At 40.4% G+C, this 72,089-nt stretch overlaps 1 protein-coding gene and 1 pseudogene across 2 annotated transcripts; both read left to right on the top strand.

The window, feature by feature from the left end:
* The first annotated feature begins 25,923 nt into the window (after nucleotides 1-25,923).
* On the top strand, nucleotides 25,924-27,758 carry LOC308512141 (putative RNA polymerase II subunit B1 CTD phosphatase RPAP2; annotated as a pseudogene). Its single transcript has one exon. The product of its transcript is annotated as a putative RNA polymerase II subunit B1 CTD phosphatase RPAP2 (transcript).
* Nucleotides 27,759-37,481: 9,723 nt separating this feature from the next.
* On the top strand, nucleotides 37,482-51,090 carry LOC308511670 (uncharacterized protein; the record flags this gene model as incomplete). Its single annotated transcript, XM_081081634.1, has 3 exons — nucleotides 37,482-39,047; nucleotides 46,101-46,245; nucleotides 50,978-51,090. The coding sequence occupies 3 exons, from the start codon at nucleotides 37,482-37,484 to the stop codon at nucleotides 51,088-51,090; spliced, it is 1,824 nt and encodes a 607-aa protein (XP_080937760.1).
* Nucleotides 51,091-72,089: the final 20,999 nt, after the last annotated feature.

The following is a 72,089-nucleotide window of genomic DNA, read 5'->3' as shown; positions in this document are numbered from 1 at the left end:
CTCAGTCCCGATTGGCCAGACCCCAGCAGCAAGCTAACCTACCGGTCAGAGCATCTGCCCCTTGGTGGTCAGTGTGCATCATAGCAACTGGTTGAATGGTCGAATGGTAGGATACTTCGCATTTTAGGCTTTGATCATATAGGATTACTTCTAAAGATTTCATGAGACTTTAAAGTGATTAACCATTATCTTAGGTTATTTTTCTTGCTGATAAATTTTGTAACAGAGAAAATATGAGCTTATCTGACCAATAAGCCCAGGTAGAATGAGAATGGTATGTTTGCATTATTGTACAGTGCTAATAACTCTAAAGACATTTTTGTTTTCTTTATACCAACAACCTTAAGTTAGCTTTAATTTACTAAAGATTTATCCTAGACCATGTGTACTTGAAAAGCATTTGAGTTAGTTTCCATTATATTTTATTTATTCATATAAGTGATTGTTTGTTTTTAAGCTGATTAAATAGGGTTCCTTTACAATCAAATTTTAAGTTTACAAATTAATTTTGTCCATATCATTCAGAGGTATAAAATACCATTATATATAACATACATACATAGACATACAGATAAACAGAGAGAGATCACATAGCTTTCACTTTAAAATATTAGTTATGTTTTAAATACAATAATACAAAACTCAGAAGAAAAACTGTATCCAAGTTATGCTTCTGGCAGATGAACTATGTCTTTTAGAACCTTTTACAAATCAATCAAATAATGTGTTCCATTGTCTTTGAGAGTTTTGAGATCCTGTCTTTTAAGGGTGTCTGTTATGGTGGACTTATCTAAACAAAGATTCCCCTTTTGAAGAGGATGGATGACTTGTTAAGAAGCTTAAGCAAACAGAAACAGGATGCAATAAAAATTAATAGAAAGCAAATGTGAACCTTAAATTTGGAAAGCTCAGTATGCAAATGGAATGACTTCAGAAGGCCTAAATGTAAAGGGACAGGTATTCCTAGAGGGGGGAACAGAAGAAGATGACACTAGAAGTGGAGACTAAACAAAAAGATGGTTGCTACTCCCCTCCCTCCAGATATATAGAAGACTAGAGGCCCGATGCACAAAATTCATCCAAGGGGCTTGGTCCTCACAGCCCCGGCTTCATCCAGAAGGACATCTGGTCTAATTAGCATATTATCCTTTTATTATTATAGATGGGGGAGAGGGAAAAGAGCCCTCAGAAGCCATTTTAACGTTTTTACCAAATTGTTTACCTCCATTAATTTAGAGTCCTAAATATGTTTGGAAGCTTCAAGGTACTAATTAAATAGGTATATCATTCAGTTTGTTTTACTTTAAAGTCACAGTTTTCTAATTTAGTTTTAAGAAAAGCAGTTTTTGTGTCAACAGGTCCCCATAATGACTAATTTAGTTATAATTTGCAGGATGAGGGCCCATAATTTTCAAACATCAGGAGTTCCAGAAGATGGACCATTCCCTTTGAACATGAAATCCCAATTTTAGAAAGAGTATTCTGACATAAGGACAGAAGAGTATTGACTCACCAAACGGCTTCCTCAAGTACCATAGACAAAACCAGATGTGTACTAGGACACCCAAATAAATCTGAAATTTTATCAAGGTGAGAAGTTTGGAACCAGGAGGACTTTCCCAGTCAAATCTGGGACCACTGAGGACCTTTGAAGGTACCTTACTCAAATCTAGGGTGGCATGGTACTAAGCGACAAGTTGCCACTGACCCCGTTTCTCACACCATGTAATGTTACCCAATGAAGAGCTGAGGCTATACTAGTAAAATAAATTAAAAGTTTATTTGTGGTCTTAAAGGCTTCAAAACTGGAAGATGCAGATTCATGTAGCAACCCAAATTGCACTCTGGAGAAAACAAAGAAAGCAAGGTTTATAAAGGCAAGAACAACAAAATGTAATTCTTTCATGCAAATACCGGATTGCTGGCTTGGTTAACATGGATTGGTTAGTTCCACTATGCAAATGAGGGAGGCAGAAACTACAGGGAAGGAAATAAAGTCCGTATGTGTCCATATAGCAGTTGTCATTACAGGATATTTATGACTCTGTGATGTTTATGACTTTAGGATGTTTATAACTTCTGGATGTTTATAGCTTGGACTTGAGCTGAGTTTACCAACAGGTGTAACAACTTAATAGCAGCTCTGAGAACTGCGGCACAAGATATGCGCTGGCCCCACTTCCCTACGAGCCTCCTGACTCTATTTTAAGTGGCTGTCTTTGCAGTGTCTATTCCATTTTTTTATTTTCTAAATTTTAACAGCCAGAAGGCTTTGGAATCTCACATCTGTGAGGTAAAATCTTGGTTCTCCCACTTGTTAGCTGTGTGACCTTAGTTTTGTCATCTGGAAAACAGGTCTTAACAACTATCTTACATGATTGTTGGGAGATTTAACTGGGATACTCTTATGCATCACCTAATATATTGTGGAGGATATTCAACTGTTTGATGGTGGTTTGGACTAGATGACTGTTTAGATATCTTCCAACCTTGAGATCCTGTGACCCATGCCTTTTCGGAAGATTTTGGTCCTCTTTGATCTCTCCAATGTTCAAATTATCAGAACACTTTGCTTAAAGCACTAAATTTATCACTTGATCATACACTCTTAAAATATTATGTAGTACATATTATACATACAAAAGAGTGTATAAAACATCTATGTGCAGCTTAAAGAATGATGATTAAATAAATACTCATATGTACACCATCTTGCTTATGAAATAGAGCATTATTGAAGAGGACCAGAGAGGTCCCCTATGTGCCTTTTCCTGATCATATCCTTCTCTTGTTTTCCCAGAGGTAACCATTACCTTGAATTTTGTGTTAGACATTCTCTTTCATTTCTTCATTTTTTATCGATCTAGACATATAATCTTAAACACTATATTGTTTAGTTATGCACATTTTGAACTATATATAAATCATACTTTGTTTCTGAGAGTTATGCTCATATGTGTATAGTTTGTTCTTTACCATTGTTGTGTAGTATTTCATTATGTGAATATACAACACTTTATTCATTATCCTGTTGAGAGACAAATGGGTTGTTTCTAGTTTGGAACTATGGCAAACAGTGCTGCTACAAACATTCTTGTGCCTATCTTTTGGGCACAGGTGTAGGAGCTTCTTTAGTATATATCCCCAAGAGTTGAATTGTTGGGTTCTAAGATAAGCACATGTTCAAATTTACTAGATAAGGCCAAATAGTTTCACATGGTTATTCCCATTTACAGTATCACAATGAAAATTTCTTTTACTGCATATTTTCATCCACAGGCTGATATCGTCTGCCTTTATAATTTTTGTCAATCTGTTAGGTGTAAAAAGGTGTATCATTGTGGGTTTAATTTGCATTTTTCTGATTACTAATTAGACTGAGCATATTTTTTATAACCCATTAATATTTTCTCTTTTGTGAAATGTCTATTCATGCATTCCACTTATTTTTTTCTATTGAGTTGTTTGTTTTTTTCTTATTTATTTATAGGATCTCTTTATATAATCATGTATTCTTTTGTTGTATTTTCCTTGATGCTGCACATTTTTTTACTCATCCCCATTATAAACTTCTTCAAGGCAGAACTGCCCTTCCCTCACACAAACCCCTCAGTTGGGCCTGAGGAAGACTATATAGCCAACAGATGAGGTTTCTGAATGGTCAGCCTGAGTCATGGGCAAGTTAGAATAAACAATCTCTTTGATCTTTGACCTCTACCTGAAGTCACTGAAGGAAGTGGGGTTGGGAGGTAAAGGTACTGACAATATTTAAACCTTGAGTGCCAAACTGGCTTAATACTCTATCACAAAATCTTAAGCCTCATGATGACCCCACAGGCAGAATTTTCATTTCACAACAGAGGTAAAGTCAAAATGTATCTAGAATGTGACTGCTTCTCACCATCTCTACTATCAATCTGCCTGATCAAAACCTCACTCATATTGCAAACACATTTAGCTTGCTTACACTCTTACTTCAAGGCCTTGTGATTTCTTCAGCCTCAAACACTCTTCCATTAGTTTAATGGCTTAGTCTTTCATTTCATCCTTTTCTTCAATGTCACATGGCAGAGGTGTTTTCCCTGACATTTCAAATAACTCCTATCATTCTGTCCTCTTAGTCCACCTCATTTTCAGAGCACTTGCCACCCAACATGTTGCATATTTGTTTATTGTTTCCCTTCTCTTGCTAGAATATGAGCTCTATGAGGGTTACATGAGACTTGGGTCCTTGTCTGACTTTTTGCCCCTCTATCTCAGCCTCCAAACAGCCATGGAACCTTGTAGGTTCTCACTAAAGATATGTTGAACTAAAAAGTGAAAGTCACTTGCTCAAGGTCACATGGCTAGTGACTGCTGAAATCAGCATTCTAATCCAAGTCTATCAAACTCATAACTGGTGTTTTTTCTCCTACTATACAAAAACCCTGCTCCTTTCTTCAAAATCTCAAGAATAGATTTCAGACTAGTCTTGGAAGAGATGTGGACTTAGATGAGAGGGAAAACAGGTAGCAGGGCCCAGTGGAAAAGAAGAACACTAATGCCTTGGGGAACCTGTATAGTGAGAAGGGCTTATTCTCCCCAGGTAAGGAGAGAAGACAGTGGGTAGAAGGCATGGAAGAGGCAGGGAAGTGTAGTGGAGGGGAGTTTGGTTACTGTCTCTATAGCATGGTTTAATCTCTGCTCCTAAATTTCTCTCCCATATACCTGAAGTTCTATTCTCAGTGATTCATTTATTTCAGAGGCTTACCAATGGATTATGCAGAGAAGATTGACTGTAGCTTACTGGCCTGAAAGGGAGGTTCTCTGAATCTTGTAACTCTTTGTGAGGTCCTGAGGAGCTACTTGGAAAAAAAAAAAAAAAATCCCAAGGACATAAAGGACTTGGTAGGGCTAGGGAGTATATTGATGGAAGAAAGGGATGAGGACCACCCTCACCCCCGCCCCCGGCCCTTTGATCAGAGGTCCTGTAGCCCCTAACCCATTCCTGTTTAAAGTATGGTCTCCAGATCAGCATCATTGGCATCATCTAGTAACTTGTTAGAAATGCAGATTCTCAGACCTCACTTCATACCTACTGAATCAGAAGTGACATTTTAACAAGATCCTCACATTATTTATGTACACATTCAAGTTTGAGAAACTAGAATTATTTATAGTTATAATTCTTTTATTTCGATTGCTACATTGTATTCCAGTGCCTGAATATATCATAATTTATATATCCAGAAGCTAGAAACTTCTAGAGTAACAAAGATGCCCATGGGTAGGTAGTGTGGTTGTCCCAATTTGGTTCCTCCCAGCCTCACTGTCTTCTCAGAATGCTCTCACTGTGCCCTAGTGTTGCTCTCCTAGAACACAACCAAATCCTAGACAGACAGACACTGGGGTTTTCTGTTGACATTCATCAATAGGAGAGTTAAGTAAAGGCAAACAAAAAAGCTAAAAAATTAATAAACAGGTTTTCAAACTTCACTTTTATATAACAACTAGAGGCCTGGTGCACGAAATTTGTGAACATGGGGGCGTCCCCTCAGCCCAGCCTGCACCCTAGGAGGATGTCCGACTGCCAGGGATTGAGCCTAAACTGGCAGTTGGACATCCCTCTCACAATCCTGGACTGCTGGCTCCTAATTGCTCACCTGCCTGCCTGCCTGGTTGCCCTTAACTCCCCCCCCCCTACTGCCCTGGTTGCTCCAAACTGCCCCCTGCTGCCAGCCAGGTTGCCCCCAACTGCCCTCTCCCTGCCAGCCTAGTCTCTCCTAACTTACCCCCCTGCCAGCCTAGTCAACCCCAACTGCCCTCTCACTGGCCTGGTTGGCCCCAACTCCCTCCCCCCACCGCCAATCTGCTTGCCCCTCACGGCCTCCCCGCCAGCATGGTTGCCCCACACAGCCTGCTTGTTCAGTCATTTGGTCCTCCCTCACTAGCCCTCCTGCCAGCCTGGTCGTAGGCAGCCATCTTGTGAGGGTGTGAGGGTTAATTTTCATATTACCTCTTTATCATATAGGATAATAATTGTTTTCTCCTATCTGAGAAACCACCAACAAAATAATTCCTTGGGAGAATATGAAATACAGATTTCTGATTCGACAAATGTAGTAAGAACAACAAAGGAAAAGTTTCCCTAAGCCTCAGTTGCCCTTCTCTCAAGCTAATTGCCCTTTGCCCCAGATAGATTTGCTTTGTTTGCTTTGCTCTTCAGTCACTTAGGTTTTCTCTCCCCCTGACACCCAGGTCCCTTCAAGCAACAAGGGATAGGCAGTGTCTTTTATCTTCTGCTACATGATAGTGGCCTACCATGAGCACCAAGGATCTCCACTTTACTTTTCAAACTTCCAGAGTGACTCAAGGTCCTTTATCCTCAATTCTACTTTAGAATAGACTTACAGAGAGCAACATGGGCATTTTTGAACTCTGAGTAGTTGAGAGGTTTAAACAAAAGCTTTGAACAGTGCCTACTATAGATACTGGTTACTTCCTGTTCATCTCACTGTGAGAGTCTCAAGTTCTTAGGATCCCCCACTTTTGAAACTTCCCAGGATTATTCACAGAGGGGAAAGTCCTCCTTTTATTCATCCCAGTCCCCTTATAGTGATGTTTTCTAAAGGTATCCTCTATATAGGTTGGAAAGATAAGACTTTTTAAAAAATATGTTGTTATTGATTTTAGAGAAAAAGGAAGGGAGAGAGAAGGGAGAGGAGAGAGAGAGAGAGAGAGAGAGAGAGAGAGAATTTGCCACCCCCTGCATGCACCCTGACTGGGTAATGATCCCAAATCCTGGTCATGTGCCCAGACTGGGAATCAAACCGAAGACCTTTGGGTGCACAGGATAATGCTCAACCAACTGAACCACACCAGCCAGGGCCAGTTAACAAAACTTTAAGCATATAATGCACATAACCTGAAAAATAAATGACAGGTACACTCATTTGCTAATGGGAGTCTATTAACACACCAAGAAAAGCCATGTGCCTGTGCTTCAAGGGTTAAAGCAGTGGTTCTCAACCTTCTGGCCCTTTAAATACAGTTCCTCATGTTGTGACCCAACCATAAAATTATTTTCGTTGCTACTTCATAACTGTAATGTTGTTACTGTTATGAATTGTAATGTAAATATCTGATATCAGGATGGTCTTAGGCGACCCCTGTGAAAGGGTCATTCGACCGCCAAAGGGGTCACGACCCACAGGTTGAGAACCACTGGGTTAAAGCACTGTGAGGCAGCTGTTTTAGTCTGGAAGAGAGTGTTAGCAGAAAAGAATTCTATCATAAGAAAGGTTGATATATTGAATTACTCCTTTAAAGAAAAGCAAGAAAATGGAAAAATGGGCAGAAAAACAGGTGCCAGAGAAGCTGAAGAGCCAAGGCAGGAACATTAAGGTTGACACTTACACTTTGCTTTTGTGCTGTAGTTTTGAAATTTGATTTGGAGAAAGGAAGATTTCTGCTTGCAGTGGGAATACATTTAGACTGACAATGCAGACAGATAATAATCTTAGATCTGGTTATATGTGTAAAAGGATGGCTCCTCAAAATAGATCTGGAAATATAGACAATGTGCTCCTATAACTCTTTCTCTTTAGGTAAGGAATCTTGAACTGCTACAAGGTCAGCTTGTGTGTAAGAGCTGTCTGGGTTCAGGACAGGGAGGTAAATCAGGCTGCCTCAGGTGTTGAATAGTGAGCTTGGAGAGGAAGCATCAACACCTAGAAAGCAACAAAAGTTCACAGAATGAAAGGCAACACCAGTGAAATGCTATGTCATTCTTAGACCCTAGTTCCCAAACTCCAGTGTGCCTCAGACTCACTGAAGGTGCTAGTTGAACATGGAGATTTCTTGTTCCCAACTCCAAGAGATTCTGTTTCAGGTGGTTCTGACACAGGTGGTCCTTACCATACTTTGAGAAACATTGTCATAGGCCAGAGGTGGGGAACCTTTTTTCTGCCATGAGCCATTTGGATATTTATAACATTATTTATGGGCCATACAAAATGATCAACTGAAAAATTAGCCTGCTATTTGTAGTCAAACCTTTAAGTAACTCACCCCTAGTGCCTTGGCAGGGTCAAACCAAATGATTTTGAGGGCTTTATATGACCCATGGGCTGGACATTCCCCACCCCTGTCTTAGGGTAAAGGTGCTAGCCAAATGAGAGAAAGGTTTTGAATGAACAATGTTTCTTCCCTTCTCTGGGTCTCAGTGTTGTCTTTATTTTGGGTTGGCTGGACCAGATGTTTCCAATTGGTGTTTTCATGTTTATGAAGCTATAGATATGAATATGCATATCAGTGTGTTTCCTATGAATTAGAAAGTAGAGGGCATAAAAGTTAAGAAAAATGTCTAGGCCAACAATGTGAAAGAGGCCCCAAACAACCAGGAGTGTATTGGGTAAGCAGACTGGAGAGGGGTTTATGGAGTTATGAATTTACTAGGATGGCTTCAAAAGATAAAATCAAGGTGGTGTGGTTTTGGCTTCAGGAGAGCTAACATGGGGAGAAGGAACAGACAAGGTCTGTGTGGATCCACCCATCATAGAAGGGAAAGTGAGGGGAAATTAATATTTATTAAACACTTAATATACTTACCTGAAAGCTAAAGGGTGACAGATTTAAACTCCACAAAAGGACAAACTTTCTAATTGTGAAATGGGCTCCCCATTACTAGAGGGGTACAAGCCAAAAGGATCTTTGCTTTATGGGAATGCTAAAGGGAAGATTTAAACATTAAATAGTGATGCCTGCAATGATGGTTAAGGAATCGGGAGAGGAGAGGGTCAAATCAGATGGTCTTTAAGGTCCTTTGGAAAAACACTGAGAGCCAGTGAATTTAGACTTTGGCAAGGTTGCTTCACTTTTACGTGTTGTCTCAGCTCCAGACCCCTTGTACTACCTGCCTAGTCTGTTAGGGGTGTGCAGTGAAGCTGTAGGGACCTCTGCAACACCCTTCTGCTTCCAGAGGTATTGGCATTTTGAAAGCAGTCCAAGAAAAGTGGTAATGCTGAACCTAATGGTAGCATTTCAAACATCAACCACTTGGGAGTAAGTGGCCTTAAGTCTTGATGCAGAGACTGCTGTTTACACTATTCCTACAGGTAAGGTTAGTCCTGAAAGCAGAGACCCTTGTATAGAGCACTGAAACCCGTGGTCTTATCTGCCTAGTGGTATTATCTTGCTTCAGGTTTTGGACCTGTCTGACTCCAGAAAAATGTAGGAAATCCTAAACAATCACCAGCATCCTGTCTGAGGAGTTCCAACTTTATGTTTTCCCAGCTCGATGTTTTCTGGCACGTAAAAGGATGCACAATTTTAGAACATCATTGTTCTGCATGTGCACACGTGTGTGTGTGTGTGAGAGGGAGAGAGAGAGAGAGAGAGAGAGAGAGAGAGAGAGAGAGAGAGAGAGAGAGAGAGAGAAGAGCTATGTGGCCTTGGGCAAGTCACTTAACTTCTGTTTTCCCATCGGTAAAATGAGAACCTAATAGCAACTGTCTCACAGGATTGTTGGGAAGATTGAGTGAAACAATGGTTGGTAGTATTCAGTATTTTGTGCCAGAGTAAAGGCTGAATAAATAGTAGTTATTATTACTATTCTTATCATTATTCCATCCTTGCACTGCTGCCCTGGGCTTTCATTCACATCAGACTGTGGACAAGAACTATGATGCTTAATCAGGGACAAGTTTGAAAATCATAACTGTCAGAGCAAAGAAAGGCAGCCTCCCCTTTTTCCTTCCCTGGAGGTTGAGACACTTGGGGTGGTATCTTCTGTCTCTGTTGGCTCTGAGTTAGCCTTTGTGTTTTCTTTGGGATGGGCACATCCGCAGAGCTGAGTCTCCCACTACTCATGTCTTCATTGGTGCAGTACTCCCTCTGGTTTGGAGGGTGTGAGCCAGGGGATAGTGGGCTGTTTTCCTCAAGCTTGGAATTTGGCCAGGGAACAGAGGAAATCCAGGCTGGAATGGGGCCAGGCTGTTTAGCTGCTGTGCAGCAGCAATAGTAGTAGAGGGTCTTAACTGGGATGCCTGAATGGGGAAGAATGAGAATGATAGACACAGGGGAGTTCCACAAAGCCTCAGGGCCATACCTGCCCTATTTATACCAGTCTAGTGTCAGCCAAGTAGCTTATGTACTAACTTCTCTCATCAGGTGTCCTGCATATGTTTGAAAATGGTACTTCCTGGCAGGTGAACTATCATTGTGAAGAACATGCATGCATACATTACATACTGGGAGACAATTTAGTGGAATGGTTAGGGGTAGGATTCTGCAGCTGCACTGCCTGGGCATGAACCCTTACTCCAAAACTTACCAGTTGTGTTATTTTACTTTTCTTTGCTTCAGTTTCCTTATCTGTAAAATGCAGGTAATAGTATTTACCTTGTAGGCTTGTTATAAGCATTGGAGTGACTTAATAGGTAAAAAGTGCTTAGAACAGTGCATGACACACATGGTAACCACTCTACAACTGTTTATTATTGCCATTGAATCAACAAGCAGTTAAATCAAGAATTAAGTCAACAGTCAATACCTGCTCTGAGCCATGCTGGGTACAGGACATAAAAGTGATATATAATATTCACCTCCTTTCAAAGACCTCGTATCTAATAGTGTACTCCAAAGAGCTTTGAATGATGAGGCAGAAGACCCAGGTTTGAGACCTTACTCTACTACCTAGAACTGTAAAGTAATAGGTTCAAACAGAGGTCATCTGGTTCAACACTGTCCTCCTCCTGCTATAAAATACATAAACTCCCTTATTGTCTGTCTGACAAGGACAGTCAGACTCTGCTTGCATGCCTTCAAAATAAGGAGATAAATCACTTAAAGTAAGCTATGCCACATTACTTAATTACTTTATCCCTCAGTTTCTCACCTGTTTAAATGATGGCATATCATATGGACATCAGAGGCCTTCTGTAAATATACAAAAAAGGAATGGTTGTGAATCTGTTAAGCACCCTCAGGTTTCAGTAGGCTGTTCAATGGGGTCAGAGAAAATAATTTTTTAAAATATATTTTTATTGATTTCAGAGAGGTAGTGAGAGGAAGAGAGAGATAGAAACATCAACAATGGGAGGGAATTATTGATAGGCTGCCTCCTGCACGTCAGACCGAGCCTGTAACCCAGGCATGTGCCCTTGACCGGAATCAAACCTGGTACCCTTCAGTCCACAGGCTGACACTCTATCCACTGAGCCAAACTAGCTAGGGCAGAGAAAATAATTTTTTAAAGTATATGTGGGATTGGCTACTTTTGAAAAGTGGCAGAATGTTTTGCACCCATTTTTACAGTACATGGGGGGGGGACGGTAACAGTGAACCAATGACTGTAGCTGATATGAGGTGCATAAGGTGGAGCTTGCATTCTCCTTGGGGGTGGGGTAAAGGGGATTTTCCCAAGCTCAGTTGGCTGAGGACACAGTGAGGAAGGATGAGGGTGTGATGCCAGCTTTCATCCTCAACAGATATGCACTATTGGCTGTCGCAAGGGGAGGTGTTGCAACTGGAACTGATCAATAGGGCACTGACAGTAGGCTCATGTACTAGGTTTGACACACTCCCAAAGATTGCCAACTTCTTTACTGATACATGGATTCCTGCCTCTGCCCAGAGGCATGCAGCCACATTGAGTCACAGGATACCTGTGCAACCATTGTGTAGGTTCAGGTTGCCAGGTATTAAGAGCTATGTGGTTGTTTTGTTTCCCTCTCCATACCTGCCAAAAGGATGGGAGAAAGGAAGGAGGAATGAGTTGGGAAGCAGCTTTTAAGGTCACACATCTTTAGGCCTTATCCCCAAGGACCTGTATTTGGGAGATATAATATAGAGCCCTTCTTATGACTTTCTGAGTCTAACAAATATGAATTTTCTTGGGACCAGAAGTAGAAAGACCAGGCCATAAGTTTCCCTTTGGCTTAGATATGTGTGAGCATACATTGTTAGTTAGGAAAGTTATCAAATTCTAGAACTCTGGGTTTGGAGGACTTCTTTAAGGTTATTTAGTCCATTCCCCTGCCTCGAGGCAGGCCTATACTTAACCCCTCCAAGACAAATGAAAATCTCTTGTTTTTAATATATTTTTATTGATTTCAGAGAGAGAGAGAGAGAGAGAGAGAGAGAGAGAGAGAGAGAGAGAGAAACATCAATGATGAGAGAGAATCACTGATAGGCTGCCTCCTGCATGCCTCCTACTGGATGGAGCCCTCAACCTAGGCATGTGCCCTGACCAGGAATTGAACCATGACCTCCTGAGTTAATGTTCAACCACTGTAACACACGGGCCAGGTGAAAATCTCTTATTTTTAAAATTCTGTAGAGATAAATATTAAACAATCTCCTCTAGCTGCCTATTTCACTGCTTAATAACTTATGATGGGAAAGTTCTTTCTTTTGTCTGCCTACTTTGTGTTATAATTCATGCACTTATCTTAGTGCCCACAATGGGCAGTACATTTTTAAGGAATGGGATTGTGTGCTTATTATACTTATATGGAGCCATCCACAAATATGAATCAAATTTGTTGAAATTGCTCTCAGAACGGAACCAGGGCCAAAGGATAGAAGTTCACAGGAGGCTAATGATCACTCAAAGAAATAAGGACCTTGTGAAAAGATTAGAAGTGACCACAAGAGGAACCCTTTGAAAGACATGAGATCCTTATTTCTAAGAGGGCTCAAGTAAAACAGTAAAACATGACTGTGATGCTATAGTGGTAATACTTGTATGGTTGTGAATAGTGTAAAGTCCTTTTGCCCTTGATTTTCTTTATACTTTGTTTCCTTCACCTCCCTCCCAACCTGTGACTCTAACCCTTTACACAGTAAAAATCATTCTTAGCTTGTGAGCCTTTCAAAAACAGGCCCTTGACTGGATTTGGCCAAAACTCAGTAGTTTGCTGATACCTGTAGAATTCTGCCAATTCATGTTAAACAACTGTTCACTGTGAAGAAATTCTCAACATCTAAATTTTGTTTCTTGTGGTGCAGTTTAAGGCTAGTTACTACTGTAGAAATTTTTTTGTAAAGGTCTTGTTGTTTCCCAAAATGTGCATCTCCTGATGCTCTTGCCCATTTCTCAGAATTCTTCAGAATTTTCCTTCTCCCCAACAGCAGCATACTTTGATTCCTTCCTCACTTTCCCCTCTGCCCTTCCCCCACCAAATAATGTCTGAGGAAACCAAAATATAAGTGATAAGAAAGTGAAACTAGAGAGAGAATTTTTGCAGCTACCAAAATATTGCCTCAGTTCCATTAGGCTCTGAACCTATGGGTGGCAGTAAGTGGGCTTTCCAGACTGAATTCCAAGCCTCCTTGCTGTTAGTTCTCTAGAATCTTTCCATGACTTTTTTTTTTTCAGGCCTTTTCTCTTTCTCAGTTAATTTATTGCCACCTAGGCTATAAGGGAAGCATGACATCATTTTTCTCTGTATCTCCTACCTTTTTGTCTTTTGAAATAAGCATACAAACTCCACTGATTTTTTTTTTTGGGAGACTGTTCAAAAGTACAAAAACATACATATGAAGTACTTACTATGTATTAAACACTGCTAGATACCTCCCCACTATCAACTTATAGATTCACCTCAAAAATTATTATTACCTTAATTTTCTACATGGTGAAACTGAGGGTCAGAGAGATTGAGTGATTTATCTGGGGTCAGTCACATAGCTATCAAGTGATAGAGTTATTATTAAGTTGAACCACATGAAATTGCCGTTTTTATTGGCCAACAATAGTCTAATAATGACAATTTTATATGGTTCAACCTAATAGAATTTATGTAAACTTTATTAGGCTAGGAATGATTTTCTGTTTTCTTCACTGTTATGGCTCTATAGCCTAGACTAATTCTCAATACATATTTGTTGAATGAGTGAATGCATGAAAAGGTATGTTTGTTTTTAAAGTACACTTTTTTCCCTATGGTGTTTCCCAAACTTCAGTCATTTTTTTTTAACACCTTCAAAATTTTGCCAAAGCCACATATTTAGGTACCTTTGAAAATTATCTAATAGATGTTGATCATACCCCAGTGGGATGTATGCCATTTTGGACACTGCTGATCTTAATACCCTCTTGGTTACAAGGAGGAATAGGAGTAAATACATTAGCAAAACAAAAACTTGAGTTATTAAAGGGTTTAGGATGTTAGCATTTCTCATTTTGCCTTCAGCTACCTGTTGCCAACACTAAGTTCCAAAGCAAGTGCTGTTGAGAGTTGGAGCTTCATCTTGCCGCCCAGCCTCCACTTACGGAATGCAGGTTGTGCCTTGGGCACATTTTGCTGAGAAGACTGGGGCATTGGTCACCTTGTTCCATATCTTAAGACTGTGATTCCACACCAGGAGAAGCAAGTTGATAGAAGCAAAAACTGCTGCTCTTTCCCCACCAAGTGCTTATGTCCTTAGAGGTGTCACTCAGACAGAAGCTTGCCATTGTTCCCACCCCCAGCTCTAGAGCCCTGTCTCAAAGATTTTGCTAGGGAGAGAGGCAGGCCATAAACAGAGAGATCCTAATCTCTTCCCAAATAAACCAATGCCCTTTGCAAGGAAGCATGGAAAAGTTTAAAATTGAGGGTACTCTCAAGAACAGTGGAGATTGTGGTGAAAGGCATTTGTAAGAGATTTAAAATATAAGCTAAACTGTAAGCCAGCTAGTTTACAGAAGACAGCTGGGGAATAATACAGCTGAGAGGAGCCCTCTGGGGTCAGAAAAAATATCAAGCACCCCTAGAAACCATTTCTTCAAAGGAGTCACAGTTTGACTGAACTAGTTTGTAGAGCAATTTATGCTCCAGGATATTGTTAAAAACAATTCAGCAATCATCCAGCTGTTAAACATGTGGGAAATTCACAAATATGTGAAAATTAAACTACATACCTAAATAAACAATGGGCCAAAAAAGAAATCAGAAGGGAAATTAGAAAATATTTTGAGATAAATGAAAATGAAGATATAACATATCAAAATGTAAAGGATTCAGTCCTTAGATGGAAATTTATATCAGTCTATAAATGCCTATATAACAGTCCTACTTTATCTACTGCTTCACTTTTCACAGTTTCAGTTCAGTTACCCACAGTAAATCATAGTCTGAAAATATTAAATGAAAATTTCCAGAAATAAAAAACTCATGTTTTAAATTGCTCGCCATTCTGACTAGCATGATAAAATCTCATGCTGTCCCATTCAGTCCTACCCAAATAAACCAATGTCATTTGCAAGGAAGTATGAATCATCCCTTTGTCCAATGTATCCATGAGGTATAAGCTATCTGGCCATTAGTCACTTAGTAGCAGTCTTGGTTATCAGATTAACTGTCACAGTATCACAGTGCGTGTATTCAAGTAACCATTATTTTACATAATAACGTCACAGCCACATTGTTTTATTACAATATAACTTATAATTGTTCAAATTTATTATTATTGCTTTTAATTTCTTACTTGCATAATTTATAAATAAAACTTTTTCATATATATATATATATATATATAATCTCCACTAGGGGTCTTGGAACATATATCCCACAAATAAGGGGGCTACTAAGAAAGAAAAGAAGAAATATCTCAAATCAATAACCTAACCTTATACCTTAAGGCACTGCAAAAATAACAAATTGAAGCTAAAGCAAGAAATAGAAAGGAAATAATGAAGATTAGAATGGAAATTAATGAAATAGATAATAAAAAAAGCAATGCAAAAAAACAATGGAACCAAAAGCTGGTTCTGTGGAAAGATAAACAAAATCGGCAAACCTTTAGCTAAAGTTGTCAAGATAAAAATAGAGAAGACTCAATTTACTAGAATCAGAAATAAAAGAAGGGACATTAATACCAGCCTTACAGAAATGAAAAGGATTATAAAAGACTACTATGAATGATTTTAAGTCAACAAATTAGATAACTTAGATGAATGCACAAATTTCTAAAGAGGGACAAACTACTAGAGCTGTCTCAAGTAGAAATACCAATTTGACTAAACCTAAAATAAGTGAAGAGATTGAATTAATACTACAAAACCTACACACACAAAAAAGCTGAGACCCAAATGCTTTCAACACTGAATACTATGTAACATTTAATGAATAATTGATAACAATTATTTATAAAATATTTCAAAAATATAAGAGGAGGGAATACTTCCCAAATCATTTTATGAGGCCAGCATACCCTGATATCTAAACCAGGCAAACAAATCACAAGAAAAGAAAACTATAAACCAGTATTTATTATGAATATGGATATAAAATTCCTCAACAAAGTACTAGCAAACCAAATCCAGTATCATATAAAAAGAATTACTAGTATATACCTTGAACAAATGAGATTTATCGCAGGAATGTAAGTTGTCTTAACATTTGAAAATCAATTAATGTAATACATCATGCCAATAGAATAAAATATAAATTCTCATGATCTTCTAAATAGATGCAGAAAAAAACATTTGACAACCAGCATATTATTTTAATGATAAAAACATTCAACAAACTAGGAATAGAAAGGAACTTTCTTAACTTGATATAAGGGATATATGAAAATACCACAACTAACATCATACTGAATAAAGAATGACTAGATGTTTTCCCCCTAAGAGCAGTGACAAAGCAAGGATGTCTGTTCTAGCCAATTTTATTTAACACTAGAGGCCTGGTGCATAAAAATTCGTGCACTCGGGGTGTCCCTCAGCCCAGCCTGTGCCCTCTTGTAGTCTAGGAGCCCTCAGGGGATGTCCACCTGCCAGCTTAGGCCAGCTCTCTGGGGGGATTGGGCCTAAGCTGGTAGTCAGACATCCCTCTGGCAGTTCTGGAGCTGTTAGTCAGACATATTTAACCCTGCCAAGGAGGCGGGAGAAGCTCCTGCCACCACCGCTGTGCTTGCAGCCATCAGCTTGTGGCTGAGCCAAGCTCTCCCTGTGGGAGCACACTGACCACCAGGGGGCAGCTCTTGCATTGAGCATCTGCCCCCTCGTAGTCAGTGTGCATCATAGTGACTGGTAGTTCTGGTTGTTCTGATGTTAGGGTCAATTTGCATATTACCCTTTTATTATATAGGATTGTACTGGAATTTCTAGCCAGGATGGTTTGGCAAGAGAATGAACTAAAATTCATCCAGATTGGAAATGAAGAAATAAAATTCTTTCTATTCACAAATGATATGCTTGTGTATATTAAAAAATCCCAAGAAATCTAACAAATTAATAAAACTAATAAATGAGTTCAGCAAGGCTGCAGGATAAAGTATCAATATGCAAAAATCAATTGTATTTCTATACACTTTAAATGAAAAAAAAAAGAAATTAAGAAAATAATTCCACTTACAATAGCATCAACGATATACTTAGGATTAAATTTAATAAAACAAGTGCAAGATTTATGTTCTGAAAACTAAAAAATGTTATTGAAAGATATTAATGAAGATCTAAATAAGTGGGAAAACATCCTATGGATAGGAAGTCTTAACATTATTAAGTGAACAATATTCCCCACATTGATCTACAGATTTAATGCAATCATTATTAGAATAACAGCTGAGAAGATTCCAAGATGGCTACAGAGTAGGTGGGAGCTACACTCACCTGCTCCTGGCCCCAAACCGATTTTACAGGTAAATTATAGAGTAATCAACTTCAATAACCAACTGAAGGCTAGCTAAAATGAAATATTATAACCAAAGATTTACAAAAGAAGCCACATAAAGACTGGCTAGCCCCTGAACCCATGTGCAGTGGCTGAGAAACCAGAGGGATAACACAGCTGCAAAACTTCCTTTCCCCAGGAGCATGGGATCTCAACCCCACACAGGGATGGGAAAAGGGGTCAACATAGCATGTGGTGGTAAAAATCAGTGGGGATTCAGTCCACCTGGGAAATCCAGACATCACCTTCCCAGGGACGAGCATTCCTATTGTTATAGCACCAGACTGCATAGTGCACTGCCGGTCTCTGACTGCTGGCAAGGTCACTCTGCTATGCTTAGGGCCTGTGGAAGAGTCTGCTAGCTGCACCTAGCAGTGACTTTGGGGGCCTAATTTTTAGGGATAGGTTCTTAGTTGAGACTCAGTTAGTTGAATCATTTTGCTGGCCCTGTCCTGCTGAGTTAAGCCATGAAGGGGGACCAGAGTGCCATGCAGAACTGGGACTTTTGGACAGTGTCACCTGGGAAGCTTTTTTCCAGGAAACAGACAGATGGGTGATGGCTACATTATGGTGGGAGGGCAATTCTGATCTCCACTGTGAGCTCAGCACTCACTATGCCTGGAAGGGAAAGAAGTGCCTGCCCCCATCTTACAAGCTTGCAGGCACCACCTCCAATGAGAGATTGTTTGAATCCACCCTGATAAGTCCAGGACACCCTGTTCTGCTGGGCTCAATCCCACATAGGGGAGGGAGAGTGACTGAAAACTGGGACATTCAAAGTGTGAGATCCTCAGAGGTTTTTTCTGGTACTGGGACATAGTGCTTAGCCCTGTCCTGGGAGTTGGGCCAGCATCAACCACAATAGGAAACTCTTTTGATCTGTCCCCATGGGCCCAGTGGCTCTGACTGGCTGAACCTGCTCTTACAGAGGGGAAGACTGGCTTCCACCAACCTGAACCTGTAGTGCACCCCTTCTGGGGGTACTAGAGTTGAGACTGTCAGAGACTGAGTGGTTTGGCTCTGAAGTAGGGGCCATTTTCCCCTTATTGAATGTCTGACCATGTAACCCCAAGTAGGAGACCCACTAATCCTCTCCTCCTGACCCCAGTTGCCCCACCCTACTGAGCTTGCAATCTGTGGAAGGGTCTGTGGATCACAGCCAGCCTAGGCCTGCTGTACAGTCTTTCTTCAGAAGGCTATGGAGGAAGACCAGGAAACATCAGGGGGATGCAGAGTAGCTGAAAGGTGGAGATGGACCTAAGGAAGCCTTGGTTCTTTTATAGGTCAGACCCCACCTCTAATCTTATATACAGATTGACCCCTCTCATGCATACACAGGCCCAGCCGACACAGCCAGAACGTAAACAGTTTGGTAGACCCTGACAAGTAGCTCAAGACTGGTCATAAACAACATCTGATATTGACCCATTCCTGAACCCCATGCAAGTAGAACCAAAGCAAACACAACCAGTGCTGGGGTTCAAACCACAACAGAGCTTGACCCAACTAGCCACACAAGCAACAAATGTAGTGGAGGATTCTGGTAAGCAAAAGACCATACTGGGAATAACTTTGCCTTGGGGGTCAGCCCCTGTACAGGAACTCATACATGGTGATTGAGGTTTATCTAATAGTAAGCCAGTTTGAAGGGTTAACTCCTACTACAAAAGGGCCAAAAGCATTTAAGACTCAACTACAGCAGGAGAGTGCACATAGCCCATAAGAAACATTTGTGGAGCACAGAAATAAGGGAAGATTGTGCCACTGAGCCCCAAAAGACATCTTCATAATAAAGCCATTATAATAAGTTTGAGAGTCATAGCCATTCTTCCTAACACAGAGAGACAAAATGGGAAGACAAATACACCAAATGAAAGAACAAGAGAAATCCCCTGAAAAATAATTAATGAAATGGAAGCAACCAAAATACCAGATCCAGAATTTAAAACAATGGTTAGAGGAAGCATAGTGATCTCAGTGAAAACTTATACAAAAAGATAGCAAGTATCAAAAAGAACATACAATCCATAAAAAGAAACCATTCAGAAATGAATAACACAGTAGATGAAATAAATAGCAGGTTAGATGAAGAAAATTTACTAGTAGAGGACAAGATAACAGAGAGCACACAAGCAGATTTTCAAAACAAAAAGTTAATTTTTTAAAAGTAAGGAATGTCTAAGGGACCTCTGGGACAGCCTAAGCACAAGAGCAACTGTATCATAGAGGCACCAAAAGTTGAAGAGAGTGAGCAAGAGATAGAGAACCTGTTAAAAGAAATAATGGCTGAAAACTTTCCTAACCAGCTGAAGGAAAATGTCACACGAGTTTGGGAAGTACAGAGAGTTCCGATCAAGATGAACCCAAAGAGGCCTGCATAAAGACACATCATAGTTAAATTGCCAAAGATAAAAGACAAAGAATCTTAAAAGCAGCAAGAGAAAAACAATTAGTTACCTAAACAGGAGCTCCTATAAAACTGTCAGCTGATTTCTCAACAGGAATATTTCAAACCTAAATGGATTAGTATGAAATATTCAAAGTGTTGAAAGGGAAGGGTTTACAACCTAGCAAGGCTATAATTTAAAATTGAAGGTAAAATAAAGAGCTTCCAAATCCAAACACACACACACACACACACACACACACACACATCTAAAAGAGTTCATTACAAGGAATTTTCAAGGGCATGCTTTAAGAAAAAGAAAGAAAACAAAATAAACTGAGAGAGGGGGACATAGCTATAAAGAATAAAATGGCAAGAAATAATTATCTGTCAATAATAACTTTAAATGTAAATGAATTAAATGCTCCAATCAAAAGACAGGTTTGCCAAAACCGGTTTGGCTCAGTGGATAGAGCGTCAGCCTGCGGACTGAAAGGTCCCGGGTTCGATTCCAGTCAAGGGCATCTACCTGGGTTGCAGGCACATCCCCAGTAGGAGATGTGCAGGAGGCAGCTGATCGATGTTTCTCTCTCATCGATGTTTCTAACTCTCTATCTCTCTCCCTTCCTCTCACTAAAAAATCAATAAAATATATTAAAAAACAAACAAACAAACAAAAACCCCAAAAGACAGGTTAGCTGGGAATGGATAAGAAAATCTGACTTATATATATGCTTTCTACAAGAGTCCAACCTCAAAACAAAATATATACACAGGCTGAAAATAAAGGGATGGAAAAGTTTTCCATGGAAATGAAACAAAAAAATAACTGGGGTAACAATAGATATATCTGGTAAAATAAACTTCAAAACAAAGGCCATAAAAAGAGACAAAATAGTTAATTACATGATACTAAAGGGATCAATACAAGAGGATATAAGACTCATAAACATTTACTCATCCAATATAGGAGCACCTAAATATATGAAAAATGAGTCAATAAATTCAAGAATATTGAAATCATAGCATACATCTCTGACCTTAATGATATGAAAATACAAATCAGTTACAATAAAAAACTGAAAAATATTCACATTGAGTCTAAATAACATTTAATTAAACAATGAATAAATTAAAATGAGATCAAGCAAGAAATCAAAATTTAACTGGAGACAAGTGAAAATGAACACACAACAACCCAAATTCTATGGGACACAGAAAAAGAAGTCCTGAGAAGGAAGTTCATAGCATTAAAGACCTACCTTAAAAAGCATGAAGAAAACAAATCAACAATTTTACCTTATACGTAAAGGAACTAGAAAAATAACAACAAAAAAGCTCAAAGTAGAAGAAATTAAATAATAGATTAGAGAGGAAATAAATGACATAGAGACTAAAAACAAAAAATACAGATGATCAGTGTATTTGCCGGTTTTGCTCAGTGGTTTAGCTTTAACCTATGAATCAAGGTGTCGCAGTTTCATTCCTGCCAGGGTTGCAGACTCCATCCCCAGTAGGGGTTGTGCAGGAGGCAAACGATCAATGATTCTCTCTCATCATTGATGTTTCTATCTCTGTCTCCCTCTTCCTTCTTCTCTGAAATCAATAAAAACATATTTTTAAAAGAATCAATGAAACCAAGAACTGGTTCTTTGAAAAGATAAACAAGATTGACAAACCTTTAACCAGACTCATCAAGAAACAGACAGAACACCCAAATAAATAAAATCAGAAATGAAAGAGGCAAAGTAACAATTGATACCTTATGATTGTAAAGAAAATACTTCAGCTTCGATAATGTTAGGTCGTAATCTTTTGATAATAAATCTGGTACAATTACAAAGACCCCATTTACTATTGAGATTTCTCAATAGCATGATGATTGCTCCCACTTTCAATTTTAATTTATGACACGGCATTCCCAAAGGAGTAATACTATTAAGAAATTTGTTGGGAAAATTTTCCTTTTTAGCATCATCTGTGGAATCAATGGAATCATCACTCAAATATGTGTGAAAATCTCCATCGAGTATATCCAAATTTTCTTCATTTAATTTTTTAACATGCTCATTTTTTGGACAAAGAATTGGACGTTTAGATATATCTTATATAATAAAAGGGTAATATGCAAATCAACTGAACGGCAGAACGACCAGTGGCTATGATGTGCACTGGCTACCAGGGGGCAGATGCTCAGCACAGGAGCTGCCCCCTGGTGGGCAGTGCGCACTCACAGGGAGAGCGCCGCTCAGCCAGAAGCCAGGCTCAGGGCTGGTGAGCACAGCAGCAGTGGCAGAAGCCTCTCCCACCTCTGCGGCAGTAGGTCATTACATGTAATATATATGTACTTAATAAAAGACAAAGATGCTAATTGACTACCTTAGCTATGCCCCAAGCCACTCCCACCAGCCAATCAGAGTGACTATATGCAAATTAACCCAACTAAGATGGCGGTTGGCAGCCAAGGAACTGGAGCAAGCAGGAGGCTTGGTTGCACTGGTGATGGAGGAAGCCAAGCTTCCCGCCTGCCCTGAGCTGGCTGTGGCCTCTGCTCATGGCAACAAAGTTTCAATTATAGAAGACAAATAAATCCCAGATACCTGCTTCCAGCTAGCCTCCACTGGGAGCTTTGGTGGCTGGGAGCTGTGGCCATCCTGCAAATAGCCATCAGCCCCTCACCCAGGATGGCCTCACCCTCATGGGGTGAGGGCCCCCACTGGGGGGCTTAGCCAGGCTGAAACCAGCCATTAGCCCCTCACCCAGATGGGCAAGGCACCCCAGTAGGACTCCCCATCCTGAAGGGCCTGTGGCCAGCCTGCAAATGGACCTCAGCCCCTCACCCAGGTTGGCCAGGCACCCCAGCGGGGATCCCCACCCTGAAGGGGCTATGGCCAGCCTGAAAACAGCTATCAGCCAATCACCCAGGCTGGCCACATCCTCATGGGGTGAGAGTCCCTGCTTGGGGGCTTGGCCAGCCTGAAAACAGTTATCAGCTCCTCACTCAGGCTGGCCAGGCACCCCAGGGGGGGGCCCCTACCCTGAAGGGGCTGTGGCCAGCCTGAAAACAGCCATCAGCCCCTCACCCAGGCTGGCCAGGCACTCCTATATAATAAAAGGGTAATATGCAAATTGACCCTAACAGAAGAACCACTGGGAATGAGTGGTCACTATTCCACACACTGACCACCAGGGGGCAGATGCTCAATGCAGGAGTTGCCCCATGGTGGTCAGTGTGCTCCCACAGGGGGAGCTCTCCTCAGCTACAAGCCAGGCTGATGGCTGCCAGTACAGCGGTGATGGTGGGAGCCTCTCCTGCCTCCAGAGCAGCACTAAGGATGTGCAACTGCAGCTTAGGCCTGCTCCCCACTGGCAAGTGGACATCCCCTGAGGGCTCCCGGGCTGCCAGAGGGATGTCTGACTGCCAGCTTAGGCCCAATCCCTCAGAGAGCGGTCCTAAGTCAGCAGGTGGTCATCCCCCAAGGGGTCCCACACTGCGAGAGGGCACAGGCCGGGCTGAGGGATCTCCCCCGAGTGCACAAATTTTTGTGCACCAGGCCTCTAGTTTTTAATATTATCTATAGCAGTGGTTCTCAACCTTGGATGCACATTAGAATCACTTGGGAATCTTTTTAAAATCCTGACTCCTGGGCCTCATCCTCTGGAAATTGTTTCTTTGTTATAGGGTGGGGCCACAACATTAGTAACAAAGAAACAGAATTAAAACTTTATTGTGGGGAGCCGCTACAGTGTTTTTGACAGGTTCAAACCTTGGACTGATGAGAGGGCACAGTCCTCTCATTGCCACATGCAAGTCCCAGCTTGGAGGGCAGGGCCCTCCCAACACAATTATAGCCAACAGCTGTTGTTGTAAGCTTGAACCTATGGTCCAAACACGTGGCCCCACGTGCCTAAGTGATGTGGGCTTGATAGAGTTCAGGTGCATGTAGTTGAGTAGGATTGAAACCCAGGAGAATGTTGTAAACATCTTGGTCATGCCCTTACTTTGCCTCGCAGCATCTGCTATAAAATAAAGGCATGGCTGTGGGCATGGTCACTGTCTCTCAGAGAAGCAGCATCCCATTGAGACCCGGCTTTCATACTCTTGTCTGTCTTTTCTAAGCCTTTCAGCCGCCCCCACTCAGGTTCATCCTTGGCTGTGCTGGCGCGGCACACTTTATAAAGATAATGCCTCCACACTCCCAGGGCAGGTTCCTGCCTCAAAACCCGCCCTTACCGCCGAAACCGGTTTGGCTCAGTGGATAGAGCGTCGGCCTGCGGACTGAAAGGTTCCAGGTTCGATTCTGGTCAAGGGCATGTACCTTGGTTGCGGGCACATCCCCAGTAGGGGGTGTGCAGGAGGCAGCTGATTGATGTTTCTCTCTCATCGATGTTTCTGACTCTCTATCTCTCTCCCTTCCTCTCTGTAAAAAATCAATAAAATATATTAAAAAAAAAAAAACCCGCCCTTATAGGAAACAGCTCTGGGAAACAGCTCCGGGTAGGGCGCAGCCATTGCCAAGACAACCCCTGCAGGACTGACTTCCTTTCCCTTGGTCGAAGCAGTTCTGGTCATGATGAACACCACCCAGGGTTTTTATACAAGTAGATTATTTCTTTGAAATATATTTTATTGATTTTTTTACAGAGAGGAAGGGAGAGGGATAGAGAGTTTGAAACATCTATGAGAAAGAAACATCGATCAGCTGCCTCCTGCACACCCCATACTGGGGATGTGCCTGCAACCAAGGTACATGCCCTTGACCGGAATCGAACCTGGGACCCTTCAGTCCGCAGGCCGACGCTCTATCCACTGAGCCAAACCGGTTAGGGCTATGCTGAACTTTCTGTTTCTCTGTGCCAGTTCACCTTATTGTTGCAGGCCTTCCCTTATTTTTCCATGCCTCCCCCTTTGAGTCCAGAAACATTTCCTTATTTCTGCATAGTTGGTTTCTGTGATTAGGCTGCTCAAACTGTCCTGTCTTCCCCTGCCTAAGTTCCACCTGCTTTTGTTTTCCCACTGGACCCCTGCCTTATCTTCCTGCATTTACAGTTAACCCTCTCAACCCCCCTACTAGGAATATATCCTAAGGAACCAGAGACAACAAGCAGAAAGAATATATGTACCCCTATGCTCATAGAAGCACAATATATAATAGCTAAAATTTGGAAATAGCCCAAGTGTCCATCAGCAGATGAGTGGATATAAAGCTGTGGTACATGTACACAATGAAATACTGCAAAACTGTTAAAAAGAAAGAATTCTTACCATTTGTAAAAGCATGGATTGATCTGGAGGTATTATGCTAAGTGAAATAGGCCAGTCAGAGAAATAGTATCACATGATCTCACTCATGTGCTATCTAATGAACAAAATGAACTGATGAACAATATAGATCCTGAGACTCAGAAGCATGAAACAGATGGACGAATTTCAGAGGGAAGTTAGGGGTGGGGAATAGGTGGGGAGTGATTAACAGGGAAACTTATATGTCTAAATACATAGCCCATCAACACATACAATAGAGTGTTGAAGGACTTGGAGGGGTGGTGCAGGGTGGAGGGGGTCAATGAGAAAAACAACCAAAAGGGACATCTGTAATACTTTCAACAATAAAGATAATTTAAAAAAAAAACAGATGAAAACAATCCCATTTGCTATTGCTACAAAAGAAATAAGTTACCTAAGAATATATTTAACCTGAACTCATAAAATTATAGGACACTAAAGAAAGAAATTGAAGAACAAACAAATAAGAGGAAGCATAAATTCTGTTCATGGATTGGTAATATTAACATCATTGAAATGTCTATACTATACCCAAAGCGATCTATAGAATTAACAGAATTTCTATTTAAAAACCAATGGTGGGACCGGAGCCCTTGACGACGCGCCCCATGGCCGAATCTGCTGGGCTGTCCCTGCTGGCCGCAAGACCTGGGCCCACCGCGCCTCTGGAAAGGCCGCAGGTACTAAACAGACAAGCACCTTGAAACAGTAAGATGCTTCTAAAAGGAAAGCAGAACTAGAAGAGACTGTGAGAAAGAAGATTGAGTTTGAGAGAAAAGCTCTACATATTGTTGAACAACTTTTAGAAGAAAATATTACAGAAGAATTCTTAATGGAGTGTGGGAAGTGTATCATACCTGCTTACTACAGCGATGTCGTGGATGAATGTTCTATTATCAAGCTCTGTGGTTATCCCTTATGTCACAAGAAGCTAGGAATAGTACCAAAACAGAAATATAAAATTTCTACCAAAACCAATAAAGTCTATGATATTACTGAAAGAAAGTGTTTTTGCAGCAATTTTTGTTATAAAGCATCTAAGTTTTTTGAAGCACAAATTTCTAAAACTCCAGTATGGGTTCGAGAATAAGAAAGACACCCTGATTTTCAGCTGTTACAGAAGGGACAAAGTGGCCATTCTGGAGAAGAAGTACAGTTATGCAGTAAGACCATTAAAACATCAGATGTTGACAGTCCTGGCCACATTGAGAAGCAATATGAATCTAATTCTTCTAGCATTCATAGTGATAGTAGCAGTGATAATGAGCAAGACTTTGTTTCCTCCATTCTACCAGGAAACAGACCAAATGCAACGGGTAAAAGGCAACAGCTGCACATAAAAAGCATCATGAAAAAGAAAGCTTGTCAAAAATCTAACTTCAAGCAAAAAGACAAAGAACAGGCAGTAATAAGTATTACTGAGCAGTTAGGCAATTGCAGATTAGATAGTCAGGAAAAAGCTGCTACTTGTGAGCTTCCTTTACAGAAGGTAAATACTCAGGTTTCTTTAAATAGTCCTTCGAGAGAAAACTTAGATGCCTCAGAAATTCCTGAAAATAAATACAATAGTTCAGAAATAACTTTAGTAGGCATAAGTAAGAAAAGTGCTGAACATTTTAAGAGGAAATTTGTCAAATCAAACCAAGTTTCTACGTCAGCTTCTAGTTCAGTGCAGGTGTGTCCTGAAGTTGCGAAGGCAAACTTACTTAAAGTTCTGAAGGAGACTTTGATTGAGTGGAAGACAGAAGAAACTTTGAGGTTTTTGTATGGCCAGAATTATGCTTCTGTGTGTCCAAAACCCTCCTCAGGCCCTCTGGTTAAAGAAGAAGAGCTTGATGAAGATGACATAAACGCTGACCCAGATAGTCATTCCCCTACCTTGCGGGAATCTCAGGACAGCTTGGATGAGTCTTTCCCTTTCAGGGCCTCAGATACAGCCATTAAACCACTGCCAAGTTATGAGAGCTTGAAAAAGGAAACTGAAACATTAGACCTAAGGATCAGAGAGTTTTATAGAGGACAGTGTGTTTTAAATGAAGAAACCACCAAATCACAAGACTCAGAAGAGCATGATCCCACCTTTCCACTGATAGATTCAAGTTCTCAGAACCAGGTTAGAAAACGCATCATACTAAAAAAATTGAGTAAAGTATTGCCTGGACTTTTGGGGCCTCTTCAGATTACATTAGGAGATATTTACACACAACTTAAAAATCTTGTTCGAATTTTCAGATTAACAAATAGAAATATTATACACAAACCTGCAGAATGGACCTTAATTGCTATGGTGTTGCTGTCATTACTGACGCCTATTCTTGGCATTCAGAAGCATTCTCAGGAAAATATGGTGTTTACACAGTTTCTAGCTACCCTGCTTGAAGAATTACATTTAAAGGATGAAGACCTTGAAAATTTAACCATCATATTTAGAACCGGCTGTTAAACAGAGTGGTGTACTTCATGAAGAATGAATAGAAAATGAACTGTACACCATTTCTAGAATTCTGGCCACAATAGTGATCTGGTGATGACTGACAGCTAGCTTTGTTCCAAGAAAAACCTTTACCTTCTCAGATTTCAACCCCTTCCCTCTCAGCCCCTAACTATACAGAGTGACTTCCCAGGTAGAGAGGAACCATTATTCCAACCAGGATATACAAGTCCTTGCATCCCTGGCTATAAGACATAGGATTTTTACCTGAAAATAAATGAATATTTAAGAAAAAAAAAACCAATGGCATACTTCACAGATCTAGAACAAACATTACAAAAATTTATAGAGACCCTAAAAAGACACTGAATAGCTTCAGCAATCTTGAGAAAGAACAAAGTTGGAGGGATCACAATACCAGATATCAAACTGTACTAAGATGCAATCATAATCAAAACAGCCTTGTATGCTCTGGTTTCTCTTCAGACCGCATAAATCTTTCGCCTTTTACAAAACAGCCTTGTACTGGCACAAGAACAGGCATATAAATGAATGGAACAGAATAGACACCCCAGAAATTGACTCATGCCAATATGGGCAATTAATATTTGACACAGGTGGCAGGAACATACAATGGAGTAAAGACAGTCTCTTCAATAAATGGTGTTGGAAAATTGGACAGATAGATGCAAAAAATGAAGCTAGACCATCATTTTGCACTATACACAAAAATAAACTCAAAATATATGTAATACTTATATGTAACAGAACCATAAATATTCTAGAACAGTGGTTCTCAACCTGTGGGTCGAGACCCCTTTGGGGGTCGAACGACCCTTTCACAGGGGTCGTCTAACACCATTGGAAAATACATATATAATTCCATATTGTTTTGTGATTAATCACTGTGCTTTAATTATGTTCAATTTGTAACAATGAAAATACTTCCTGCATATCAGATATTTACATTACAATTCATAACAGTAGCAAAATTACAGTTATGAAGTAGCAACGAAAATAATTTTATGGTTGGGGGTCACCACAACATGAGGAACTGTATTAAAGGGTCGTGGCATTAGGAAGGTTGAGAACCACTGTTCTAAAAGAAATCATAGGCAGTAAAATTTCAGGCATTTCTCATAGCAATATTTTTTGCCAATATATCTCCTGGGACAAGGGAAACAAAGGAAAAAATAAACAAATGGGAGCACATCAAACTAAAAAAGCTTCTGCACCGCAAAAAACCATGAACAAAATGAAAAGGGAACTGAGTATATGGGAGGACATATTTGCTAAGATACATCTGACAAAGGTTTAATTTTCTGAATATATCAAGAACTTAACACCAGGAAGACAAACAATCCAATTAAAAAATATCAAAGGACCTCAACAGATACTTCTCCAAAGAGGACATACAGCCTGGCCAGAGTGGCTCAGTTGGGTCAATGTCATCCTGTGCACTGAAATGTTGCTGACTTATTCCTGGTCAGGGCACTTACCTGGGTTGCAGATTTGATCCCTGTTTGTGGCACCTACAGAAGGCAACAGATCTGTTTCTCACTCTGTGTCCTTGGGTGATGATAAAAAAAAAATAGAGGTCACACAGATGGCCAAGAGACATATGAAAAAATGTTTACTGACACGAATCATTAGAGAGATGCAAATTAAAACTACAATGATGTATCTTCTTGCACCTGTCAGAATGGCAACCATCAATAAATCAACAAATGACAAGTGCTGGCGAGAATATGGAGAAAAGGGAACCTTTGTGCACTGTTGGTGGGAATGCAGACTGGTGCAGCCACTGTAGAAAACAGTATGGAGTCTTCTCAAAACTTTAAAAATGGAACTGCCTTTGACTTTGAGATGCCATTTCTGGTAATATATCCTAAGAATCCCAAAACACTAATTCAAAAGAATGTATGCACCCCTACTATGTTCATTGCAGCGTTATTTAAAATAGATAAAATCTGGAAACAGCCAAAATGCCCATGAGTAGATGAATGGGGAAAAAAATGCTGTGGTACATTTACACCATAGAATAGTACTCAGCCATAAAGAATAAGGAAATCTTACTTTTTGGACACCATGGATGGACCTGGAGATTATTAAGCTCAGTGGAATAAGCCAGTCAGAGAAAGGCAAATACCATATGAACTCATCTATATGTCGAATCTAATAAACGAAATAAACTGACGAACAAAATAAAAAGAGGCATAAATACATGGAACAGATAGCTGCCAGAAGTGATGGGGGAGCATGACTGGATGAAAGAAGATGAAGGGATTAACCAAAGAAAATATACATGCAGGGCACATAGACACACATAACAATGTGGTGATAGCCAGTGGGAAAGGGTGATGGGGGTGAGGTGGAGTTGGGCAAAGGCGGGGGCGGGGAGGAGTGGGGATGGAAAGATACTTTGCTTGGGACACTGGGTGCACAAAGCAGTTTGCAGATGATGTTTTATTGAGTTGTACACTTGATACTTGTTTCATTTAGCCAACTATTGTCACCCTAATAAATTCAATTTAAAAAAAGAATACCAGCTGATTTCTTTGTGGTGAGACCAAGACAGGTAGATTCTAAAATTTATGCGGAATTGCAAGGGATCCAAAATGGCCAAAACAGTTTTGGGGGAAAACAGCAAAATAGGAGGATTCACAAATCTTGAATTTTATATTTACAAGAAAGCAACAATTATTAAGAGAGCGTGGCACTGGCACAAGTATAGATTTTGAGAGTCCAGAAAAACAAACAAACATCTAAATTCAACTGATTTTCCGCAAAGATGCCAAGCCCATCCAATGGGAAAATAATAGTCTTTTCAATGAACAATGCTAAGACAATTGGATAGGCATATACAAAATAATGAAGTTGGAACTTCAATCATTTACTAAAATTAACTAAAAATGAGTTAAAGACCTAAATTTCAGAGCTATGAAACTGGACAACGAATGGGTCTATACTGCCTGTCACTACTTGAGTCAATTAAGCAGAGACAGGGTTGAATCATATATGTGCATTTTTATTTTCCAATATTGCTGACAACATGGAAGAGCAGTGGGTCATCCACAAAAATCTGTTCTACCCCCACCCCCATAAGCCAGCTGCTTATATTAGGTAATGTTCTTCCTGTTACCCTTCGTCACTCCCTTTGCTGTTTCAGACCATTCATCCTCAGTTAAAATTCACTGTAAAAGTTTCTTTCTTTTTGTTCCAAGTGCTGAGCCCCTCTTCTTTTGGACACATTCCCAGTGTTCCACTATTCTTTTCACCTCTCATTCCTCCTCTTGAGGCCCTATCTGTCAGCATCTGCTAATAGTAGACACACTGTACATGATTCCATGGAAACTAGACAAAAAAGGACTAGAAATATGACATGAATATGCTTGCTTTAAGTCGACTTCTGTCAGGGTGAAAGTAAATAATTTCAGTCATAATTTTAATAACTAATTTGGACAACTTTAGTTAATATGTTCCTGTGAAAAGAGTGCTTACTTATTTATTGATATTCACATAATACATATGAATTATTAAAACCCAGTCTTAGATATTGTTTTCAATTGTGAGTGATACACACAAGACATCTAAAAACAGTGATTTATTCTGAAACTAATTCAGGAAACCAGATCAGTTATTTCACTGCCAAAGTAATTTAAAGCAGGTACCTGTGAAGTCACCAGAGCTAAATCAGATTTAGTCTTGAATTTTGAGGCATCTAATCCAGCATAGCAGTTGTAAAGGGTAACTTGATATTTAATAATACAGATATTTGAGGTTAAATCCTTTTTTTGATGTATAAAACCTACATAAAGCTATTTCTCATTTTTTTTCTATTTGGTGGAATGAGACTTTCCATAGACATGAGTTGTCTAGGTAGCTGAAGTAAACCCAATTTAATACTGAAGCTTTTAAAAGATTTAAATATCTTCTATAAAAGCAAATTGTTAATACCAACCCTATGCTAGCAGCATGACTTTTGTCAAGTTTCTTAGTTTTTCTGTACCTTAGCTTCCTCAGTTGCAAATTTGAGATAATAATAGTACCAACTTCATTGTGTGGTTGTAAAGATCCAGCCAGTTAATAATTAAGAAATTGCATAACACAATGCCTTCTACATAGCAAACATTCACTAAATAATAGCTGCTGATAAAAAATAAAGTAAGCCCTGGCCAGTGTGGCTCAGTTGGTTGAGCATAATTCTGTGCACAAAAAAGTTATAGGTTTCATTCTCAGTCAGGCCACATGCCCAAGTTGCAGGGCTCGACACCTGGCAGATACTGACAGATAAGGACCCAAGTGGAGGAATAAGAAGTGAAAAGAAGAGTGCGTGCAGGAGGCAGCCAATCGATATTTTGGTCTAGCATTGATGTTTCTCCCTCCCTCTCCCCTCCTCTTTGTCTAAAATCAATACAATTAATGTTTAAGAAAATAAAGTAAAACATAATCCCATAAATTGCTAATTGAGTGGTATGATGTGCCAGACACTGTTATACTTTGATGAACAGTGTGGGTGGTGATTAAAGATTACAGGCTCAGAAATAAAATTTTTAAATCTGAAAATGAAAAAAAGGTGTTATTGATCCCATTCTACAGAGAGTTTAATTGGGGGCACTTACTAGCAGAGAAGGACTAGGGTTTAGGGATATTCAGGGCAGAGACTATTTTCCAAGAAGTACACAATTTCTTGCTGTTTTAATCACTAGCATACCAGCTGAATCTCAGTTCTCTCAATGTTGCATGAGTGATGGAGTTTCTTTCATCTCCCTGGCTTCCACTCTTACCTCTAATTCCTGATCCATACATATCTTGTGGAGTGACAGGTAGTCACTGCCACCACTGAGAGGACACAGGAGGAGAAAAGGGGGCATGGTACTACAGCAAACAGTCTCAGGAAATGAGACTTTAGCCCCTCCAATCCAGTAGGACTAGGTGTGGTCCTCAAAGGGCCTGGGTCAGACTCTCCTGAGTGCTTGTTAAATGTATATTCCTGGGTTCTATCCCAGTTCCACCTAATCTGCCTCCCTAGGGGTAGAAGCCAGAATTCTGCATTTTAAACAAGCCCTGCTGGTGACCACCTGTGCTCAGTTCCTGTCAGGGATCCTTTTTAACTGCAACTGCTCCAAATGAAATTGACTTTTTCTCATGTGTCAGTGTCCACAATAAATAAAAAATGCCAGTTAAAATTTTATTTTATTGCTTCCCAGTACTGCTCCTTGACCAAAGTCTACTGTGCAGTTTGACATATTGTATATATCTATTTTATGGTGTTTAAAATAAAAATTGCTTTCAGAGAAAAAAAAAAAAGATCACAGCCTCTGACATAAAACAGACCCAGTTCAAATCCTGGCTCTAAGTGTGACCTTGGGCGTGTTACCTCTCTACTGAGCCTTCTCTTTTGCATTTAAAATGGGGTTCATAATACTTCTTAGCTGTGTGATGAGGATTTGCAATATTAAGAAACTGCTTAGTCCAGTGATTGGTTCAGGTTAGGTGCTGATTAGTCTTTATCACCCTTATTGTGTTAGGCTTCATCTCATTTAACATTCACAGTATCTATGTGACACAGAAAGCCATTTGCAAGATTGCTTGATATTTAGAACTGTGTTCAGATTTCAAGTGAATTGGAGAATGAGTGCCTATTGACTTAAGCAAGTCTTGTATCATTTAATGGTACCTTGGTAAGAATTATCAATGAATTGTCTTGCATGATCCTACTTGAGGGTCCTAAAGAAAGCGTCAGGTGCAGGAAAGTAGGCATGGAATTTGACATCATATGTGCCCATTGTTCTTGTCCTAGCTCTGCCACTCATTGCCTGTGGGAACAGGAGATTTAATTAGGCAAATAAAAACTTTTCTCATTGTTAAATGGAACAGACTGACAGATCTCAGAGGGAAGGAGAGTGGGAGGATGAGAAGAGACCAACCAAAGAATATATATGCATAGCCCATGGGCTACAATAATGTGGTGAAGGTGTGTGTGGGGAGGGCATTTGTAATAGAGTAAAAAAATAAAAAAAATAAAAGAAAAATGGGTAAAAATTTTTTCCATTGCTAAATCTTACCTGTATGTGTGGAATCCTTTCAGTGATACAAAATAGTTCACTCCCCTAGTTCTATTTGTCCACTCTAGCCATAAATGTCCACTCTAGAGGAATGTAAAATTGGTAAGCAATATATACATGCAAATGCAATAAGAGTCAGCAAATTTTTTATGTAAAGGTTCAGATAATAATATTTTAGACTTTTGAGGGCCATACAGTATCAATTCAAACTACTCATTCTGCTTTTGTAGCACAAAAGCAACCATATAAAATATGTAAGCCCTAGCCAGTTTTCTCCGTGGATAGAGCATCAGCCTGCAGACTGAAGGGTCCCAGGTTCGATTCCCGTCAAGGGTACATGACCAGATTGTGCGCTCGATCCCCAGATGGGGCCATGCAGGAGGCAGCTGATCAATGATGCTCGCTCATCATTGATGTTTCTATCTCTCTCCTCTTCTCCCTTCCTCTCTGAAATCAATAAAAATATATTTAAAAATAAAATTAAATATGTAAGCAAATGAGTTTGGCTGATTTCCAATAAAACTTTCTTTACAGAAACAGATGACAGGCCTTTGTTTGCTAACTCTTTTTTTTTAATAGCCAGTGGGATGAATCACTTTTTTATTTTATTTCATTGATGTTTTACTGGGAGGAAGGGAGAGGGAATAGAAAGTTAGAAACATCAGTGAGAGAGAAACATCGACCAGCTGCCTCCTGCACACCTCCTACTGGGGATGTGCCCGCAACCAACGTATATGCCCTTGACCAGAATCGAACCTGGGACCTTTCAGTCCGCAGGCCGACACTCTATCCACTGAGCCAAACCGGTTTGGCTGTTTGCTAACTCTTGATTTATATCCTCGTTCTCAAGCACCAACTATATGTCAGATACCTAGTAAGCATTGAGGATAGCAAAGTAAACAAGATCCAGTATTTATCCTGAAAGAGCTCTTGGTTTTATGGGTGAGTCAGGCACATAAATAGGTAATCAAAATGCAGGGTGATATTCCTTCATAGAGGCATGAATGCAGTGTGTTTGCTCGTGACAATGGAGGCCCCTGTTGTTGTGTGTTATAATGATGGCTCTACTTCTGTCTTAGGAAGAGTCTTTTTGGTCCAATGAATGTTATCAAATTTGTTGATAAAGGTTTCACCTCATATATCCTTTTTGTTAATCTTAATTATTTCATAAAACTCTTATAAAATGATGATTAGAACAAATGGGTTTATGTAAAAATGGGATTTCTTTTATTATTGTGTCCATTCTTAAGTTTCACAATAGGAAAGTTCAGCTTTGTAGCATTCCCTTTTTTCAGTGGATTTCCTATAAACACTAGGGCAATGAGAGAACCAAAGGAGGAGCACTGTGGTCTGGCCTGCATAATGGGAAACTGGGCCCTATTTTTTCACTCAGTAATTGTGTGCTGAGGGCCGATCCCTTGGATTTCCTCTTCTTCAGTTATTCTGCTGTAGCATAAGGGGCCCAGCTAGCCCCTTATGATTTCCAACATCCCTTCCAGCTCTACAGCTGTGGTTGGTACATAAATATGCAATGTGTATCTACTTGCTTTTCACTTAAATTTTCTGTGCTTCAGTTTCATCCTGTGCAATGGTGGGTGGAGTGGACTAGTGGTTCTCAGAGTTCTTCTTTATTTTAGTTATACTTAGAGGCTAAGACTGGATCTTCTCAGGGCACGCTCTTTTTTGGGTTATACTTGGGGCAAAACCCAAGGGGAAGGGCTCTGGCCAGATTGAAAAGTGGGGAATGTTAAGAGTCCTGAGTTCTGAATTCCCAAGTCCTGCTTGATTTAGGAAGTGTTTTTGTAGGAGGGTTATCATGTATAGTGGTCATCTCCCATCGACTCACCTCCCCCACTTTGTACCTTGGCACTAACAATGTGTCCAGATGCCTTTTTTTTAGGAGTCTAATTCTGCTCTGTTGCTGCCGAAGGAAGTCAGCAGACAGTCAGGACGGCAGGCAGACTTGTTAATGGACCATCTTCTGTGTGCATAGCCATGTTCTAGCAAGGGAGTATAGTATAATGGTTAAGGGCACGACTTCTGGTGTCACTGTGTGGACTCAAATCCCAACTCTATTAGTCATGGCTGTGGAGAATCTAAGCAAATAATTGAATCTTTCTGCACCTCAGTTGAACCATCTTTAAAATGGGGAGGACAGTAGTACCCACCTCAAAGGTTTTTGTGAGAACTAAGTAGATAAAGTTAGTGCAGTTTTTATTAATGTTATCTGTTATTATCATCCTGAGTTATACAGAACTTATGGATGAGGGTGGGGGTGTGGAACAGAGGTAAGTGTCCTTCCTGGCCTGGGAGGCCAGATGACTAGGCTTCCTTTCTTGGCCTGCCACTGGCTTGTTGTGTGATCTAGGTCAAGTTTCTGCCCCTTTATGGTCTCAGTTTCCCAAACTCCTTACTTTTGCTCATTTTTTTTCAATCTGAGCTTTTTCTGAGTCAAACAGATTCTGTGTAGGCTGTGCACGTAAGTACAGGAAGGACACAGAGTAAAGTTAACCTTGAAGATGAGAGTAGAGAAGGAGGAACAAACAGATCCTGAGGGAGTGAGCTGCCCACTGGCAAAACCACCAAGAAGGCAGAAACTGTCTTTGGGGCTCTGGGTTCTGCCCACTTTCCCCTCTCTTTCCTTCCTTTCCCTTTGCCTATCAATCTGCCTTCTCGCTTCTCTCCCTCTTAGCAAACCCTGTTCTTAGGCTGTGCAGGGCAGAGGGACAAAGAGCACTAGATGGAGTGAGCTCCCAGATCTAGTTCCTGCTGCTCTGGAAAGCAATCCTGGGGACTCCTAATCTTTGCTCTGTCCACCTCTTCCCAGCCCCAGCACCTCCTCAGTCTACTGTCCCTGCCTTTTTTTTCCTCTCACCTTCCACTGACGTTGACCATACCTCTATAAGATCACGTATAAGGCTATACTGTAATTCTTTTTGACAACCAGTTGCTCCCAGTAACCTGTGAGCTTGGGTGACAAGGTGTATGTGTCTGTTTCATCTCAGTGGTGTCCAGCACCTAGCTGCGGGGTCAGTGCTGAGCAGGTGATCTGAAAAGTGAACTCAACCAATTGGTTTCCCGCGTGAATGGAGGAACAAATGAGAAAGAGAAGCATGGACTGGATTCCTACCTGCTGCTCCCTTGGCTTTGTGGCTTAGGCAAGACAGGTGTTTTCTTTGGATCTTCAGTGTCCCCCTCCCCATAACATGAAAGGATCAAAATGATGGACTTCTGAAGTACCTTTTAGCTTTTACTTTTTTTGGCTTTAAAAATATATATTTGCTCAGTTGTCAGGATCTGATGATAGTAGCTTTAAGTTATGTTCCTCTCAAGTATATTTTCTTTTAAATAGGAATCTTAGCTTTTCTTAGTACACAAGATAAATTGCCATCTCCTCCAATCCAGATCCTAAAGATTTTGTGGCTCAGTGGTTACAAAGTATATTCTATGTTTTTGATCATGGCAAATCTGTAAAGAACCCTGTTTGTGGCTTTGCCTAATCTAGCTCTTCTCTCTCTCTCCCTCTCCCTCTCCCTCTCCCTCTCCCTCTCCCTCTCCTTTTCCCTCTTCCTCTCTCCTTCCCTCCCTCTTTCTCACCTTTCTTCAGCTTGAAATCACTGAGCAGGCCTCCCGCTGTGCCTTGGTGGCCCCATCCCTTGCTGTTACCATGGAAACTCTCACCAGCTGCAAGACTGCCTCCCTCTCTGAGCTGGTGCCTAAGGGTTACCTGACTCAGATCTTCCAAAGCTGCCCTGAGGTAGAAAACCTGACTGGGGAGACGGAGCCAGAGGATTCTGAGCAGTATGACTTGAGTTCCAGGGATGAGAGTGGTCAAAACAAGAAGAAAAACAAAGTCAACAAGATCTGGAATTTTGTGAGTCGCAGAAAAGGGCCTTCCTGTCAGGGGAAGCGACCCCAGTCCATGATTTTATTGGGAGACACCTCTAAGTCATCAGAGTTGAAACCTAAAGTCACATTAATGGATCGGATGAAGTCTTTCAAGAGGTTGAAGCCTTCCATTGGGGCCTCTAAGAATACTGCTCCTAGGAGCAGCAAGCCCCAGGAACCCCAGGAGTTCTCAAGTAATTACCACGTGAGGAAGGCTGAGCAGACCCCAAAGCCCTTCCGCCATTCTTATGCAGGCCACATTGAGGTCCTGGAGCCCTTCCTTCCAGAGGCACAGAGGCTTGTGCACACTCCCAATAGGGAAAATCAGAAAGCGTGGACCTTCAAAGACTCTGGTATTCAAGTGGAGGAAGGACCTTGTGAGAAAGAGGCCCCTGGGCAGCCTGGTGGCAGAGGCGACAGGTGGGCTAGGAGCTATCTGAAAAACATGTTCTCTGGGGACCATGAGGCTCTACAAATATCAGCCAGAAACTCCAGAATTCAGGAACTCAGGGTCATCATTGAGGGCTCCAACTTGGAAGGGAACGTGGAAGGAGGCTATGAGGAAAGTCCTGGGCACCTGCGCCGAGACAAGTCTGCATCTTTTGGTGGTGTTGTTAAGTTTTTCAGCAACATGGCCGAGGTGGCCCGCAAGTGGCGGGCATTCTCCCGAGAAGAGTCCCAGATGGGCTGCCAACGCCGCTGCCACCCACGCCGCGAGGCCTACTTGGCCCAGGACACCCAAGGCTTCATTCTGGAGGGTGCTGCTTCCCAGGACTACTCCCAGGTAAACTTGCCCTTCAGGCCCCCTGAGGCTGCACAGTGTGGCAGTGCCATTGGGAGGCACCAGCACTGCCACCTCAATGCCTCACAGGCCTCATGCACCTTTCAAATGAGCATTGAAGGAAAGAAGATGTTGGGCCAAGCCTTGGAAGATCCCTGTTCTACTGCTGCCTTGGCCTGGATGTCAACATCCACTACCTTTGAATTCCAGAATGATTCCACCCCACAGAAAGGCTACAGTTGCCACTACAATGGTGCCTTCACCAGGGAGCACTGCTCCTCTGATGAGCTTGAAGAAGATACTGAGACTGTAGTCAACTTCCTCAAGGAAGATGACAGTGCTGGAGGGTCCCCTGAGCTCGGCACCTGCTCCAGGAGGGCTGTCACTCAAGCTGTTGTGGAGAAGCTAGAGGAGAACCTCAGCAAGATGGAAGAGCAAGAGGCCAGCAGGGGGCCCACAGGGTCCAGTCAGGCAGGACAGCTCCACAAGTCTGATTTGGATATGGATGCAACAGATACAGAGAGTGAAGCCAGCAAGGCCTGCACTGGAGTTTCCAATACTCAGGTAAGAGGGGAGCTGTCTTTTCAGATCACCATTTGAAATATTCAGGACCCCAGAAGTCAGCTAAACTCCCGTGCTCTCTCCACAACCTCACCTTCTACCAGGAATGTCCTGGAAGGAATACTCCTATCAGTCATTGACTGATCCTAAATCCCTGGGAAACTTTTGCCCCCTTTTTGGCTCAGTTCCTGCACTTGCACCTCAATTCAGCCTTGAATCAAAACTGTAGCTCTGGGAATGGCAGCAGAGTGACCAGGATCATTTAATGACACCCAAGACAGCCATGGTCTCCTGTGGGCCTCTTTGCCACCTTCCTCTCTCCCACCAACAGTAGCTGAATCCAGAAATTGTATTAAGGAAAGCCTCTAAGCTGAGTGTAAGATGACCTGGATTTGTGTCCCAATACTGTGCCCAACTATCTGTAGGACTCTGAGACAAGTCCTGCCATCTTGCTGGACCTCAGTTTCTCTATGGAGGGAAGGAGGCTATCTTGGTGTAACAAGACTTTGTTATTTGACCTAAAGAATGTAGGCAGACAGCCTAATTACATTCTTCTCCCAGCATTCATTGAGTGGTAGCTTTATATCCATCCTTTTACAGGTGCTGTCACATACATTGTTTTAATTTTTAAAGTAACCTTGTGAGGTGAAAGTGGTTTTACTTATTTTACCAGTGAGGAAACAAGCTCAGAGAGGTTGAGTGACTTATCCAAAGTCATACAGATTGTAATAGGATTTGGATTCAAATCACACTTTTGACTTCAAGTCTAGTGCCCTAGTCGAGCTGTCTATAGTTTTCAGAGTGTCTCATTATAGTGGTGATAAACAGGTGCTCACTACACCCCCATTCAAGGACAAAGAAAAATGTACTAGAATTGTAGTATGAGGAATGTTAAATAAACACTAGAAGGGATTATTTGGCTTTGAGACTTAAGAGTCTATATAATAAAAGTCTAAGCTACTGTTAAGGCAGAACAACCAGAACGACCAGTCACTATGATGCACACTGACCACCGGGAGCAGACGCTCAATGCAGGAGCTGCCCCCTGGTGGTCAGTGCGCTCCCACAGGAGGAGTGCAGCTCAGCCAGAAGCTAGGCTCATGGCTGGTGAGCACAGCAGCGATGGTGGGAGCCTCTCCTTCCTTCGCAACAGCGCTAAGGAGCAGTGAGCTGAGTGGTAAGGAGCAATAAGTAGGCGGGTGGTAAGGAGCAAGGGGTCCCTGTCTGTGAGAGGGCACAGGCTGTGCTGAGGGACGCCCCGCCCCCCCAGTGCACAAATTTTGTACACTGGGCCTCTAGTGTTTTATAAGGGGGTATCTTATAGTTTCTCCAGTAATTTTAAGGCAAAGTATTTTTAAGGGTAGTTAATTAAAATTCTCCTTCTTGTTTGTTGTGATGGTGGTAAGGTAGTCTAGCTTGATAATTCTCAACCTGTCCTGTCATCCCTCACATTCCACTTTCAGAGAGCTTGGCCCATCAGAACAGAAGCAATAAGACTGCTTTTTCTGAGGATATTAATATGTTTACAAGCATGCTCTTCCTACATGTATCATTTTTGGTAAGCTTTAAGGACATAAAATTTGGCATAATACTGGGATTAAATTTCATGTCAGTGGTTTTAAGACCAACAGTCAAGCAAACAAATGTACCTAATTACAGTTGGGTACTGTATGTCCTAGGTTACCAGTCACTAGGAAGAGGTTCACAGATGAATTCATCTCCTAGCTACAGGACTGTGTGGTCTGAGCACGGAGGTGCCTTGTGGTGCATTCTTCAAAAGCACAGGCTTTGGAGTCACAAAAGCTTGTGTGTAATTTGTTCTCTTATCTGCGAAATGAGACAAAACACTGCCTACCTAAGAGGGCTGTTGTGGGGAATCAAAAGACCCAGAGTATATAAAGTGCCCCGCCTAGCACTACTCATGACACACTATGGGCATCCATAGCTGTAGCAGTTATCATTATTATTGAAATTTGGTAAATTTTTAAAAACTGTGACAACATGCATCCAGAGAAACAATCTAAAGCAGTACGGTAGCAGCAGCTAGTTAATGGGGTAGAAGAAGCCATGTCTGAGGTCAGGAAATTGGCTTCTAGTGTCATTTCTACCCGCTACTTGTTTTGTGACCTTGAGACAGGTCCTTCCCCTCTCTGGGCCATTTGAACCAGAGGCTGCATAGTTAATTCCCAATTATCTTTTTTCTTTGCCCTTCTCTAGTTTTTTCCTCCCAGCTTAACCTATAATTGTTTCCCTGAGTCCAGTGAGAGACGCCCAGTGGCTCATTTTAGAATGGCTCTCCTTGGCAAGCTTCTTGTGCCCTCTGCTGAATGCTAGGAGATGCTGGTTATCTTTCTTTGGGGTGTTAAACACCAGCGCAGACAAGCACTTGGATCCAGGGAAAAAGCAAAGTGGAGTAGGAAAGCTGAATGTCAGGGGACATTGATATAGGTCAGAGATCCTGTTGACCATTTGGTCCAATCACGTTATTTTCCAGATGATGAGGATACTGAGTCCCACAGAAGGGAAAGGATTTCCCCTAACAAACAAGAAAGTGAAAGTCAAGTAGGTACCCAGAGTTCAGAGTTCCAGTCTTGGCTCTGCCACAAATACTGACAAGCCTCCTTCTCCTTTTGGATTTTTGCAGCCTTCTCTGATAACTGGAAATCCTCATTCTTCCCTCAAATACCTTGTACATCTATTATAAGGCTAAACTGAGATAATGGATATGAAAGCAATACATTCTGTATGTAGCAAAGGCCACAAGTTTGCAGTGGATCATTATATGCAAATGGAGATGAAAAACCTGGTCCTTTGTGTTTCCTAGGGAAACTGGGCTTTGGTCAGCTTCCTCAAGGGTGCTTTATTTTTGAAGCATATTTACTCAACCCTACAGAGCTAAGTGGATCCAAAAACTGTAGCTGCTTTGGCACAGAATTGATTGTGGCCAAGCCTAGGGCTGCTCTTGTAGCCCAGGAGGGGGTGCAGCTTCAAGGGCAAGATGTCAGAAGGCTGGGATATGGTCTCTTCCGAAACCTTCATTTGGGGGATTTTTCAAGGGCCATTGGGGACTAAAACTTCTCTGGGGGGAGTAATATTAATAATTCTAGCTAACATTTATATAGTACTCATTATGTGCTCAGATGCTCTCAGCACTTTACCTGTATGAACTTATTTTGTCTCATAACTACCCTATGAAGTTAGGGACTACCTTTAAAATGAGTGCGATAATAATACCCACCTTACAGGGTTGTTGCAAAGATGAAATGAGTAAATACACTTAAGTACTTATATAACAGTTTGTGACTAAAAGTCATGGCACAACAAATGTTAGCTATTTGCATTAGTTCTTAAAAGCACTTGTCACAGGAAGGGACTGTACCTCAAAACTGTCATTAGTTAACATCTTAGTGAGAATTGGCAAAATACAAGTTGAGGGAGGAAGGGGAATAGGCATTCTTTAGATTTGTACAGGACATTATTCTTTTCAGAGTGCTTTCCCAGATATAAATGAATTTGCAAAACTTCTGTAATGTTAACGTAAAAAAACCATTGCAAACTGTAAAGAATTTTTGTGAGTTTATTTGAGCCAAACTGTTGACATATGCCGGGAAGCAGAACCTCAATGAATTGAGATAATGCTCCAGAGAATGGCGGGTTACGTTTGTATTTATATATTGCAATCAAAGGAGGGACGTAGGTGGGTTACATGAAATTCATGGGTGATAGGTTAAGGAGGAGGGATAAAGCAAAGCAGGGGAAACCGCTGGGATTGGATAAAAAGTAAAATGATGGACACATACATATGTGGGTGCACGATCAATTAACATGATAATGAAGGAATTTGTGGTATCTGTCCTGGCGCCCAGTACATTTGGTTGTGCCCCAAGGGGTCCAGATAAAGGGAAGTTACAAGTTACCCAGACATTTCAAGGGTATGTTATCATAGATGCAAAAGACAGATAGGCTCAGTTAAGGTAAAGATTGACCTTGTCAGTGAAGATACTGGCCTAGGACATAACTGCCTACCATAACTGCTTTTAAAGTTTAATTTCAGACCATTCTTTGTGGTTACTTTAGGTCTCTGAGTTTGCAAGACTGCCATGCAGGCCTCTCCTGAGCTTGTCAGGTCAGCATGTGGCCCCTTTCTTCCACACTAATTATAATTATTGTTGTTATTGCTATTCTGGTATGATGGATGAGGGACTTGAGGTATTATATTTGAGGGACAAAACATTGAAGTTGGAGTCAAAATGCCTACTTTCAAAGTCCTGGTTCTTTTACTTTATTGGATATGAGATTTTTGATAAATCATTTTCAAGCACTTTGATTCTTGTTTTCCTTCATTTGTCAAATGGAAATAGGAAGTCTTCCCTGATTTCTTCCTAGAGTAGAAAGAAAGCATAGATATATTGAAAACCCACTATGTGCTTTTACTTCTGTTCTCACTTGATGTCCCTGGTGTCTTTGTTGTATTGATCTCATGACCACTATCCTATTGTATTATGCTTCTGCCTACAAGTGATACTCATAACCATACTCAGAAGCAGCCTGGGCAGTGGCTATTTTCCACATTTTACAGATGAAAAGACTGAGCCTTATTTGAGGATACAAAGGGAGTCAGTGGTAGGTGCAGAATCAGGATACAGGGATCCTGGCCCTTTTGTCAGTGCTGGATCTACACTTCCTCTCACTCCATTCTGGAATCTAGAATTACTGAGCCCAATTTCCTGTTACTTAGCTGCTGTTCATTTCAAAGCTGTTTGAACAACCTATGGGCTGTGAAGGAAACTACAGTCAGATTTTATCAGATTTTCAGCTATCCTGTCCTCTCTTCTCTATACCTCCCCACAATGAATCTGTATACACACTATGGGTTCAGCTTCTCCTTCCTAGTGCCCCACCCTGGCAGAATGCAAGGGAGGAGTAGGTGGGGCACTCCCTGAGTGAACAAGGTTGTCACCCTGTTGTGGGTTCTGTTGTCCAGATCCTCAAGAACACTGGACAAAGAATAAACTCCAAAATGGGTACTATATCAAGGTGTTTCTGGACACACCAAATTGTGAACTCGATGCTACAGGAGCTCCAATATGGGCAGCCAGGTAGTAGTGTTAAGCCCAGATTTCAGGATCCCCAAAAGACCACCAGGGAGCGCCGAGTCTGATGCAAAAGCTAGCTTGAGCTACTCGTCAGTCACACTTGCCGATGCAGCGGCAAGCAGCAGAGAGAGCTAGCTCTGTGGGAAGAGGGGTTTTATAGGGGGGTTTGAGTAAGGGGAGGAGAGAGGACTGTTGGCCCTGCCGATTGGCCAGGTGCAAGTCGGGGGTCTTGTTACACAGGATGTGGTTGTGTCTATGGCGTGCACTTCCCTTGATTATCATTGGTTAGTTTAAAGAAATCCTAGGTGTGGCTAGCAGAGGCTTGGGATTCAGGGAAGAAGCTCCTTGCTGAGCACATGGCTAATGGCTGCTGCCCAAAAATGGAGGATCCGGGGTAAGATTGAGGGCGTAGCCCTCGCCCTTTCATTAGATGTTCTTTATAGACATTATGGGCTACAGAAATTGTAACCTTAGTTCCAGATGGGCCTTAGCTAAAGTGCAAATGGTGTCTTCCACCTAGTTTTTTTTTTTTTTTTTACCTCTTTCAGGGGGGTCTCCTGACCCTGTCATCTAAGCTTTGAGCTGCTTAGTTCTGGTCCTCCCCCAAGCTGCAGTTTCTTTCTGTATTGGGAAGAATTGTGTCCACCAAAATATATCTTCAAGTCCTAAACCTCAGTTCCTGTGAAGTTGACTTTGTTTGGAAATACGGTCTTTTCAGATGCAATCAAGTTAAGATGACATCATACTGAATTAAAGTGGGCTCTAATCCAACAACTGATATCTTTATCAGAAAAGGAAAATGTAGACACAGACAATGACACAGGGCCTCAGTTCCTTTTTCCCCATAACTTTTACTGTGTATAGGATGAACTGACTTTGATAGTTGGTCTCTGCTCTTGGAAATTGGGTTAGCAAATGGGCAGAGATCCTTCCCTGGGTCATTCAAACTGTTAACTGTTCCTTACATCCAGTTGTTTAAGTGATGAATGATGCAGGTGAAAGAAACCTGTACTGTGTTCATAGTGGCTTAGCAATGTTAAAGATGAATTTGAAGGATGAAGGGGCCCAGGGATTACTTTTATCTTGTTAGAAATACAGCAGGTCTGTAGTCATATAGACCTAACATTTACAAGTTGTGTGACCACTAGAAATTCATTTATCTGTTCTGAGCCGTGGTTTCCTTACTGTAAAATGGGCTAATATCTACCTTATAGTGTAGTTATAAATACTAAACAAGATAGCATAAGTATACTTATCAGGATATCTGACAGATATGAGGTATTTCACAGATGTTAGTTCCTTTTCTCTTTTTCCATTTAGTGGTCAGGATTTTGGTAAAGTAAGAAGGATTTGGGATGAAAACAGCTCTCTATGTTAATATCAAAAGAGAGAACTTGTATGTGGTCTTAAGATGTTCTTCTGGAAAGTTAAGATGTTCTCCCTCTTTCTCTCTTTACCTCTCTCTCTCCCTCCCTCTCTGCCCATCTCCCTCTCCTCTCTCTCTCTCTCTCTCTCTCTCGTACTTACTATGGGTTCTATGTGTATTATCTCATTTCCTCATCCTAGCAACCATGCACGGTAGGTATTATCACTATCCTTTTATGCAGATGAGGAAATTGAGACTCAGATGAATTCACTTTCCCCAGGTCTCACATTATGTAAAGGTTCATGTCTATAGCAAATGCAAAATCCTCACTTCCCCAATCCCAGTACAAACTAAACACACAAGAAATACCCAAGAAAGGAGAAACAAATAAGTGCTATTTCTTTAAGTTGATTGACTAATTTTCATATTCTCTACTGCCTGGTGTCTTTTAGGCTCTTTGTAGTTGGATGTTTGCTTGGATTTGGATGCTGGCCCATATGATACTTTAAAATGGAATGTTCTGCTGTTTAAACCAAGTGTTAGCCTACTCCCAACCCCCATTGAGTTACTAATCCTGATTAGTTTTCTTTGCAGGCTTTCTTACCCCCAGCTGAACCATCACCAAAAACTCTACCCCTCAAAGTCCTCCTGGCAAAATGCCAATCTCTGCCTATCTCATGGAGTGATCCTTTGGAGTTGGATCAAATGTACTGGAGGAGACGCAGGAAGCTTTGCACAGGTATGCATTTTATGTCCTAGTTTCTGTAGCATGACATGTCAGGCAGACCTCAGGCAAAGATAGACTGTGTTGACATTTACCCTCATTCCCCCTTGTCTCCTCTCAGTCTCCCAATACTTTTCCTCATTGGTACCTGAAAATCCACTGTCCATGTTGCTTTGGTATAGACTTTCCCCTCTCCATGTTCTTTTTTAATGTGCAAATATCCTCATTTGGAAGGCCTTTTAACTGAGCACTTAAATATATCCCCTTTCCAAGGTCTCATTTTACTTCAGACCCTCTGTACCTAATACTTTCCAGGTCTCATAAGCTCCAGTTCCTTCTGTCCACTTTCTTCATAATGCTCTTATAATCAGCCTCTTTGTATCAAAGGGGCCAGATGCATAGTTCCCAACCCCATGGAGTCATCCTAGCCCTGTCTCTCTTGCATCTTGCCTAGACTTTAATCTTTGTGGGTCTCAGGTCCTTCCTCTCCTTCACTGACCACTGACCATGGGAAGCTCCTTAAGGCTCAAGGCAGTTTTATTTAAACCACTCAAAACCTAAAGACTTCCCCCACGAACATATAAGTTACTTCTCAGAGCTTCAGGGTACACCCTTTTAGACTCAGCCCAGTGGTCCTGACTGCCAGATACTTGTCACTCAAAAGTAAAGCTCCATCTTCTGGTACAGCTGGGAGGATCTATGCTCTCTTGCCCATGGGCCTAATACCATACCCTAAAAGCCCCCATGCCCCAGCCAGCCCTTTTAACAGAAACATAATTTGCATGAACTCTGAGGACACGCAGACCTTGCAGCATTCCTTTGCAAAGTTTTCTATAGTCTCAACAAGCTCTGTGAGCCCTGGTATTACTTCCCCATGACCCAAAATTTCCCACAACCCCAAAGGCAGTGCCGTAGACTTGCTACTTCTCATCATCTTTCTCTCTTTTATTTTCCTTACTCCCCATGTGGAGGATATGTAGGGTGCTTTGACTTGGAACTTAATTCCAACACTGCAATTCCTTGACAGCATTCCCGGAAGTTAAGAGCCAAAGAAATCAGAGGCTTTGGTCTTTTGTAGCATCATCTCCCTCATAAATATCTGGAAGTCAGGAAGATGGTAAAAGGAGAGTAAATAATTTTAAAAACAGGGAGATAATTCTTCTCTGTCAGAACTAGGAGGGTCCTCTTTATTTTGTGAATGGAGAAACAGGCTCAGACAAGGGAGGGACTTGCCCAAGGTCATAGGTCAGTTCATAACAGAATTAGGACTTAGCGCTTCAACCTCCTGACTTTCTACTATTCTAGAGTGTTATATTAACTTCAATTCTAGAGCAAAGTGTTAAATGTTGGACTGCCAAGCCTTGGTTCCATTCAAGTTCATTTCTATTGGAATTACTAACCATATCCTTCCCTGCTGAAAGGAACTGCAGATGGTGGATGCAGACCAAGTCATCTAGACAGCAGAAGATGCCTGCCATGTTTTCTAAGTCCTCTGCCTGGAAACAAGGCATTCTCTCACAATCCAGAGAGGTCAGGCCAGGGTATCTTGCCACAGCTGTTTCCTTTCTTCCTCCTTCCCTCTTTGGAAGTGAGCCCAACCCCTGGCAAGTCAGAGGCTTTTTGCCAGCTGCTACCACTCCACTGCCAAGTGCATCAGAATGCCCCCACAGCCTCCTAGTTGTCAGGAGTAAATAGATGATAGCTTCTTAGAGGACGGCCCAGCAAAGTCAGGGTTAATACCTACCTTGGGGACTGCTCTGGGCTTATTTATAGACCATGGGTGGGAAAATGTACCCCTGAGATTGGCACAGGTCCTGCCATCACCTCAGCAGCCATTCTCACCTCTGGACTATAAATGGCTCTCACGTTGTAGCTCTTCTTCTCAAGGACTAAAAATATCCCTAGAAAGGAAGATAACGTCAGAATCCCATTTGGGAAACCAGTTGTCATTCAGCTCCTCTTATATTCCTGACTCTTCTGGCAATGGGATCTAAGGATCCCATTCCCATTATGTGTAATACCTGCTGTACCTCTATCTTGCTCAGAGCCTGAAATAATTTAATTTGTTTTCTAGTACTCAATCTCTGCCTTTCTATCTTCCTCCACTCATATTAGACCAGTAGAGAGTAAATGGTTGGAGTTGAGGGTAAAACTTTGGAATTAGATAGAAACCAGGTTCAAATTTCTGGGCCACCACCTCGGGCAAGTTGCATAACCTCTCTGGACCTCAGTTTACCCATTTGAGAAATGAGAGGCTATATAACATCTAACTCACAGGATCATTGTGAGGATTGAATCAAATAGAATTGATCAATTTCCCTGCCACAGTTCCTCTCATAGAGGGGTGCTTGATGATGGTAGGTTCCCTTTCCCCTCTGCCCTTCACCAATTCCATATGTCCAAGGACTTCCCCCACATGCACACTCACATACACTGCTGTCAGACTCAACCTGAATCTGCCCTAGTACATGAGCTACTTCCTCTCATTATATATATATATATATATATAAATATATATATATATATATATATATATATATATATATATATATACCCACTCATTCAAGAAATATTTATTGAGCAAAATCAGGTCAGTGGAGTTTGTGTTCTTATAGCCTTGTGTGTTGGAAAGGGCGAAAGTTTTGAAGTCAGATATACCTGGATTTGAATCTTGGCTCTGTCACTTACTAGACGTATGATCTGGAATAAGTCACTTTACCACTTTGAGATTCAGATTTCTTATCTGTAATATTTGGGTAATGATTTGAACCTCACAGTCAATGCCTTAAGTCTCAAAAAGGCTAATAAATATAAAAGTGCTTTATAGCTCCGAGGTGCTGTAAAACTATATTGGAACGATAAGAATGGCAATAAGAATAAACCACATAGAGATAGGGTTGTGTCTTATACCTATCCAAGTCCCTTACATATAGGCATACCTCGTTTTATTGTGCTTCATTTTATTGCACTTCACAGATGTTGCACTTTTTTTACAAATTGAAGGCAAGATCCTCCGTGAGCAAAAAGATTATGACTTGCTTTATTGTAATACTTATTTTATTGCAGTGCTCTGGAACCAAATCCACATTATCTCTGAGGTGTGCCTGTAGTTGATAGTCAATAAATATCTGTTGGTACCAATATTATAATTCAATATTTACTTTTGAAAAAAAGTAGTGGGGGTTTCTTCTACTTGAAAGGACTAGAATATCCAAAGCAACCCCACTATAGGTATACCTACACATATGTCATTCTACCTCTTGGCTGAGTTCTGCTCAAACCACTTGAAGTGTGGCTGACTCAGAGGCATATTTTGGTAATAACATTCAGATCATTTTCCACTGAGGCCATGACTCTCCAAGTAGGGGTGGCTTTGGATTGGTGTTGATTTATAGCAGCAATTTTTAACCTTTTGTTTTTTCTCATGGCACAGAGAAACTGATTACTAAAATTATGCGACACCAAAAATATATTTTGTGCTGATCTGCCAAAAAAAAGAATAGGTACAGTTTTGATTCCTTCACACTGGGCAGTTATTGTTGTACTTTTTGTTGTCATCTGTTTTATTTGATAATCCAAGGGAAAAGAGGCCAGTGTCCCTGACTAAATAATCAGGTATTGCATGTTTTAAAAATTCTGGTGGTACACTAGTTGAAAATCACTGATCTAGAGGATTGTAGGATACATTTAGAATAACCTATCACCACTTGCTTGAATGTCCCTTCAGCAGTTGGAAATAATCTTAAACAAGACAATGGCTTCTGAGCAGGTAAGAATAAACTGATATATTTTTACCCATTATTTGAGTATTTCTCTGGCGATGGTATCACTTAGCCACAAAGACCTGAATTCTGTTGCTGGGTTTCTGTATGTACTTGTGTGTGGTCAGTTCCAATTATTCTTTTTTTTAAAAAAAAATTGTTTTATTGCTTAAAGTATTACAAAAATTATTACATATCTCTCCTTTTTTTTTTCTCCCCTTGACCTTCCCCTGGCCTCCTCTACCCTCCAGTGTCTTGTGTCCATTGGTTATGCTTATATGCGTGCATACAAGTCCTTCAGTTGATCTCTTAACCTCCCCCACCCCCAACCCTCCCGGCCTTCCCTCTGTAGTTTGACAATCATTCTTTTTCTGTAAGCCTCAGTATCTTCATCTCGAAAATGGAAGCAGTACTGTTTGGCTGTTCTAAGAACACAGGTTTCACTTACTAATTGGGTCTGATTAGCTATGTCATTGGTTTCTTCTCCTACTCCATGTTTTTTAAACACAACCACTACTAACATTTCCTTTTAATAGGTAGGTTACAGAAAGGGATGAAAATTTAGAACTCTTTACATTGTTCTGGGAAAGTATTGGGAGGGGCAAGAGATTAGAACTATTGGTGGAAACAAGGTTTTGACAATATATAATTTAAATAACCGAGCTCGTCATGCCATCTAAGACTTCGATTATTAGAGAATTGTCCAGACCTGTAATTCTTACTTTGTAATTCCAGACAAAAGCCTGAGGTTCTTTTTCCCCCAAGATATTCCCTCAGCAATATAAGAAGCTCCACAGTAATTCAGATACTGTCTTTGGATTTCTTCGTTACTAATTTCAGCCCCTTTTCTCCCCATATCTGGCCTCACATAAGCATAACCTCTCCTTCCATTCCCCCATTCGCCTCAGTCCTGGTGCTCATTAGCCAGGCTTCTCTAAAAGGGGCTGATATCTGGATTCAGCCTAAAGGGTATTCTCTCACAACAGGCAACTTGGACCAGGGCTTCAAGACACTAGAAAGCTGCAAGAACATTGGTGGACACTGGAAGCCCCAGGGACCAGGAAACAAGCAAGTCAATGAAGTAAGAAATCTTTCTTAGTTCCTTGGGAACTTACCAGATTTCCAGGACCATTTATTTCCTCTAAACTTTCCTTTGTTTAGTCATATTACAAGTGTTGGAGCTTCTAACATGTGTAATGGAAGCAATTTTTAAAATGGGGTTTTGAGCTATTTTATGGCTATATCAAAGTTGGGTGTGTTTACCTTTTTTTCCTGTGGTTAATTTTTTCTATGAGATAAATCAAGAACTTCTTATGGCTTCCATGCAAGCTGCTCCCACCATTGTCTTTGGCTGCCTTTCCCATGGCAGATTTTAAACCATGGATACTTTGGTTTTCTGTTATTACATCCTGCAGGTTCATGATTATTTTCAGTGTTAATTAGTGGCATATGTATGGGCATTCCCTTAGATAAGATGTTTTATAAATGCAGATATAATAGCTGGTACTTAGGAGTTCAGTGTTAGTAGGCTTCTTTACTTCCGTGTATTTACACCCATGTCTGTTTATGGGAAGTTCTATGAGTGTAGCTTGCTTTCTTTTTTAATTCTTTATGTGGATTAAAAGTGTAGTTTTCTTGCTGTATCTGTATGTGTGTGCATGCCTGCCCATATATACCTATAAATGCAACTTTGCCCATCGACATGCCTGTAAAAGTACTTTTTGGGGTACATGTATGGGTGTCCCTGAATATGACTGCAATGCTTTTTTCTAACTTAACTCTCTGCTTGTGTGTGTGTGTGCCTGTTTGTGTGTGTATTTTCCATACTTTTGTCTGAGTGTATCTTGGGTGTTTTGACCTCTGGAGCTTTTTTGTATATGTTTAGAGCTATGCTCCTGTCCACTAGCATCTTTTTACTTGAGGGTGTGTACAGATGTGTCTATATCTACATGAGTCAGTCTATCTGGGAGCAAGTGTATTTGGACACATAAGACTATAGCTCTGTGGCTAAACCTTGGTGAGCAATGGCAGCTGAGAATGCAAGCCCCCAGAGATATCTAGCCTAGTGGCTTAGCTTTTCCTACTACCACGCTCCCACTAGAATATTCCCTCTCAGAAGTAGCCTTCTAGTAACAGCAGTTCAGGCTTATCTCATGATAGCCTAGAGACTCTTGGCCAGATATATATATATCATGGAGTTGAGGGTTTTGTTGTTGTTGTTGTTGTTTTATTTTAGTTTGGGGGTTGAAAAATGAAGCCCAGAAGAAAAAGTCTATGGCACTGGGCTTGCCTTCTTCTGTTCCGTACCATTGCTCAATTGCCAGCCTTCCCTTACTTAGTCCAGATTCAAGTTGGTCCATTCCTCCAAATAAAAGTGCAGCAGCAGGCATGCCTGGGCTCTTATTTCATTTCAGCAAGGTCTCTTCTTACTCTGAGAACAAATAATCAGCATTGTCCTAATCAGTAATTTGTGTATGCTCAAAAATAGCAATTAGTCATTTGTGATAAGGCCTTTTCCCTGGGGAAGCCAGCCTTTGAAAGGCACCAAGAGGTGAAATCCATGGAGGTGGTTCCCATAGGATAAAATATCCACACTCTGTGGTTTTAGGGGAGTGATGGGTGTCCTCAAGCAAATCTTGGGGAGGGGCTCTATGGGATACACAGGGCTTCAAATGTTTAAACAATAGTTTTGAAGCCCTATTCAGCCCTTCATTCTCCTATGATAGCATAATAATAGTAATAATAATGATGGCTTAGATATCTTTGACATTTTACAAAATGCTTTCAAATCCAAAGTTTTGTTTTACCTCATAGCAGCCCTGTCAATAAATCTCACTCTCCTTCTGTACATGAAAACTCTGAGACTCAAAGAGGGGATATGACTTACCTAAAGGTACCCTGCTGATAAATGATAGAGTCAAACATTCTGTATGACTTCAAATCAGGATGCAGGACCTAGATTGATGCTCTGCCTGCCTTTCAGAACCCGAGACAATTCATACAGGAGTAATTTTTTTTTCAAGGGACTGACTAAAGATAAGTTAAAAAGAAGTTTAGTGGTAAGTTGCAATATTCAAGACTTCTTACAGAGAGTGGAATTTGAAGGATGAAAAGGGATTAAATAGGTAGAGCAGAGGGAAGTAACTGCGTAAAATATATGTGTTATGACCAGGAGTGACCCACTCTCTTGGTCCCCTGGAACACTCAGTTCAGGCTGGTCTCTTACTAACAATATCAGGAGTCAAAGGGAGCTACTCTTTACATGTGTGCATACCTTAGAGCTAAGAGAACACTTTGAAGCATATAGTGCCATTTAAATCCCACAGCTACCATGGGAAGACTATGTTACCTTCATTTTTCATATGATAAAATAAAATTGAGAGAAAAGAAAGGGCTTTCCTAAGGTAAAAAAAAAAAATAAGTTCATAACAGACTCAGGGTGGACCTTCTGGAGGCTCCAAGCCCAGTTTCCTGATATCTATTTTCACTTGGGAAAGGTGGCAGGGTATCTGCTGTAGGTCTTAAAGGATATAGCCCTATCCATATAAATGCTGTCTGCAAGAGACACACCTCAGAACAAAAGAGTCACACAGAATGAAAGTGAAGTAATAGAAGAAAATATTACATACAAATAGAAAAAAAAAAGCTGGTGTGGCAATAATTATATCTGACAAAATAGACTTCAAAACAAAGGAAACAAAAGAGACAAAGGAGATCAATACATTATACTAAAGGGATTGATCCAACAAAAGGATAAAACCCTTATAAACATATATGTACCCAATATAGGAGCAACTAGATATATGAAGAAAATGTTGGTTAAGGGAGGGATCGATAGCAATACATTCATAATAGGTGATTTTAACATCCCACTGTTATCACTGGATAGATCTTCCAAAGCGAAAAAAAAAAAAAAATCTACAGCAGAAACCTTAAAATACACACTATAGCAGATGGATTTAATTGATATTTACTGAACATTGCATCACAAAGCAGTAGAATATACATTATTCTCAAGTGCAAATGGAATATTTCCAAAGACAGATCACATGTTAGGACACAAAATAAGTCTTGAAAAATTCAAGAAGATTGAAATCATATCAAGTATCTTCTCAGATCACAATGGCATGAAACTAGAAAGCAACTACAATAAAAAAAAATCAAAAATATTCAAACCTATGGAGGCTAAATAGCATGTTATTAAATAATGAATGGGTTAACAATGAGATTAGGAATAAATAAAAAAAATTACCTGGAAACAAATGAAAATGAGCACACAACAACCCTAAATCTATGCGGCACAGATAAAGCATTCCTGAGAGGGAAGTTCATAGTCTTACAGGACTGCCTCAATAAAGAAGAAAAATTTATTAATAAACTATCTAGTCCTACAAATTAAAGAATTAGAGAGCAAGAAAAGCCCAGAGTAAGTAGAAGGAAGGAAATAATGATTATTAGAATGGAAATTAATGATATAGAGACTAAAAAAGTACAAAAGATCAATGAAATCAAGAGCTTGTTCTTTGAAAAGACAAACAAGTTTATGAATCTTTAGCCAGCCTCATCAAGAAACAAAGAGATGGGACCCAAATAAATAAAATCAGAAATGAAAGAGGATAAGTAACATCTGACACCACAGAAATACAAAGAAATGTAAGAAAACACTGAACAACTAACTATAGGCCAACAAACTGGACATCCTGGACAAAATGGACTAATTCTTAAAAACATACAATCTTCTAAAACTCAATCAGAGAAAATCTGAATAGTCTGATAACAACTAATGAAAATGAAATAATACTGTAAAAACTGCCAGATAACGAAAGTCATGGACAGGATGGTTTTACAGGAGAGTTTTATCAAATATTCAAATAAGAACTAAGATCTATTATCCTCAAATTATACCAAAAATTCCAAGAGGAAGGAATACTTCCCAGCTATTTTCATGAGGCCAACATTATTTTCATTTCAAAACCAGATAAAGACACCACAAAGAGAATTACAGGCCAATAGCCCTGATGAACATAGATGCTAAAATCCTCAACAAAATATTAGCAAACTGGATCCAACAATAGGTTAAAAACGTCATATACCAAGACCAAGTGTGATTTATTCCAGGGATGCAAGTCTGGTACAATATTCATACATCAGTTAACGAGATAAATCATGTGATACATAAACAAATTAAAAGACAGAAATCACATAATCATATCACTAGATGCAGAAAAAAGATTTGACAAAATCTAATACCCAAATACCCATTTTTGATAAAACTCAACAAAGTATAATATAAGAGTCATACATCAACATAATAATGGTCATATATAAAAAAACTACAGCCAACATCATACTCAATGGGCAAAAATTAAAACCATTTTTCATAAGAACAGGAACAAACTAGGGTTGTCTACTTTCACCACTCTTATTCAACATAGAACTGGAAGTCCTAGCCACAATGATGAGGCAAGAAGAAGAAATAAAAGGCATTCAAATTGGAAAGGAGGAAATAAAACTGCCATTATTCACAGATGACAAGATATTGTACATAAAAAATCCTAAAGACTCCACCAAAAAACTACTAGGTTATTAAATGAATTTGGCAATGTTGCAGGATACAAAAGCAACACCCAAAAATCAATGGCATTTTAATACACCAATAATGAACTCTCAGAAAGAGAAACTAAACAAAAAATCCCATTTACCATTGCAACAAAAAATTAAGATACTTAAGAATAAACTTAACCAAGGAGGCAAAAGACTTTCACTATGAAAACTAGAGAAAGTTGAATAAAAAAATAGAAGAAGATATAAACAAGTGGAAGAATATACAGTGTTCATTGGTCGGTAGAATTAACATGAAAATGTCCATACTACCCAAAGCAATCTATAGATTCAATGCAATCCCTATTAAAATACCAACTGCATATTTCACAGATCAAGAGCAAACACTCCAAATATTTATATGGAATCAAAAAATAACTCGAATATTCTCAGTCATGTTGAGAAAGCAGAACAAAGTTGGAGGGATCACAATACTGGATATCAAGTTATACTACAAAGCCACTGTAATCAAAACAGCCTGGTACTGGCACAAGAGCTGGCATATAGATCAATGAATAGAACAGAGATGCCAGAAATTGACCCAAGCCATTGTGCTCAATTAATATTCAAAAAAGGAGGCAAGAGCATACAATGGAATAAAGACAATCTCTTCAATAAATGGTGTTGGGATAGTTGGACAGATACACGCAAAAAAAAAAAAAAAAAAGAAACTAGATCACCAACTTACACCATACACAAGAATAAACTCAAAATGGATAAAAGACTTAAATGTAAGTTGTGCAACCATAAACATCATAGCAGAAAACGTAAGCAGCAAAATATCAGACATCTCATGTAGCAGGATTTTCACTGATATGAAGCCTAGGGTAAGATAAACAAAGGAAAAAATAAACAAATGGGACCACATCAAAATACACAGTTTCTGCACAGCAAAAGAAACCATTAAAAAATGAAAAGGGAGCTCACTGCATGGGAGAACATATTTGTTAATTATGCATATGCTAAGGACATAATTTCCAAAATATATGAAGTATTCATACAACTAAAAAAAGACAAACAATCCAATTAAAAGATGGGCAGAGGATCTAAATAGGCACTTCTCCAAAGAGGACAAACAAATGGCCAAGATACATATGAAAAAAACTCAACATCACTAATTATTGGGGAGGCGCAAATTAAAATGACAATGAGGTATCACCTCACACCTGCCAGAATGGCTACAATCAGTTAATCACCAAACAACAAATGCTGAGGAGGATGTGGAGAAAAAAGAAGCCTAATGCACTGCTGGTGGGAATGCAGAGTGGTGCAATCACTTTGGAAAACAATATGGAGTTTTCTTAAAAAATTAAAAAGGGAACTGCCATTTGACTCAGTGATCCTACTCCTCAGAAAAATCCTACAATTCCTGAAACACCAATCAGAAAGAATATATGCACCCCTATGTTCATAACAGCAGTATTTACAAGAGCTAAGGTCTGGAAACAGCCCAAGTGCCCATCAGTAAATGAGTGGATTAAAAAATCGGTGGTACATTTACACAATGGAATACTATGCAGCAATAAAAAATAAGGATCTCTTACCCTTTGAGACAGCATGGAGGGACCTGGAGACTATTATACTAAGTGAAATAAGCCAGTCAGAGAAAGACAAGTATCGCATGATGTCACTTATATGTGGAATCTAATGAACAAAATAAACTGACAAAGTAGTTCTAGAGACATGGAAGCATGCAGCAGACTGACAGATCTCAGAGGGAAGGGGGTGGGTTGAAAGAGAGTAACCAAAGAACTTATATGCATTTATGCGTAACCCATGGACACAGACAATGGTAGAATTGTATCATGAAGGCATTGGGAGGGGGTGGGAGTGGGGAGCAGGGGGTCAACAGGGGGAAAAGAGCAGCACTGGACAGAACAAAGTAATCAGAGATGTCCTTTCCTTCTGCTCCACTTAGTTTCAGGGCTGGGACTAGTGTAAAGTGAGTGAGGCACTTGCCTGTGCACAAAATTTAAAGCGTTGCCAAAAATACTTTGTAATCAGGATAAATAATATTTTAATATATTTTTTACAATTTAAATTAATGCAAAAAAACACATTTAACAAAGTGTCAAAAATTTAAATAAAGACAGGATCAGTATTACTAATTTTTCCCATTTTCTGTAACTCCAAACATGCTGAACTCTTTTTCATTTCTCCCCAGTACACAAATATACCTCACTTAGGAATCCAAGATGGAGCTGGATTTCTGAATTATGGAAGTTGAGTTTGGGGTCTTCTCTCTAAGAAAGTGATTAGTATATAAAAATGATTAAGAATATGGCCTCTGGAACTAGACAGGCTGCATATGAATGTTAGGTCTGCTACTTACTGCCTGTGTAACCTTGGACAAATTACTTAACCTTTTTGTGTCTTGGTTTCCTCTTCTATAAAATAGGAATAATAATAGTACTCACTATTTAGGGCTGTTCTGAGGGTTAAATTAATATATAAGCAAGGAATATGGCATGTGCTATGTGCCCAATGAACATTTGCTATTGTTATAGGACAAATTTAATTTAGAACATCTAGAACATTAGTAGTCATACTATGGTAGATAACTGAGGCAGATTGTTGGGTCATTTTTCCTGCTGCTCTATAAAAGCTTATGAAAGGACTTGAGTATAGTTTTGCCTGAGGCAGAGAGATGAAGTAACTTGCTGAAAGTTGCTTTCATTTATTATGATGTCTGTGAAAAAAAAAAAAGCTTTTAAATTTGCGTTAAGAACCTCTATTTTACATTAATGTATCCAAACTATCCAGAAAGTAACTGTTTCCAACACTGTGGCTTCAGGACCACTCTAAGTAGCATAGTCAATAGAATTTCCTGAGATTCTGGAATAGTCCCAAGCTCTACTACCTCCTTAAAGAAGCATAGAGGTTATAGGGGTATTGCCCCAATGCAGAATACTATGAAATCAAAGTGTATGCTTAAGATTGATTTCTTAGTCAGTAATTTATTCTCATCTAGTTGATAAGCATTACTTAAGTGCCTACTTTGTTTCAGGTTTGGTGCTGAGCCTTGAGATACAGGGAGGAGTCACACCCAGTCCTGAACTCAGCTCCTACTCTAGTAGGGAGGAGAGAAATGAACTCCCTAATTTGAAATTAGTCCCCCCTTTCCAGTCTGTCTTAGGGTTCTGCAAAGATACAGAAACAATACATATTTGTATTTATACATTCATGTAAAAAGAATTATTATATGGAATCAGTTCACATGATTGTGGATGCTGGCAAGTCCAATATGCGGAGTTGGTCAGTAGACAGGAGACCTAGGTAGAGTCAATGTTCCAGTTAGAAGGCCACCAAGGAGAAGATCTAAAGTTCCAAATAAAGTCTGAAGTCAGTATATTCTAGAAGTCTCTCTTACTTGGGGGTGGGTTGGCCTTTTGTTTTATTCAGTTCTTTAACTGATTGGATTAGGGCCACCTGGATTACTTATGGAGGGCAATCTGCTTTACTCCAGTGGTTCTCAACCTTGGCTGTACATTAGAATCACCTGGGAATCTTTTTAAAATCCTGATTTCTGGGCCTCATCCTCCGGAAATTCTGTTTCTTTGTTACTAATGTTGTGGCCCCACCCCATAACAAAGAAACAGACTTTCCGGAGGATGAGGCCCAGAAATCAGGATTTTAAAAAGATTCCCAGGTGATTCTAATGTGCAGCCAAGGCTGAGAACCACTGCTCTACTCATTAAATGTTAACCTTATCAGAAACAGTCTTCAAGAAACATATATGTAATATATATATATATATATATATATATATATATATATATATATATACACACACATATATATACAGTGGGGCCTTGACTTACGAGTTTAATTCGTTCCGAGACTTAGCTCGTTAAGGAGCTCGTTAAGGGGCTTGTTAACTCAAATTACTCTGTCAACTCAATGCAAAAAATCCACCGAGAGACAGCTGGTATCTCAAAAAACTTGTTAGTCGGGACACTCATAAGTCAAGGCCCCACTGTGTGTGTGTGTGTGTGTGTGTGTATAATAAAATAAGAAGGAAATGTTAATGACAATTATAGTCCTCATTTCTGTAATTGGTCACATGGTCATAGCTGGTATTCATAGCCACCTTCTTCCATTACCCATTCAGTATTCCCTTTGTCCTCAGCAAGTACCGCAGGTGGTTGTGGTTCTTTATGTGATAGGGTGACCCATGCTTTCATTTATGAAGTCTTTGGGCCATTTGTAGTCCTACTTGGATTGTGTTGTCTTAGTTTTCTATTGACTTTAATCACATGACACATTAATATTAACAGTTGTTCTAAGAGAGTGCCTCTACTCCAAACTAGTCTTCCTTACCTCTATTGTGAAGTAATAGTCAAATTTCTTCTTGGTAGTCAGGATCAGTCACACCAGCCAGCACAGTAACTCCCTTCTTGGCCTGTTAATTTAGAGGCAAAATTTAGAGGACCTAAGTGCCTCTTAACTCTCATATAGCCTAGTTACCTCTTCCTCACCCTATTCATTCATTTAATCCCACACTCATCACATACTTTAACTCCCTTTTAAGCCACTGTCCCCTCTGTTCCACATTTGCATTTTTCCCATTCTTGAACCATCAATGCTGTGTGCAAAATCCTCCTTTTTCTTTGGCCCCAGTTACCCCTTTTTGCCCTCTTCTCTAACCTCCAACTTTTTCCTTTCCTTATTTAGCCTCTGTTCTCCTGCCAGTTCCCCACCTTTTAGCTGTGGCCCCCTTCCTTCTTCAAGTTCCCATATTGTCTCTAAAACTTCATATACTTCTTATGTCCCCGTCTTGTCTCTCAATACCTCTCTCTACCACTTAACCTCTCTCTTTGTCTCTTTACTTCTGAAGAGTGGTTTCTTTCTTTCTTTTCACTGGCCTACATCATGGCCACTTAGTTCCCATTCCTTTCATGTATCTGGATCCACTGTTAACCCATTCCTGCCATTTCCCTTTAGACACTTAATCCCTGTATCTGCTGGCAGAGGAATCACATTTAGACACTTTTCTTTTTTTCTAGTGTTTATAGGAGCTTTACTTGTAATAGTCATGTATACATATGTAAAGATATTTATAATAAATAATTGGCTCACATAATTATAGAAACTGACAAGTCCCAAGACCTGTAGTTGACAAACTGAAGAGAACCAATGTGTAGTTCCACTCTGAGTGCAAAGGCCAGAAACCCAGAAAGAGCCGATGTTTCTGTTGCAGTCTGAAGGCAGGAAAAAAGCAGTGTCCCAGCTCAAGACAGGCAGAAGGAATTCTCTTATTTGGAAGAGGGTCAACCCTTTTGTTCTATCCAGGCCTTTTACTGATTAGATGAGGCTCACAGTGCATTTTGGAAACCATTTTGAATCTGATGAGGCATGGCCCAGGTTGGGTGGGGGCGGGGGTGGGATTTGCTTTGGCACCTAGATCTGGAACCCCTGCCAGTTCCCCACCTTTTAGCTGTGGCCCCCTTCCTTCTTCAAGTTCCCATATTGTCTCTAAAACTTCATATACTTCTTATGTCCCCGTCTTGTCTCTCAATACCTCTCTCTACCACTTAACCTCTCTCTTTGTCTCTTTACTTCTGAAGAGTGGTTTCTTTCTTTCTTTTAACAGGAAGGCAGGTTTCTTTTCTTCCTGTTAAAACTTTCAAAGTTCAAAGTAAAAGTTTTTTTTCCCTGAGAAGTTAATTTTGTTTGTGATGGGTGATGAGCAGGGGTGTCTGGGCTATTTTCTTGACAATGTTATCTTTTATTAAAATTAAAAAAAGTTTTCTAATCATCACCTGAGAACATTTTCCTTGATTTTTGGAGAGAGGTAAGAGAGGGAAGGAGGGAGGGAGAGAGGGAGGGAGAGAGAGAATTGCACCCTGACTAAGGATCAAACCAGCAACCTAAGTATATGTGCCCTGACCAGGAACCAACCCTCGGCCCTTTTGTGTATGGGACGGGACAATGGTCTGACCAACTGAGCCACATGGGCCAGGGGGGACAATGCAGAGGCCATGGGTAATTTGGGAGGGTAGGGTCTATGTCTCCCTTGGCTTCTCTTTTTCTTTCAAGAGCCAATGTTGAGTGAGTTGGATAGGCCAATGTCCTGGGCCAAGCCTGGCTAAGTTTCAGTGGCACAGTGACTGCCAAAATTATCAGCACCCTTAGGAGAGCCTCTTCCCTTTGATTCTCTCTGTCTGCCCTCTCCACTTAGGATGTGACACTCCCCCAAACCCAATTACACTGAGCATGCATGTGCAGGCACACATACTATGCCTCAGTAGATCAAGGGCCAGGGACTTACTGTTCCATTTTTAGAGATAACCAATTCCTGTTGTAGACAGTACATCATTTCTGTCTTTTGGTCAGTGGGTCCAACCTTGACTCTTGAGACTTTAGAATTAGCCAACGGCAGAGGTGAGTGTGAGAAAGGAGGGAAATGCCGAAACCGGTTTGGATCAGTGGATAGAGCGTCGGTCTGCGGACTGAAAGGTCCCGGGTTCGATTCCGGTCAAGGGCATGTACCTGGGTTGCGGGCATATCCCCAGTGGGAGATGTGCAGGAGGCAGCTGATCGATGTTTCTCTCTCATCAATGTTTCTAACTCTCTATCTCTCTCCCTTCCTCTCTGTAAAAAAAAAAAAATCAATAAAATATATTTTTTTAAAAAAAGGAGGGAAATGAGAACTCTGGAGTGTCAGTGCTGACAGGTCCCAAATATTCCACCTGATCCAAGAGATTCGTTGCACGCCTGGGAAAATTGAAGTTCAGAGAGGGGAGGAGACTTGCCCGGTCAGCAATAGAGAAAAGGCCAAGTTAATGTGAAAGGAGGGAGTCATCTTTGGCCATCTTAGATCACTTTGATTCCTCAGACTCACACTTCCAGATAGGGGGCTTTTGTTGATGCTATGACAAACTTAACACTTATGTTGATGACCTCTCTGGAATTGGGGACCAAGTGCTTCTCTTTCTGAACAAATGGGCTTTTCCCCATGGCAGCAGATTAATTTTCTGGCTCTGTTGTCAGTCTGTGGGCTTGTTTATGAGCCCAAGAACAACTTATAACATTTCTGCTGTGGAGTAGCTGGGAAAATGACTGATATGGTCAAATAGCTGGGCCCATGCCAACATAAATTTCCATTGGCACTGACAGGTACACTGTCCTAATAATAAGGGCTACTATTTAAGTGTATTGTACACTGTGAAATCTACTGCATGATTACATTTCATCCTTGCAACCATTCTATGAGGGAAGCCCAATCATTTGCCTTTATTTTATACATGAGGAAACTGAGATTCACAGATGTTAAGTGACTTATCCGCAGTTCCAAAGCTAGTAAGTGGTAAAGTTGGGGTTTAAACCCACGTCTTTCCAACTGGTTCCAAAAAAAAACATGTGTCTTTGAGCTGTTAACCTTTACATACTTTACCTCAGTCCCATGACTAGGCAAACAAAGGGTGGGTCTTCAGAATGATGATGATAAATATTTAACATTTGATATTGCCTTTTCACATCTTGCCACTGCACTAGGCACCAGAGGTACAGAGATAAATCAAATACAGCACAGCCTGTTCCCTCCAACTACTCACAGTCTAATTATGGGTTGGGTTTTTGGAAAGACATATGAAAAAATAACTGAGTTAGAGAACAGTAGAGAAGTCCATTAATTCATTTGTGTAAGCTGGCATAGACAATGGCATTTGAATGATATTTTGAAGGATAAGTGGAAGTTTTCCATCTATAGAAAAGAAGTTGGTAAGCAAACCTAATGACAAGCATTCTAGACAGAGGAAACAGCATAAGTAAAGGTACAGAGGAATAGAAATCTTTAATTTTTCAGGGAGCAGTAAGTAAGGTCCATGGGAGTGTGGAGTGGAGAGAACAATTGTGCTAGTAGGTGATAACAATCACTTAGTAACTTTGTTCCTTTTCCAAAGCCCATAGGCATTAATAAAATATGCAGTCCTGAGACCTGAGCCATCCTGTGGTGTCCATGGGTGACCCAGGACAGGAGCATGGATTAATGAACACTTGGCTTATCAAGGTCTAGTCAGTGGGAGAAATAGCATGCCTGTGCCAACTGAGTGGATCATCTATTACCTCCAACTCAAATATTTCCCTACATGATGGTCTCATTCAGTTTCTTCTGCATAGTCTCCTCTTAGTGTTGCACTCTTGTAATTTCAAGAAAGCAAAAACCATTTATATCTTTTCTACTTCATCATGCTTGCATCTATCTCCAAGTAGCTTGCTGACCCACATGTGAGACAATATAGGGTAATGTGTGGACTTTTAGAGTGTGAATTTGAAGCCTGACTGCTTGGATTCATTAACACCTTGACCTAACACTTTCTATCTATCAATAGGTTGATCTTTGACTAGCTATTGAACCTGAATATACCTCTTTTTTCACTACAAAATGGGGGTAGAGGATTCCAAGATGGTGGCTGGGAGGATGGCAGTGAGGGAGAGTGTGAGTGAGTGAGAGAGTGAAAGGAGAGTGTGTGGATGTGTGGGGTGTGTATGTGTCTGAGTAAGGGAGAGCTAGATCTTGCAGGATCTTTGGGGGCTGTAGGACCAAACTCGCATAGCAGGGCAGCCTCTGCTACTGCTGTAATCTCTCATGGAGCACAGGCTCAGCTGCAGAGGCTGCAGTATCTTGAAGGGGAGAGCTGCTGTGACTGATATCCCAGGCTCACCTCCACCCAGGGGACCCTCAGACACCACCCAGGATCCTATAGCCACTCTGGCCAGGGGCCTGCTGCCTCGGGTTGCCAACCCACAGACACCAGGACTCCAGCCTCCCCAGCTGAAGGCTACTGTGACTTTCAGATCATGCTCCCTTCCTGCGAACCAGATTCTTTAACCCCGAGTACCACAAACAAGCCAGCAGCTGTGTCAGCAGCCGTTGTCCATAACCTCCAGAGGAGCAGACACCATCCACCCCCCCCTGGAGCAGCCACAGCCCCGTGACTGAGAGAAAAGCAGCCACCACGTGACCATGCAAGGAACAACTACCCCACAACTGCACAAGGAGTGGCCGCCACCCGCAACCATGTGACCCATCACCCAGCCCACTGCTGCAGCCACAGGCCCTGCAACTTGACACCTAGATCCTTCAGTCAGAGAAAAAATGGGGAGACAGAAAAATAACCCCTAAAGGAAAGAAAAGGAGGAAACCACCAGAAAAGGAACTAATTGAAATGGAGGCATTCAATATGTCAGAAAAAGAATGCAGAATAAGGGTCATATCTACACTAATAAAAGACAAAGATGCTAATTGACTGTACCTTTGCTACACCCTAAGCCATGCGCACCAGCCAATCAAAGTGGCTATATGCAAATTAACCCAACCAAGATGGCGGCCAGCAGCCACGGAGCTGGAGTAAGCAGGATGCTTGGTAGCCCTGGTGATGGAGGAAGCCAAACTTCCCACCTGCCCTGAGCTGGCTGTAGCCTCCGCTCATGGCAACAAAGTTTCAATTATAGAAGACAAATAAATCCCAGATAGCTGCTTCCAGCTAGCCTCCACTGGGAGCTTTGGTGGCTGGGAGCTGTGGCCAGCCTGCTAACAGCCATCAGCCCCTCACCCAGGCTGGCCAGGCACCCCAGCAGAGACCCCCACCCTGATGGGGCTGTGACAGCTTGCAAACAGCCATCAGCCCCTCACCCAGGCTGCCCAGGCACTCCTATATAATAAAAGGGTAATATGAAAATTGACCCTAACAGCAGAACCACTGGAAATGACTGGTCACTATGACACACACTGACCACCAGGGGAAAGATGCTCAGTGCAGGAGCTGTCCCCTGATGGTCAGTGCGCTCCCACAAGGGGAGCTCTGCTCAGCCACAAGCCAGGCAGATGGCTGCCAGTACAGCGGTGGTGGTGGAAGCCTCTCCCACCTCCTCAGCAGCACTAAGGATGTCCGACTGCAGCTTAGGCCTGCTCCCTGCTGGCAAGTGGACATCCCCCAAGGGCTCCAGGGCTGCAAGAGGGATGTCTGACTGCCAGCTTAAGCCCAATCCCCCAGGGAGTGGGCCTCAGCCAGCAGGTGGTCATCCCCTGAGGGGTTCCAGACTGCAAGAGGGCACAGGCCAGGCTGAGAGCCCCCCCCCCCCCCGAATGCACAAATTTTTGTGCACTGGGCCTCTAGTAGTTCATAAAAACGGTTGGCTGAGAAATTCAACAACCTATGTAAGAATTAGGAGGAAATAAAGTGATATAGCTACAAAAACAAAAAGCAAAAAACAAACAAACAAACAAACAAAAAAACACACCACAATATGGATGCTTTCAACAGTAGACTAGGAGAAGCAGAGAAACAAATTAGTGAATTAGAAGACAGGAAAGCAAAACACACCCAATCTGAGGTGCAAATGGAGAAAACAATCAAAAGACAGGAGGAGAGCCTAAGGGAGCTTTGGAACAACATGAAATAAAGCAACATACATATAATAGGGTTGCCAGAATGACAAGAAGAGGAGCAAGAGTTAGAAAACCTATTTGAAGAAATAATGATAGAAAACTTCCCTGATCTGGGGAAGAAAAATGTCACACAAGCACAGACAGTAACAAACCATATGAACCCCAAAATACCCACAACAAGACATATCGTAATTACAATAGCAAACATTCAGGACAAAGAGAGAGTATTAAAGGCTACAAGAGAGTGACAGAAAGTTACTTACAAGGGATCTCCCATTAGATTACCAAATGATTTCTCAACAGAAACACATCAGGATAGAAAGGAGTGGAAGGAAGTATACAAAGTGATGCAAAGCAAGGGACTGAATCCAAGAATATTCTATCCAGCAAGACTATCATTCAAAATTGTAGGGGAAATCAGGTGTTACACAGACAAAAGAAGGCTAAGGGAGTTTCTCACTACCAAGCCAGCAATATGAGAAATGCTAAAGGTACTGTTGTAAAAAGAAGAAGAAGAAGACAAAAAGAAGGAACACAGGCACAAAAAAATAAAAATGGCTACAAACAAATACCTATCATAATAACTTCAAACATAAATGACCTAAATGCTCCAATCAAAAGACATAGAGTGGCTGAAGGGATAAGAAAACATGACTCATATATGCTTTCTATAGGAGACCCAACTCAGAGCAAGGGACTCACACAGACTAAAAATGAAGGTATGGAAAAATATCTTTCAGGCAAATGGAAATGAAAAAAAAAGCTGGGGTAGCAATACTTATATCTGACAAAATAGACCTCAAAGTAAAGGGATAACAAGAGATAAAGAAAGCCACTTCATAATACTAAAGGGATCATTACAAGAGGATATGATTCTGGTAAACATGTATGCACCCAATGCAGGAACATCCATATACATTAAAAAATAAAACAAAACAAAAACAAACAAACAAAAACTTCTGGAAGATATCAAGGGAGAGATTGACAGCAATACAATCATAGTAGGGGATTTTAATATCCCACTAACATCACTGGATAAATCCTCTAGACAAAAAATCATCAAAGAAACCACAATCCTAAATGACTCACTAGATCAGATGGACTTAATTGAAATCTTGAGAATATTTCACCCCAAAGATACGGAATATGCATTCTTCTCAAGTGCACATGGTACATTTTCAAAGATAGACTACATAATGGAGCACAGGCAAAGTCTCTCCAAATTCAAGAAAATAGAAATTATATCAAGCATCTTCTCAGACCACAATGGCTTAATATAAGAAATCAACTACAATAAAAAAATCCAAAAAATTCAAACACTTGGAAGCTGAATAGCATGCTATGAAACAATGATTGGGTTACCAAAGAGATCAAAGAAGAAATTAAAAACATCCTGGAAATGAATCACAATGAACACACAAATATCCAAAACCTATGAGACACAGTGAAAGCAGTTCTGAGAGGGAAGTTCATAGCATTACAGGCCTACCACATAAAACAAGAAGAACTGGTAATAAACCATCTAACTCTTCAACGTGAAGTATTAGAAAGAGAGCAACAATAAAATCCCAGAGTGAGCAGAAGGAACAAGATAATAAAGATCAGAGCAGAAATAAATGAAATAGAGACCAAAAAAAACAACCAACCAACCAAACAAACAAACAAACAAAAAACAATAAAAAAAGATCAACGAAACCAAGAGCTGATTCTTTGAAAGGATAAACAAAATTGATTATCCTCTAGCTAGGCTCACAAAAAAGGAAAGAGAGAGGAGCCAAATAAAATCAGAAATGAAAGAGGCGAAATAACAACAGACCCCACAGAAATGCAAAGGATTGTAAAAAAAAAAATACTATAAACAAACTAAACAACCTAGAGGAAATGGACATATTCCTAGAAAAATACAACCTTCCAAAATCAATCAAGAATAATCAAAAAATCTCAACAGGGTGATAACCAAGGAGAAAATTGAAGCAGTTATCAAAAAACTTCCAGGAAACAAAAGGCTGGGCCAGATGGCTTCACAGGGGGAATTTTACCAAACACTCACAGAAGAACTAAAACCTATCCTTCTCAGACTATTCCAAAAAATTCAAGAGGAATTCATACTTTTAAGCTCTCTCTATTTTAAGGCAGCATCACCCTAATTCCCAAAGCAGATAAAGACACTACAAAGAGAATTAAAGACCGATATGCCTGATGAACATAGATGCTAAAATCCTCAACAAAATTCAAGCAAATTGGATCCAGCATTACATTAGGAAAATCATAAAACATAACCAAGTTGGATTTATTCCGGGGATGCAAGGCTGGTACAATATCAGCAAATCAATAAACATGATACATCACAGAAACAAATTGAGAGACAAAATTCACATAATTATAGCAATTGATGCAGAAAGGGCATTTGACAAAATCCAACACCCTTTCCTGATAAAAACTCTCAGCAAAGTGGTACTAGAGGGATCACTTCTCAACATAATGAAAGTTTTATATGACAAACTTACAGCCAACATCATACTCAGTGGGCAAAACTAAAACTATTTCCATATGAACAGGTACAAGATAGAGATGCCCACTTTTACCACTCCTGTTCAACATAGTACTGGAAGTGCTAGCCATAAAGATCAGACAAGAAGAAGAAATAAAAGGCATCCAAATTAGAAAAGTAGAAGTAAAATTATCATTATTCACAGTAAACATGATATTGTACATAGAAAACCCTAAAGACTCCATAAAAAACTACTAGAACTAATAAATGAATTGAATAATGTAGCAGGATACACAATTAACACCCAAAAATCTATGGCTTTTTTATACACCAATAATAAACTCACAGAAAGAGAATCTTAAAAAGCAATCCCATTTACCATTGCAACAAAATATTAAGATACATACGAATAAATTTAACCAAGGAGGCAAAGGACCTGTACTCAGAAAATTACAGGACACTGAAAAAAGAGATAGAGGAAGACATAAACAAATGGAAGAATATACCCTGTTCATAGATTGGTAGAATCAACATCATTAAAATGTCCATACCACCCAATGCAATCTATATTCAATGCAATCTCCATTAAAATACCAACGGCATACTTCAAAAACCTTAAACAAACTCTCCACAAATTCATCTGGAATAAAAAAGATCCCAACAAGCTGTAGCAATCTTGAGAAAGAAGAATAATGTTGGAGGGAATCACAATACCAGATATTAAGGTATACTACAAAGCCACTGTTCTCAAAACTGCCTGGTACTGGCACAAGAACAGACATATAGACCAGACCGGTGATGGCGAACCTTTTGAGCTCGGCATGTCAGAATTTTGAAAAACCCTAACTTAACTCTGGTGCCGTGTCACATATAGAAATTTTTTGATATTTGCAACCATAGTAAAATAAAGACTTATATTTTTGATATTTATTTTATATATTTAAATGCCATTTAACAAAGAAAAATCAACCAAAAAACAATGAGTTCGCATGTCACCTCTGACACGCATGTCATAGGTTCGCCATCACTGATATAGACCAATGGAACAGAACAGAGAACCCAGAAATCGACCCAAGCCATTATGCTCAATTAATATTCACCAAAGGAGGCAAGAGCATACAATGGAGTCAAGGCTGTCTCTTCAATAAATGGTGCTGGGAAAATAGACAGATACATGCAAAAAAAATGAAACTAGACCAGCAACTTACATGATACACAAATATAAACTCAAAATGGATAAAGGACTTAAACGTAAGATGGGAAACCATAAAGATCCTGGAAGAAGCCATAAACAACAAAATAGCAGACAATTGTCATAGCAATATCTTTACCAATATAGCTCCTAGGGAAATGGAAACTAAGGAGAAAATAAACAAATGGTACTACATCAAAATAAAAGGCTTTTGCACAGCAAAAGATACCATCAACAAAACAACAAGAGAGCCCACTGTATCGTAGAACATATTTGCCAATCTAGATCCAATGATTGTTTAATCTCCAAAATGTATAGGGAACTCATACAACTTAACAAAAGGTATATAAACAGTTCAATAAAAAATGGGCAAAGGACCAAAATAGACACTTTTTAAAAGAAGACATACAGAAGGCCAAGATACATATAAAAACATGCTCAGAGTCACTAATCATCTGAGAGATGCAAATCAAAAAAACAATGTGTTACCACCTTACACTTGTCGGAATGGCTATCATCAAGAAATCAACAAACGACAATTGCTGGGGAGGATGAGGAGAAAAAGGAACCCTTTGCACTGCTGGTGGAATTTCAGACTGGTGTAGCCACTGTGGAAAACAGTATGGCATTTCCTCAAAAAATTACAAATGGAACTGCCATTTGCCCCAGTAATCCCTACTTCTAGGAATATATCCCCAGAAAACAGAAACACCAATCAGAAAGGATATATGCACCCCTATGTTCATAGCAGCACAATTTACCATAGCTAAGATTTGGAAACAGTCTAAGTGCCCATCAGCTGATGAATGGATGAGAAAAGTGTGGTACATGTACACAATGGAATACTACACTGCTGTTAAAAAAAAATGGAATTCTTTCCATTTGCATTAGCATGGATGGAACTGGAGAGCATTATGCTAAGCGAAATAAGCCAGTCAGAGAAAGATTAATATCACATGATCTCACTCATTTGTGGAATATAATGAACAACATAAACTGATGAACAAAAATAGAACCAGAGTCATAGACGCATTGAACAGACTGTCCAACCTATGAGGGAAGGCGGATGGTGATGGGGTAAGAGCTCAACCAAAGGACTTGTATGCATGCATATTAGCATAACCAATAGAGACAGCCAGGGGGCTGAGACATGTGCTGGGGGGTGGGAGCAGCCAGGGAGAGGTCAATGGGGTATAAAGGAAACTTATGTAATACTTTAAGCTGTAAGGAATTTAAATTTTAAAGTAATGGGGGTAATAATACTATTCTTCTCTTAGGGTCATTTGAGAATTAAATGCGATAACATAAAATGCTTAGACCAGTGGTTGGAACATGCAAACATTTAGTAATGTTTGACTATTTTTGTTAATTATTATCAATGTTGTTGTCTGAGGATGTCTACCTAGTTCTCCTAAGTCAATAATTATTCCTGCCACTAAAACATGCACAAAATTACCAAACATATTATATTACCACTTTTAAATATTCTTGTGGATAGAAAACTCTACTCTTAGACTTACTTTTTATTTAGCTATTATCATGTTTGTTTGTCACTGCTTGACTTAATTATCCTTGAAAAAATCCCAGTCATTGCTGCAAGGATTCTGACCTTGGACATGTGAAACAGGGTTGTTGATAATAGGATTTTTGTGAGCACTAAATCATTTAAGCCATATAAAACACTTAGAACATAAGTAATTATTTAATGACAGCGTCCTTATTATTATTACTCTTGCTTTTTGAAAAGGCAAGATGTCCCAGGCACAATGTGAATTTTTTTCCTTCCAAATTTGGTCCATCCTACCCTCCAATAATTCTTGGTATCATTTAGTTGAGAACACAGTAATGGCCCAGGTTTTGGTGCTGGCTAGGGACACACAATAGATTACTTTGCATGAGAGTTGGTAGCACTTATGAGGTCACTAGAGGTGGCTCAAGCCATTTCTATAACATAGCTGGAGCATTTAACATTGATACTTTTGACTAATTTTAGATAGACAAAGCATGCACAAAGTGCAAAAAAGAACCAGAAGTGTGTATAGGGAAATGTAAACTCATCTTCCCCACTCCTCTGACAACCCTGTAGTTCTGTTCTCCTCCTCATACCTAACCTGTGAGGTTAGTATCTGAAATGTATGGGAAAAACCTTTTAAAATCAGGGGCTTATGGTTATGTTTCTAATTTAACTATAACTTCCTTATATACCTCCTTACCTCTCTCTAATATTCCGTTATTTCTTGATCTATTTAGCTCTCTCCTCTTTAATTTCATACAAGCATCTTTGAAGGGTTGTACTATATAAATTGTCATGCTAAACCATATGTCTAAAATGCAATATTGCCTACAGGTTTAAAATCCTTGTTTTTTTTTTTTTTATTTTAGTTTGTTTTGTTACATAAGAGTGGCATCTGTTTATTCTTT

This window comes from Myotis nattereri (assembly GCF_964212035.1).
Source record: "Myotis nattereri genome assembly, chromosome: X".
NCBI classification, from domain to species: Eukaryota; Metazoa; Chordata; class Mammalia; order Chiroptera; family Vespertilionidae; genus Myotis; species Myotis nattereri.
The sequence above is the reverse complement of the archived record's forward strand: the minus strand, read 5'-3'. Positions and strand labels throughout refer to the sequence as shown.